Source organism: Mytilus galloprovincialis, chromosome 7 (assembly GCF_965363235.1).
Source record: "Mytilus galloprovincialis chromosome 7, xbMytGall1.hap1.1, whole genome shotgun sequence".
Lineage (NCBI taxonomy): Eukaryota > Metazoa > Mollusca > Bivalvia > Mytilida > Mytilidae > Mytilus > Mytilus galloprovincialis.
In genome coordinates, this window is record NC_134844.1 from 34,294,116 (window position 1) to 34,366,204 (window position 72,089).

Sequence of the window (72,089 nt, forward strand, 5' to 3'; positions counted from 1 at the left end):
AGAAATCATGAAGATACACAGATTGAGCGACTCATGGGCCAAGTTTTTTTGGGAGGTTTTTACCATATGTAATCATTTTTCGGATTAGTACTAGGTCCCATGAACGATCTGGGCATTATTGTTCACAAAACATCCACTGGTGGTACTCACGAATGGAATATTCTTGATCCACCCCTCCGTCTTCGCCCATTGCTAGTCGTAAATCCGAAGTGTTTATTTGTCTTTGTATTCTACTTACACTTCAGACTGCCGAAAGCCGACGCTGTTAAATAATCTACTCCTCCGGTCGTAGTGTTTATAGTACGATAGTACGGAACATCTCTTCATCAAACTATCTATCTACTCCTGCAAATAGCACTGAGCAAGAGGTTCTCACAAAATGACATAAGCGACTTGATATCTGTTATGGGTATATGTCCCACATCACTTATCGATGTCATTATTTGTTTTTTGAACAGACCATCGGAGATTAACACAAACAGTAAGATATTTGTGGTCTTTGATAACTTGGTGCTAAGGAAGGAAAATAGTGTGAAGACTTCTCCGTTCGAGTAGGGCTCAACATCGCTGATTGATTCTATCTCTGTCAAAACTGATTGAAACTTGTGCTCAAGACGATCCAACTTTGTTTGTGTCAAGATCTCTTTCAACAATACAACAAGAATTTCTAGACACATTCGCCGTGACATATATTTGGACCTAGCCTTCGAGGTTGTCAAACCTGTATGCTGGTCTGAGCCTTACGGATTTGTCGTCATTCCCCTTGACACCCCTCACTAATTTTCTCTAGAAGCCCTGAAATAGGTCGACCCACTTTTTTACCATTTTTTTCAAATTTTGAGCTCTAGTGTCCGATTTTTGAACATGACACCCTGTGATACATTGTGCAAAAGAAGCGCCTGTCACTCCTTTACAAGCTTATATAGTCATACCCCGTGACACCCCATATTTTATCTAGAAGCCCTAGAATAGGCCCACTCCCTGTTTTTTACCATTTTTTCAAATTTCGTACACTAGTTTCAGATTTTTGAACATAGCGCCCTTTGATACCTTACGCAAATGAGGCGACTGTTTTTCCTCTTCAATAGTCATACCCCGTGACACCCCTCATTATTTTTCTCTAGAAGCCCTGAAACAGACCGACCCCATTTCTGCAAATGTGTATGTTAGTTTAATTAAACAATGACATCACATGAGCTATATTTTACAGGGTATGACTCCTTTTACGTTCTAAATTGAAGTGGGTGCATTGGTGATCATACACCTACAAATAATCCGTTGATAGATGCAGAGTTACTGGGGTACTGCATATTAGCCTAAAAAGAGATTGTTTTATCAATTGATGGGACAAAAACCATTTCAAAACTGAGTTGAAATTGCAATATTTGGACGGATTTTCTGCCTTTTTAAATATGCTTTGATTTAACGGCCGTTGTTGTCTTTTTCTTTTGCTTTCTCGATATATCTCGTTTTTGTGTGCTGGCTTATTGTTCGCTAGTAATTGTTCGCTAGCATCAGCCTGGTAGTTCAGACAGTGAAGAATCAATACCTTTTGACTTAAATTCAATATTTATTCATCAGATATTGTGCTCCAATATCTTCTTTGACATAATAAGTCTTATTACTTACTATAAGGTTTTTCAAATATGTGACCTTTTAATAGACCAAAAAAAAAAAAAAAAAAAAAAGAAAAGAAAAAAACCGCACGATTATCAATGATAAAATGTGCTTGGTATTTATAGATATTCAAAACTTAATGTTTTTCGTGCCTCCTAGTTTTTAAAAACATACATTTTTGAAAATTTCATAGTTTATAAGTAGAAAATTTATATAGATTGTAGGTTTATGTGGTTTATAAAAACAACAAAATACACGTTTTAAAGTGGCTTTATTTTCATTTTGTGTACGCTTCATATGCTTTGATTTGCCGGGGTTTTACTTCCGGTCGGAAAAAGACTATGATGACCATATCTATATTTCCCAGTCGCCCTTTACAAAATTCTTTAATAGTTTTTGGCTTTAATGTAAAAAGCTTTGCTGTTGCTGTTAAAACGATATATCATATCCTAATTTTGACGGTGATGTTGTTTAAATAGCTATTGGTTGTCGTCTATTTATGTAGCTTATAAGGATTTCTCGTTTCTTGTTTTTATATAGATTAGACCGTTGGTTTTCCCTTTTGAATGGTTTCACACTAGTAATTTTTGAGGGCCTTTTTGGTTGCTGTTTTGTGTGAGCCAAGGCTCCGTGTTGAAGGCCGTACCTTATCAGAACTTATAATTACGAGTTTGTACATCCTCTCGATATCGTTTACTTATATTTGATATTGCACTGATACTTTAATCTTGGATAACATGATGTACCTTTTAGGTGTAAGTTGCTTTGAAATAACTATCATTTACAACAATTACTCGTATTTCGATATGTTGTTTTTTGCCTTGTACCGATATTTTGAGTAGAACCAATTGCCACCGTACAGTTTTTTTTATCATGTTGTGTTATTACACCAGTGTCTCATGTTAGGGAGAGGACTGAGGATCACATGTTTAATCCTACAGCATTCTTTATGTGCCTGTCCAACGAAATTGACACATTTTTAAAAGAGAATACTAATTTAGTATGATAATGCCTTTATTCTAATATCTAGGGGACATTTGAAGGCACGGAGTAATTCAACGTATAGTCAGCATTGTTTGTCTGATAAAACGTAGGAAAATGCATCATGTCTGTGCGTTTTGCATCGAGCAGTTTTGTCAAACATTTTATGTCATAACTATAACTTATAATAACTGTATAATTGAATAAAAAAAACTAACATGCACATTGACATATTTATATATACTCAAATAAGTTGTTGATAGGCATTCGAAAGTGTTGTAATCCCAAATGTTGTACTGGTTATCGCTTCGAATTCGTAAACGTTCGGATTTATTTGTATCGGGGTTATACGGGGTGACGATAGCTTATAGTTTTATAGTGATTATGATTATAACATAATGTTGACTGCTGTATCCCTATTTTTGATATTTTTACCTAGTAAGTCTGGTTTTTTTTACACATCGATGTCAATATAATGGAATTTAATGTGACTGGCATACAACACTGGTAGTAAGCGGATGCTCGTAACGTAAAGTTACGGTTAGCCTAAAAAATGAGTCAACTCTAGGGATAAGTTTCTCTTTTCTGATTTTCTTGTGCATAAATTACATTAACGGTATCAATTTTCCTGTACCAGATGAACATTGTGTTAACCTAGAAAGTAGGAATATTGTTATATACATTTTAAACTCTAAATTTAAGACTAAAATAAAAAATGAGTAGCTTGTAGCCAGTATAATATTACAAGGTAGAACTAGTACTTTATGTACTGCGGCAACTTCACCGTATGATACTACGACTTCTAAACATCCAGGCGAAAAATAAGGCGTACATTCTTTAATTCAGATACGGATTCGCGATGTTGCAGCTATAGTCTAGTCCCGATAACAAAATTCATAACCTATCAATATTTGTTGTAGCTTATTTTGATTCCGACCTAATTTATCAATTTTAAATTGTAGATTTTTTTTTCAATTTCACCTAGTAAGTACATACTCCAATAGTTTACAACTATTTGCATCTTGGTTTATTTTATACATTATATTTTAAGTAACAGTGACTGTTCATTTCATTTTGAATTGTTTCTGAACTACCGTTCCACTTTCCCTCCGTTTCTTACTAAACAGGTACCCGTATCTTCACCTCTGTTAGTTTTTGATATTTTGTGAAAATTTCAAAACATTTAAAAAAATTGGAATTTTGATATTTCATAACTTAAAAGTCATGTAAAACGAGTGACCGTTGAAAACTAATGTTAATCCAATTCTTGAATCAATGCATACATATACTGAGCCAAAAAAGTTTTGCAACATTTAAATTGGTTTTTTTTTTGTTTCTTCTGGAATAAAATATTTAAACATCATTGATATAATCCTTAGTTTTACCTGTAATTTAAAACAGTTGCACTGTTTTCGCGCCATTTCAGCTTTGCACGTGTAATTGATGTATTACCTTCTGTACCTGTACTTTTAAAACGATATTAAAAACTTCTTTTTTCAGTACCGTTCAGAAACACATCATTGGTATGAAAAACACATACACCTTTGAAAAAAATGCATGTTAACCAGGCCTCCCCGAAAATGACCGTCAGGAAGCTCTTGGAATGGTTGAATCCGGAATGAGTGTTGCTGACATTGTAGCTCTATTAAATGTGCCTAAAGCAACAGTTTAGAGACTAACAAACAGATACTGACAAATTGCAACTGCACATGATAGGTCGATATCTCGTAGACAAAACAAAATATTGTCAAGGGAGGAGCGCTACCTTCGCTTCACGTCAAAACGTGACAAGCTTATTTTGCGGTCACTAAAGTAGTGCGTTGACTAAGGGCAGCTGCTGTTGTGCCTGCCAATACTTCATTGGTACACTTAGGGCATTGCTGAGAAATTGATTTTGAATAACACTTTACTCATTTCCGCATTTTGACCCTCCCGCGCTCACAAAGAAAATCCTCATGAATGTGAGTGATAAACATTCATGTTGCTTCTGACATTTTATAATTCCATTTTGTTATTATTAAAATTATATGTTGCTATGATTTTGTAACAAAATAAAATTTGATATTTTTGTTGCTAAACTTTTTTGGCTCAGTATATATCACAAACTTGATCTTCTGTGCACGATTTTGTAATTTTTCGCATAAATTTCGTATAATCGTCAATTGTTTCTTCAATCGGTCAGTGTTGCTGTGAAAAAAACGGAAGCTTGTTAATTGTCGTGTTTTTAAGCCAAATTTAACGATTGTCACCCGTTTGCGACAAATCAACAAAGAAGCATGGATATGCAGGTAAGCACGTTTATAACAGGTACATGTACGATACGATATAGTTTATCTTGATTACGGAGCGATATTTACGTTTGGTTTTCGATTCGCACTGGCGTATTGCGATCAACGGATTTTTACGAGAAAAATCACACTGCATACGGAAAACATATCGGCAAAGTGTTTGCTGGAAGCAGCAATCAAAAAAAGGTAAACTTCTTCTAAATTTGGACACATTAGTCAATTTGCTAGAGAAAAAAAATATGTGTACACAAGTTTTATAACAAAAACTAGCCATTAAGTTATGAAAAACAAATAAATAACTTTTTTTATAATTTGAAGTTTCATATGACTTTAATCAAAATTCCAAAATACTAAAATTTGAAAACTTTTATTAGTGTTACACGGACCGCAATTGCTTTTTCAAACGTTGTATGTAAAAAAAAAAAAATAACGAAACTTCAAAAATACATCATATAATACATTCATATAAAAAAGCACGTTTAAAAATCTTGACTTGCCTTATTCGGTCAGATTTAATAAAGAGTTACGACCATGACAATTTACGTTACGACCATCCTCAACATTTTTTGTTTGTTCAGTAACGCCCATCATACTCGAATTTTTAAATGATTATTTTACGAAAATTGGCATGTTTTTATGTATCAAATTTTGTTTCAATTTTAACGCACTGACGATTAGTATGTATGAGAAAAGCGGTATGGCTCAAATAAACCTTTTACTGCACAAAAATCGGAAAATAAAAACTAACCTCCAGAGTTGTCTTCCATTTTCGGCTAACCGTAACTTTAGGTTAAGGTCATCCGCTTACCACCAGTTATATAAGTGAGAGGTTAAGTTACTTTAAAACCAAGTTTTACCCACAATTTTCTATGTAAGAAAATACCTGTACTTGGTCAGGAATATGCCAGTTTTTATATATTCGTTTGATGTTTGATTTTGATCTTTCCTTTTAGAATATTCCTCGGAGTTCCGTATTTTTGTGATTTTACTTGTTTTACCTTCCACTCGTATAACAGTTGTTAACAGTTCCTTTACATTGGCAACATAGGGGAAGCAACGAAATAAACATTATAGAATAATGTGACAATAATTGGAATCGAGCAGCCAAGATATCTGTGAACATAACAAACTTCTTACAGAATGTTCAAGAATTCTAAAAGTGAACGATATTTTATCTTCAGGCATAGAAAACCATGGGTGTTTTCGGTCAACTATATATTAACTTAGTTTTAAATGCTCTTTAAATTAGACTTTATGTAAGTTGGCTGTAGTTAGTCTTTCATTGAGTCACTAGTATACAAAAACGAACCAAATGCTAAAGCTATAATTGGTATAATTGCAAATAAGACAACTCCCCACAAAAGAACAAATGACACAGTAATTAACAACAATAGGTCACCGTACAGCCATCATCAATGTACAAAACCCATACCGCATAGTCAGCTATAAAAGGCCCCGAAATGACAATGTAAAACAATACAAACGAGTAAACTACTTGCCTTATGTATGTTCAAAAAATTAAAGAAAAACAAATAAGTAACACATAAACAATCGACAACCACTGAAATACAGGCTCCTGACTTGGGACAGGCACATACATACAGAATGTGGCGGAGTTTAACACATTAGCAAGACCCCTTTACCTGGTTCAGTGGTATAACAGTAGAACAAAAGAACAAACAATAAAAATCAGTTGAAAAAGGCTTAACTCATCAGATGGATAACAATACAAAAACTACAAAAAAGTGGACATGGTCGGGTACTAGTGCATCCCAGCAACAAAAAAGGACAAAAAGTACAGATCTGAAAGTACTAGTACTCGAAGTACAAAGCCACTTACAACTAATAAATGAGAAGGGTTAGCGTATCAGGATCAACATGTTACACATTATACCCTTTTAAGGACTGATTACGTTTGCGAACACATGCTGCCAAAAAATTGTGATATACAGTTAATTTGTTCTGTGGTTTTTGTTTTTCTATGATGTGGGCTTCAAGACCATGACATAAGGCAATAAATGCTCTAAATTTTATTTTCAATTACTTATTAATTTCTATTCTTCTTGTTATTGTTGTTTTTGTTGTTTTTGTTGTTTTTCTTATCTTTCTTCCCTTTCTTCCCTTTCGTATTATTTTTTCCTTTTCCTTTTTTACTCTTCGTCTTTTCAATCCAATCGATGTATGCAGAAATTCGGGTATAAATACCTGGCGTTTCTCCATTGCAAATCGCCGGCCCATTTGATGTTGCCCCGACAAGTATATATGTAGAATCAGCAGCCTTGCAAGCTAAAGGTCCACCACTATCTGCCTAGATAAACAAAAAAGTGTTTTAAATCAAAAGATAGTTATGGAATGTATACTAACGACCTGCAACTGATTGTTTAATGTGTCATTTTTTAAAGCTTACAAGGATAACACCCCTCGTTATGTTGTTTTTCTTTCTGAAATTTTATTGTTGAATGCTGATTGTGAAAATGTGCTTATTTCACACTTTGAAGTTGCAAGAATATAGTAAACTGAACACTTTATTTTGGTTTGATTTTGTTGTCTCATTAAAAAAAAATAAATAGGAGCATATCTTTTGCGTCAAAAGTTTTATCTCCTGTTTTGCATGAATAACGCCCGCGATGCAAATTCACACTTACCCATGATTTCACAATCAGACAAAATGCAAATTCGGTTAAGTGACCGATCGGACTACTTTTTTGGTATCAACAGATTTAATATCGCAAAAGCATTACATAACACTTTTTCTGTATATAGAAATTATTGCCAAAAATTCATTTCTTATTTTGTATGTTGCTTCTTTTGTGTATTCAATTGTATGACGATTTCTGATGTCACATGTGGTATGACAGTTCGTTATCTAACATGAATCATTTTAAAGAAATTATTAGTTTTTATTAGCCGATAATTTTGTAGAACTAAAACACACACACATGCACACACACACATGCACACACACACATATATTCTAGAATAGATAAAATGTGGTAAAACATACATCACAGGTATCTCTTCTAAACTCCTGAGCACACAGTTTGGTGTTGTCAGAACTTAAATCGGGTTCGCCCCATTGAGAAGCACAGGATTCTCTGCTGATAACAGTTAATTCTGTAGCTTGTAGACGATCGGGATACGTATGTTCTGAAATTAAATAAAGTTCAGTAGACAGCAAATAATAACAATGAAAATTATTCGCTCCCTATTAATGTCTTGTGTGTCTTTCTCTGATATTATGGGTTTGAATGCACAAATCGCTTTATTTAAGCAAAAATGAAGAAGTCTTTTGTCTTCGTTTAAATTCTATTTTGGTTTGGCTGTATGATCCTATACAAATTATGATAATACAAACATTTGCACAACATCCATTACCATCTAAGAGCAAACATTCAAAAACAAGAATGTGTCCATAGTACACGAATGCCCCACTCGCACTATCTGTATCTATGTTCAGTGAAATTGGGGTCAAAACCCTTATTTTGCATTAAAATTAGAAAGACCATACTATAGGAAACAACTGTAATAAGTTGCAAGTTGATTGAACTTCAACTTTAATGGGAAATCTTGTATATAATTATGCTAAAATCAGATAAATCGGACCAAAAATTTCTGATAAGGTTCTGTAACAATATCCTAATATCCTCCAGAACTAGAAATTAGTGATAAAACAGACATGGTTTCCTCCTCCTCATTTCTAGACTTAAACCTCGAATTTGACATAAGCTGTCTTCTAAGTACCAGAATCTATGACAATAGACATTATTTCACTATAGATTTTTTTATTAGTTTATCTTGTCGGTCAATCTTAAGTATTCTGTTTTCTTTCAAAGACTGATGTTTTTTTGTTTTTGTTTGCTATGTTAATAGTTTTCGAATTCCCAATCTCTCTGTAACTTCTACTATGAAATATATTTTATATCAAATAAATTGTTCTAACAAAATGAATTAATCAGCCATAAGTAAGACACTTTCTAAAAAGTGCCCTTTTGTGCTTATTCTGATGATATTTGAGAACCTTATCTATACAGATTGTAGTTTGTTCTTATTTTTGGAATGAGTTCGAAATTGTGTTCTTCGAAGGCAACTCTTAAGAATCGTGGTATAATCTATTTCTTTATGGAAATTAAACTTTTTTGTTACAATTGTTGTGTATCCGAAATTATTTTCTTCATTTACATTCATCAGGAACGTTTTTCTGTGAGTTAAAAAATATAAACCAATCAGGAACGCTCAAACATTACCAATTGACCACCAGTGCTGCATTGATATGTATAATCGTTAGCTATATGATTAATAAACTATTTATAGACACAAGAGTAAACATTTTGTATGCCAGACGCGCTTTTCATCTACCAAAGACTCACCAGTAACGCTCGAATTAAAAAGTTAAGAAGACCAAGTAAAGTACGAAGGCGATGTGTACATTAAGTTAGATAGACCGCAACCAAATAACCAACAACCCAACTAAATGATGTCAACTGGCTAACTGACATGAAGAACATATTTGTTTTAAATCATTTTAAAGAAAACATTTTCAAATTGTTTCTCATACGTTTGAATATTCATACGCAATTTTGACTAGTGTGTCTGTGGGTTATTAATGCTATATAGTGGTTTATACTGGTTTTTCATTGATTTACGTTTATTTGGAAAGTCATAAATAATGAAAATTAATTATCAATATTTTATCTTATTCTATAATAATACATACCACCAAACTCATTTGTATTTCCCCAACCTGATACTTTACAGCTTTCTCCTGTATAATCACTGTCTACATCATTGTCCAAGCTGATCTTATTAATAGTAGACCCAAACCTAAACGGTCTCCGTAGTTCTATCAACATAATATCATTGTAATGTTTGAGGTTGTTGTAGCTTTCGTGCTGAAAAATATTAGTATAATTAAGTTTGTTTTATATATGTAAAAGTTATTTTAATAACACAATTGGTGATTAATATATCACTACAAAATATATCGTGTAAGAACACTGTATACTCTGAGTGAACACGAGTAATAATATTATATTAGAGAGCTATAATTTCCTTTCACAGCTGGGTAATTGTGATTACCATCATTTCTAAACCTTTATATTGTCAGCAAAGGTCTGAGAGCCAACACTTTACAAAGTCCTGTACCAAATCAGGAATATGGCAGTTGTTATCAAATAGTCCGGTTCTATGTATGTTGGCGTTTGTTTTTGTTGCACTTTAGTGTTTCTGTTGTTCCGTTGTTTTCTTCTCGTAGTTGATGTGATTCTCTCGGTTTTAGTTTGTAATCCGGATTTGTTTTCTCTCTGACGATTTATGACTTTTGTCTAGCGGTATACTCCAATTCATGCTTCCTTAGCCTGTATATCACTTTCAGTAAAAGAGAAGCAAAAGAAAAAAAGGTACATTCCAACTCAAGTCGAAAAGAAACTAGCAAAGCCACGGCAATTAAAAAATATGGAGGCAAAGACCAAAAAAAAAACAAACAACAGTTCGCTAAACACAACAGAAACACTAGAAACTTAGCATCACGATGTCTCTTCATCTTGAATCAAGATAATCTCTCTCAAATTATGATTTATAACTAAGCTGTGTAATTTATTTCGTACTTTCAATATTTTGGTCTTTCATGTTTCATGAAATGGCCCTTCAATCAGCACAAACCGCAGATATTTATATGAATTATTAATTTAATAAAACTGCATACTTGATGAAACTTTTTCACACTTCTGAATTCTGTCATCGCACTTAGGGTAGAACTTCCTGCTCCCACTCTAGTTTCGCTTAATCTAAAACAAAAATGTAAAACGCCTATTTAGTTATATTTATCATAGAAAACTGTAAAAGATATTTGTTTTGAAAATTAGAAATTTTAAGAAACTTAGTACCCAACTCCCTTATGTTAAGTGGACTTTAGATTAATTTGGTTATGCATAGCTTCCTTATAATTGCAATGCCTCTCGTGTTTGCAGGTAATTGTACATGATTGAATTTGACTGGCTTGCAAAGATTTGTGTAAACTCGTTCAGAGGATGATAAATCCAGAAAACCACTTTAAACGTCCCGAATTATTGAGTATTATTCTCATCACAATTATACACGCTTTGTTGATTAATACTGAGCATAAAGTGGTTCGATCTGTTTATAAAAACGATCAGCAATCTAAAATAATTTCACCTCAACCCGATATTTCTTAAAGACATCTTGTAATGTAGAAAAAGTAGTGACCAGAACTTAAGACAAATGTCTATTCGAAAAATTAAAGTCATATGAAACTTGAAAATTTAAAACAAAGTTGAACATGTTTTATATACTTGGATGTTTTTGCACTTACAAAAGTTTTTTTCATTTATTATTTGTCGATAATACGTTATAGATGAGCAATAAAAATAAAAAAAAAAAAAAAAAACTTGCATGCAAGACTTAGTTTTATACATTGTATATGCATGCATTGGTTCAATAATTTAGATAACATTAAAATTACAAGAGTCTCGTTTCAGATGACTTTAAAGAGAAATATCGTTCTTTTCACTATTTTTGTGTTTGTTTGTCGAAGTATTTTTTTTATATTTTTATATAAGCAGCAATGTCCCACCTTCACCAGCCTATGGAGTAAACACGTTTCACTTTTTTGTGAACCACATCTGTTTTCAAATATTGTATACATGATACAAAGTGGTCATGATCGCAAGAAAACTTAGATTGAAAAAGACATCACACAAGCTAATTGAAGTTGTCCGATTTAATTGGAGATGGCTATCCCAATGTTAACTGTTATTCACAACTGGTTTCGAACGTATCTTCAGCAGTGGATCCGTTTACATTTAAATTTTTCGGCAATCAAAATACCACGTCTGACTTTTAAACGTTGACCAGTCCAGATGTAAAGTTTTTAAGTTTACTTAATTTGCTGTATATATACGACAGCGTCAATATTTATGTTATCGAACAAATGAAGAAGCAGCACAAAAATATATATATATAATTGAGGATATACGCTTGATGAACAAAGCTATTAAAGCTTTACATGTATGCATTTATTTTGGTCATGACAGTCACGAATGGGAAAAGTTTAATTGGAAACATAAAATAGTTAACATAAAATCCTCAATCAAAATATAGGAAAAGAGAAAACCAACAAAGGTAGGGAAAATATTGATAATGAGGTCTTCAACACTACCAAAAATTACATTTTTGGCTACTTCGTGTAAAATTCCAACCAACTACCTTAAAGAAATTAAAAGATACTGTTCAAATATATAAACATCCAATCCTTAAAGATTATTTCTATAAAATATTTTAACAATCCCGGTATCAATTTTCCTGCCTTTATTATGCATTTAGATAACATAAAATAACTAACTAACTTTGGAAATTACCATTTTATTTCAAGTTTGGTGAAAACAGGAGGAGGTCTGACAAAATTAACAGATTACTTTCGGATATTAAAAAAAACAGATTGTCTCTGTGGAAACATATACATGAAATATTTAAAAAAACTTATTCTTCCAAAACTGAATTACACGTGGATTGGTTTATATGAATTACATATTGGATCATTAGGGAATATTTTAAAAAAGTTTCATTGTAGTAAAGTTAATCAATAAGTCAAACTGGATTGCAGAATTTAAGATGTTAAAATTGTTCATCCGACCTGAATCACTGTGTCTAAACCACACCGGCAAAAATTGTTCGGACTCGACGGCATCCAATATCCGACACAATGACGGAACATCAAAAGACAGAAGAAAGATAGGTTTCTCTTTATTTTCTGATTTTGTTTATGATATCGGAGAATACATATACATATACAACTATTTTCTATTGTGAGATGCAATATTTTCTATAACCGTTCTATATTAACGGAGAAATACAGTACAAGTATTGAGATGTTCATAATGACAAGTTTTGCAATCTCCGTGTCAGTATCTATCTTCTCGTACCTTTCTTTCCGTACAATGTGAACAATTGAACGAGAAATTAAACAATTTCGAGGCAAGGTTCACTCATTTCGTCAAATTGACGTGCATTTTTATTTATTTCTCCGTTAATATAGAACGGTTGTAGAAAATATTGCATCTCACAATAGCAAATAGTTGTATATGTATATGTATTCTTCGATATCATAAAATAATTAAGAAAACAAGGAGAAACCTATCTTTCTTCTGTTTATTGATGCCGGATGTTAGATACCATCGAGTCCGCACAATTTTTGCCAGTGTGGTTTAGACACAGTGTGAATGGCGGCAAGTTTTAAAAACAAAAGAATACTCCATTGAGATTAAATTAATATATGTAAAGATAAATTAAGATGAGAAAATGAACAAACTGAAACAAAAGGTATTAAAAATAAAATACTATAAGATATGTTAGTAAACAAAAATACACAGAGCCAAACTGTATCAATATTTGGACAAGATTATAAAAAAAGTAATACACACTACATATATCATCTGTAAACAATTTTATATTTTAATTTTCTTAAGGAAAACAAGTTCAAAAATTTCAACTAGAAATTGCTTCAGTGTGTAATTTCTACAGTTACTAATTCAGCAGGGATATAGTTACGATACTGCTGTCGAGTAATTAATGATGGCATTGGAATTAACACATGATAGTAAACCCCTTACGGGAGGTACAGTGCTTGATTTGGTCTGGAGCTGGAATGTCAGTAACTGCTAGTAGTCCTTTATTAATGTATGTTCATCATATGTTCATCATTGTCATTTTGCATTTAAACAGAAGGAGAAGATTACCTGCATGTCTTTGTAACACGTTCATGTTTTGAAACCCTTTTTCTTAGAGTTTTAGCACAACAGATATTAACAAACCATATATTATTAGGATACAAAATATCAGATCATGAATAGTATGGTTTTAACTACTTTTTGACAGTTTTAGGCTTTCGTGTCTACAAGTTCTACCATGTTTCCGGGATAATTTTGAATTTTGCAGTTGTGTAGGAATTGTTTATAATAGAATTATGAAGGGTTATGAATGGGAACAAAACAGTATCTCAAAATGTTCTTTTCATAAATTTAAAAAGTTTGATATGATAGAAAAAAAAGTTTAAATTTATTATATTTATTATAACAGGCAATCTGAATAATAAAGCATTTTATTTGTTGTTAAAAAAAACCCCAAAGACATATAAATAAAACAGCTTACGGTCTAGGATGGGTCTTGTTATAACAATGTGCAGCTGTTAGAATCCATCTATTGTCAATAATAGACCCACCACAGTCTTGATCAAATTGTCCGTCCCTCATCACTTGAATAGAGACTTGCCATGGACAGTCTTCTATGTTAGCATCCTCACCATTAACAATCTTTGTACTCACATCAGCTGCTCTGGCAATCTGACGAATGATTTAACAGTATGAAGAAGTACGGTTATTAATTGATTCGTTTGGTTTCCAAAATTTGTTAAACAAAACACATCAAAAAGCATAATTTGGAAAACAAATGATAATTGCGATGCAAATACCAGAAAGAAAACAACTAAGGCAACTTTGAACCTACTTCAACTAACTTATTAGGTGCAGATAAATTTTGAATGAGCAACACGGAAAGTGTAAAGTGTGATTAAATATCTGCTTACCCTTCCAGGGCACCTTGACTATGCAGTATGATTTTTTTATCATTGACAATCCTCGAACAACAAAATGGAACAATATACTTACAAATGTACTCACTTTATCAAGAATACATAACAAAATAATGAAAAAGTACTAAAATGTTTTTTTAAGAAATATATTAAATCCTAAATTAATCTAGCAGAACATTAGATACTCTATTTGATCAAAATAATGTAGTCTTTGGAAGACTTTTATTTCTGTAATACATATAAAAGGTATAAATGAACATAAATATCATACATTTTTTTCACAATTAATGACAAGATATCAAAAGATTCAATAAAAAACATTAAAAGTTGAAAAAACTAAAGCTCGTTACTTACATGTAGGGATTAATTTATCGAATGTTGGTTTCAAAACGTCCGGTAGCAAATACGTTATGCGTACTGAGGACGAAAACAAATCAACAATAAATACAATATCTTATTCCTTAGAATTGAGCCCGTTCGGGACGAAATACTGAAAAATTAAGACTGACATTGTAAAATTAGGGTTTATTAGACATGGAAACACATTTTGCCTTTCATCGGGCCGCAAACGATCCCCCAAAAAGTTGTTCTTAACGTGCAAAGAGTTTATCACTCTCTCAACACTGGGCATCGGTTCTTAAGTCCCCATTCTGACCAGACGTGGTTGAGGACTTGTACAATGCACATCCTGCAGAGCTAAACAGACGCCAACCTTAGCAAGGGTTTAACTGCTGGTCGAAAGAAGACCATTGTGACCGTAATATTGCCTAATTATCCAAGGTGAATTTAAAGATACCAGGATACTTATTCAGTCTTGTTTTACCTACATTTATTAGCTGAGTCCTTACATTATGGCAATAAACGGGTCATATGATATTTTTTGGCAACCACTTATAATTAACCAACCTTAACTTGACCAAAAAACAATAACAACGGTATCTTATTTAAAAAAAATAGGTTTATAGTATTTTTGATGAAGTTATTCCAGAGCATATGTCATGTGAATTTATATTCATCTTTCTAAATTTTTCATAACACCCGCAGTAAACAACATTTGAGTGAGTTTTTCGATAATCACTGATAAAACAAACACCATATTTCATCAATAAGAATATATACATGTTTCTAATTAAAAACTTGTGCTTGCCAACTAATATGATTACAACAAAGACAGACCTTTAAGGTTTCTGCATTTAAATTATGAAATACTATTCGGCTTTAATTAAAACCCAATGCACTTTACACATATCTATGATTGACCACAACGGGTTTATGTTGATCCAACAAGTTTGAAATATAAGGAAAATTACAATTTGATTTTTTTTATAACATCTTAAATAATAAAGTATTGTACATACTGCAGCCATGCAGAACACTATAAAAAATTAAACATATGTAATAATTATAAATATTTATATTATCATAATAATTTTTGTTTTAATTTGGATGAATCCATTTTTTCTTTTAGATTGATATTTCAATAAATCAATTCACCAAACTTAAAATATATTTCAAGTGAAATCGAACTTTTATGAAAAATATAGCATAGAAATTGCTTTGCGACTGTAAAACAAGTGCGAGGTTAAGCTCACTATAAAAACCAGATTTCAAATACTATTGTCATCACACGGAAATGCCTAAACCAAGTCAGTATGCCAGTCATTTTACATTCGTTTGACGTATTTGAACGTTTTAATATGCGATTTGATAAAGATCTCCTCTCCAGAGTTCGGTATTTTGTAGTTTTACCTTATTTCAAATGAGAAGAAATTTTGTAAATAGCATATACTGTGATTGTCAACTTACCAGCAAATACGCACAACAGGAATCCTCGATACATCTTACACTTATCGATAAGCAACCAAACACAGCTGAAATAAATACAAAAGGCGTGAATAAAACAAAAAAAATATGTCAATGTTTTTATAACTGTTTTTCAATCAATTAATCAACTATTTTCAAACAAAATTCAGTACTTGTCAGTATTTTATTGCATATTGGGTACTAAGAAATTGCAAATATTACTATCGAACATCAGGACCTCCTTAAACAGGGTGCAAGGCCTATCACTTTTAGATGAATAACAGAGATAACAAATCTTTTATAATTAAGAAATACTTATTTACTACAACAATTATATTAGCGTGTGAAATAGAATTGCCTGTCATACTTATATTTGATGTTACTCTAAAGTAAATGCAGTCTTAAACAATACTCTTATATTGACTGATAAGTTGACGATTGTGAAGACGGTTCCGCAACGTAAGGTGATCAGGAGAAGTGTGTGACATTTGGAAATGACAATGTGATAGGTAGGGCAGACTTTTTAATTATAATATCTTGATAACGGACTCCTTCAATATTATTTATCAATTAGATTCATCTTGCCGACGGAACATCCGATTGTTCGTTTCAATTTGTACATACAACCATGCAATTATTTAATATGCCAAATAATGATTTTCTCAGTAATTTATTTAGAAAACATACATTAAAAGTTCTTTTCCCTTTTACCTTACATTTTAATAATAAGAAAAATTAACAATATATGTAAAGAACAAATATAATCTATTAAAAGTAAAAATGAGAACACATTCTTTCTTTTATAAAACTTCAAAATCTAAATTGATTCCTTATTTATTTTCATAGTATATCAACCATGAGTATTTTTCACTCGTTTATTGAATTGTAAGCAATTATCTGAAAATGAATCGAATGCACAAAACTCAATGATAAAAAAAGGCATTAGATCTACAAGTTTAACAAAAACGTATATAAAAAACCGAACCCTTAGGCAACTCTTAAAGGGAAACTCTATCAAAACAGACAAAATCAACGGAACAAGTTTTAAACAACTGCATATTCCTGACTTTGCACAATAAAGTCCCCCCCCCCCAAACAAAAAAAAAAGAAAGAAGGAAAAAGAGATAACAAAATATTTAAGAAACAGTAATACAGAAAGAAATCCTATCAAATAGACTGACAATCTCAAAAACTATATAAACAAAAAAATCAACAATCGTAACAGGGTATTTCGAAGATGTTTTAGAGCATGACTGTGTTGCCTCGTTGAAACCAATATATTTAATGACTATTAAAAAAAACACAAACGGATCCCGGAAAAACAGTTCTATTAAAACACAATGTTTTGTTAATCCATTAAAAAAATGATTTAAAACATTTATAATATTAAGACACATAGTAATTTTGTAGACCTGAGAGTTTCAATTTATTTAGTAACACATTTGAATTTATTCTATAGCACTTAATATTGAAGATTTTATTTAACCGAATCGGTTAAAATTAAACAAACAATGTATAAAATGATTTACCTCTTTTCAAATCAAAATTTATGATTTTCAGTTTTCCTCCTTTCGAATTTATGGATTAAACTAATTGTCAACTGTGTATTTATATGCACAAGCCACTTATTGCGTGGTATGCTATTAAAGCTGTTACGTCTGGTTTATAACAAAGAATTGTTCAACATGTTAATCAAAATGTACCAATTGACATTGGTCAAGGAAGCTAGCTGTTACATCTTGTTTTGAACAAAGAATTATTCAACATGTTAATAAGAATGTACCAATTGACATTGGTCAAGGAAGCTAACTGTTACATCTTGTTTTGAACAAAGAATTGTTCAACATGTTAATTAGAATGTACCAATTGACACTGGTCAAGAAAGCCTGAACAAAATTATGGTTTAAGAACTATGTGTGTACGATTATCAATGAAAAAGAAAGGATCGAATGATATTCAAAGTATATTAAAAGTAGACAAATGAAAAAAAAAGAGAAATTTAATTAAAATAGAAAAAAAATATATATATTATACGAAACACATGAATACAGAGATATACTCGCTGACTCTGGAATAGAGAGCAGTTAATTCTTTCTCATTTTCTACAAAATATCGATAGCTAAGAAGGAAGTGAAGAGATTTTGTTTACAATTAATGAAAACAAATTTTCTGCCATTTATCTTTTAAATCTTTCAAAACTTAACTATGATGGTTTCTATAACATGACTAGTTTTTACATTCTATACGAAAAAGAATGTTTTGATAGAGTTAAAAGTCCTTTTCTATAGCAAGCGTTAACATTGTTTTTTTATAGTCAAAAATTAGAATTACTCCAACAGATCGTTGATTTTAAAAACTGAATATTTGAATCACATCACCACAGGATTAGTTTATTTCTTTTTTACGCTCACGACGATGTATGATAATTCGCAGACCAGCTATTTTATGATATATTCTATAGCATATCTGACCTTTACGCAAGTAGGTATAAAAAGTGTAGAGGTCATGTTCATGTTTGTTTAAAATTTACAAGAAATATACACCTGTGGAGGACAAGGATATTATGTTCAATAAAAGATTCATTTCAAGCTTAATACATAGGGACTTCCAAACAGCTCTTCTTTTGGGGTGGGGGGGGGGGGGCGGAGTGGTCGTTAGCATCCTAAGTTTTTCCTTTAACATTTTAAATTGGCGTCATCAGCTTTTGTTCAAATATGTTGGTATAAAGCATTATTTGAGATCGATTCGCTTTTGAGTAAGACACCCCTGTTATCTTAAAAATGTATAAAAGAGACATTCTACAAAGATTGTGATACTCTGTGGTCGAAATGCATTAATTTTGAGAAAACTATAAACAAATTATTACACCAATTGAAAATGAAATGCCTTATTTCTGTCAATCATATTCTTTATTAACCCAAAAATATCACAAAATGCATTTCAGCATGTGAAAGTTTGTTAATTTATCTTGAACAACGTTGTACTTAAGCAATGCAATAAATGTTTTAATATTGAGTTACGTAATCAAAATACGAAAATATTTCCTTGTAATATTTAAATACACGCAAGATGTCACAATGATTTCGTTTTCGTAAAAATATATACATGAAAAAATTCTGACAACTTTTCATCGAATAATTTGTCTACGTGTTTTACTTATCAGTTAAATTGGTAAACTTTTGTACCTTGCGCATCGTTCCTTACCACAAGAGGCAAAGCAAAGCTGTATGCATGGTCAATTATATCTTATATTTGTCAAATACAGTTCTTTAAATGACACCTGGTATAAATATGATTATAAAACTTGAAATCAAAGTAATACTCTAAGTGAGCCAAATCAATTTTTTTAATGATTTACCAGTTTTTATAATAAATAAACCACAAACATTATATCAGTATTGAAATGATACCCTTTTATATACATGCTATATATAAGATATCAGACGATGTGGTATGAGTGTCAATTAGACAACTCATTGTCCAAGTCACAATTTAAAAAAAAACACACGTCATTATCGCTCAACACGAAGCCTTGACATACACCGAACATCAAGATAAAACAAGCACAGAAAATGGCTAGTATAAAACCATTCTAACGGGAAAACTAACGCTCTTTTCTATATAATAAATGAGAAACGATCAATAATTATCAACCACATCAACAAAAGATAACTACTGAACATTAGGTTCCTGACTTAGGACAAGTGCAAACATATACAGCGGGTTTAATCGTTTTAATAGGTAACATGCACCCTTACCTGAAACAATGTATTCCATCAAAACAAAGACACACTATAGAATATTAATAGAAATGGCTTAACTCAATCAATCGACATGTTAACAGAAGTTAACACAAACTGAAGGAATAAATGTGATCTATTATATCACAATGTAAATACAAAACCAATGAAATAATTATATAAGGATTGCATAAAAAAGGCAGTTTTCTCGTTTGAATTGTTTTACATAGTCTTATCTGGGCCTTTTATAGCTGACTATGCGGTATGAACTTTGCTCATTGTTGAAGGTCGTATGGTGACCTATAGTTGTTAATGTCTGTGTCATTTTCGTCTCTTGTGGACAATTGTCTCATTTGCAATCATACCACATCTTCTGTTATATATTAGTAGTATACCGCTGTTAGAAGGTAACTATTTTCTGAAGGTCAACCATAGCCTTGAACAAATAACCTTTCTGCTCAAAAGAATAATGTTTTAAACAGTAAAAATTAAAATCGGAAATATATTTTACAAATTAAACAATTTTGTAGTTCATAGTACGAGAAACAGAACTGAAAATTTATAGTCATACTTAACACTTATCAACGCTTGTATATATAAAATGTGGAGACGCAATATAGCCCCCCCCCCCAAAAAAAAAAAAAAAAAACAACATGAAAATTGTTTAAACAGGTGAAATGAACACGATAGTACGATTAGAAATTAAAGGTTAAAAAGTTGGTACTAAAATTGTTTTGTACCCCTTTATTTGTTAAAGACACTCGTACGTAATTGCTGATTGTTGGTTGCTTAACGTTCACTTGCGAATGTTTCATGCATGTTCAAGATGAGCACAAATTACTAACACATGCTACATGCAGGTCCTGGAAGGAGGAATTACGTTAGGGAAGTTTGGACTGCCACAGGACACAATGAGGTATACACGACGCATTGGATCTAATATTCTCATTCTCACTGGACGTGACTGCGAACTTGTACATTCCACACAGCTTAATGGGTGACATACTTCAGCCAGGGTTTTACTTCCGGTCGGAAAAAGACCAAATTGACCATATCTATATTTCCCAGTCGCCCTTTACAAAATCCTTTCATAGTTAAAAAAGATTCGGTTGTAATGTAGAAAATTTTGCTGTTGAATTCTTACTTAAACGATATACCATATCCTAATTTTGACGGTGATGTTGTGTAAATAGCTATTGGTTGTCGTCTATTTATGTATTTCATAAGTGTTTCTCGTTTCGCGTTTTTATATAGATAAGACCGTTGGTTTTCCGTTTTGAATGGTTTCACACTAGTAATTTTTGGGGGCTTTTTGGTTGCTGTTTGGTGTTAGCCAACACTGGTGGTAAGCGGATGGTCGTAACGTAAAATTATGGTTAGCCGCAAAGGTGAGTCAACTCTAGGGATAAGTTTTTCTTTTCCGATTTTCTTGTGCATTAATTGCATTCACGGTATCAATTTTCCTGCACCAGATGCGCAATTTGTCAATACCTGTCTCTTCGGTGATGCTCGTGGTCAAAATACAGTTCTTTAAATGACACCTGGTATAAATATGATTATAAAACTTGAAATCAAAGTAATACTCTAAGTGAGCCAAATCAATTTTTTTAATGATTTACCAGTTTTTATAATAAATAAACCACAAACATTATATCAGTATTGAAATGATACCCTTTTATATACATGCTATATATAAGATATCAGACGATGTGGTATGAGTGTCAATTAGACAACTCATTGTCCAAGTCACAATTTAAAAAAAAACACACGTCATTATCGCTCAACACGAAGCCTTGACATACACCGAACATCAAGATAAAACAAGCACAGAAAATGGCTAGTATAAAACCATTCTAACGGGAAAACTAACGCTCTTTTCTATATAATAAATGAGAAACGATCAATAATTATCAACCACATCAACAAAAGATAACTACTGAACATTAGGTTCCTGACTTAGGACAAGTGCAAACATATACAGCGGGTTTAATCGTTTTAATAGGTAACATGCACCCTTACCTGAAACAATGTATTCCATCAAAACAAAGACACACTATAGAATATTAATAGAAATGGCTTAACTCAATCAATCGACATGTTAACAGAAGTTAACACAAACTGAAGGAATAAATGTGATCTATTATATCACAATGTAAATACAAAACCAATGAAATAATTATATAAGGATTGCATAAAAAAGGCAGTTTTCTCGTTTGAATTGTTTTACATAGTCTTATCTGGGCCTTTTATAGCTGACTATGCGGTATGAACTTTGCTCATTGTTGAAGGTCGTATGGTGACCTATAGTTGTTAATGTCTGTGTCATTTTCGTCTCTTGTGGACAATTGTCTCATTTGCAATCATACCACATCTTCTGTTATATATTAGTAGTATACCGCTGTTAGAAGGTAACTATTTTCTGAAGGTCAACCATAGCCTTGAACAAATAACCTTTCTGCTCAAAAGAATAATGTTTTAAACAGTAAAAATTAAAATCGGAAATATATTTTACAAATTAAACAATTTTGTAGTTCATAGTACGAGAAACAGAACTGAAAATTTATAGTCATACTTAACACTTATCAACGCTTGTATATATAAAATGTGGAGACGCAATATAGCCCCCCCCCCAAAAAAAAAAAAAAAAAAACAACATGAAAATTGTTTAAACAGGTGAAATGAACACGATAGTACGATTAGAAATTAAAGGTTAAAAAGTTGGTACTAAAATTGTTTTGTACCCCTTTATTTGTTAAAGACACTCGTACGTAATTGCTGATTGTTGGTTGCTTAACGTTCACTTGCGAATGTTTCATGCATGTTCAAGATGAGCACAAATTACTAACACATGCTACATGCAGGTCCTGGAAGGAGGAATTACGTTAGGGAAGTTTGGACTGCCACAGGACACAATGAGGTATACACGACGCATTGGATCTAATATTCTCATTCTCACTGGACGTGACTGCGAACTTGTACATTCCACACAGCTTAATGGGTGACATACTTCAGCCAGGGTTTTACTTCCGGTCGGAAAAAGACCAAATTGACCATATCTATATTTCCCAGTCGCCCTTTACAAAATCCTTTCATAGTTAAAAAAGATTCGGTTGTAATGTAGAAAATTTTGCTGTTGAATTCTTACTTAAACGATATACCATATCCTAATTTTGACGGTGATGTTGTGTAAATAGCTATTGGTTGTCGTCTATTTATGTATTTCATAAGTGTTTCTCGTTTCGCGTTTTTATATAGATAAGACCGTTGGTTTTCCGTTTTGAATGGTTTCACACTAGTAATTTTTGGGGGCTTTTTGGTTGCTGTTTGGTGTTAGCCAACACTGGTGGTAAGCGGATGGTCGTAACGTAAAATTATGGTTAGCCGCAAAGGTGAGTCAACTCTAGGGATAAGTTTTTCTTTTCCGATTTTCTTGTGCATTAATTGCATTCACTGTATCAATTTTCCTGCACCAGATGCGCAATTTGTCAATACCTGTCTCTTCGGTGATGCTCGTGGTCAAAATATTTGAAATCCAAAGCTTACACAAATGTATATAAAAGATATAGAGCTATAATCCAAAAGGTCCAAAAAGTATAGCAAAATCCGTTAAAGGAATCAAAGCTTTGCATAAGGGAGATACATTCCTTAATTTATAATAATTTCTAACATTTGGTAACTACGGAGCCCCGCTAGGAACATGCAAAGAAAAAAAATATATTGGGCGCACAACTTAAATATGTTGTGCGCACAAAATAATATATTGTGCGCACGAAATAATATATTGTGCGCACAATTTAAATATATTGTGCGCACAACTGAAACATATTGTGCGCACAATATGATATGGTGTGCGCCTAAAATTAGGAAAACAGTTTTCTCTTGACCATGAACTCATTTTATTGATAATTCAACAAGTTTAAATTTCGTAGTTTACACGAAATCTCAGACACCAAATGCAAAAGTTCTTCTATATTTGGTTCTATGAAACGATTTTAATGTCTAAATGTCACCAAAATTTTTTTTTGGTGTTTTGGTGTATTTCTAGGATACAATAAGCATTTAGCTAGATATATTTGGGGTACGGAATGTTTGTATGGTGTTATTGTCTATCTTGCAGTAATATTAGTCGGACCTTGATTTTATATTCATGGTTCGTCTTATTTGATTCTTGTTTGGTCTTTTTTTTTCAGATACTATAAGGAATAAGTGAACTTTTGTTTTATGGAATGATTGTAATGTATATATATTTGTCTGACCTTGACTTTATTTTCATGGTTTATTGGTCAATTTTAAATATCTCAGAATTTGTCTATTTTTTAGATACGATAATAAAGGTATAGTTTAACTGTATTTAATGTACAAAATAATTATAAGGCGCGCATGTTTTATAAGGTTTGTTTCTCAGATACATTTGGTTCTTCAATACAGCAAGAAAATCTCGCACCCAAAGGCTCGCTTCAGCTGGCCCATAAACAAAAATATGTACTAGTTCAACGATTATGGACGTCATACTAAACTTCTTACGTGTTTCTCGTTTCTCGTTTTTTTATATAGATTAGGCCGTTGGTTTTCCGGTTTGAATGGTTTTACACTAGTAATTTTGGGGACCCTTATATAGCTTGCTGTTTGTTGTGAGCCTAAGCTACGTGTTAAAGACCGTACCTTGACCTATAATGGTTCACTTTTCTAAATTGTGACTTGGATGGAGAGTTATCTCTTTTTTTTTTTATTTTTTTGTTAATGTCTAGGAGACAATATTATATTTATAAAATTACAACATAATCAAATGACGATTTTGATACAAATATGGTCGAAAATTAATAATATAACAATTATAGCCAATTTATGAGGCCAATACAGGATATATCGACCTCGAACTTCGTCCTCAGTCAATATACTTCTTTCAGGTCAATATACCCTTGTATCGACATCATACAAATGCTATAATTTTATAATATACTATTCTTTTATTTGTCTTTATGAATATAACTTTTACTCTTTGGTCTGTTTTTTTTTTCTTTTTTTTTTCAACTTCAGATACTTTATTTCACTATAATAGTTGTTAACAAATCCCCTTAATGTTACAACAATTGCACTTAGGTTCTGCCCTGTATGGTTAATTACCAATAAAACCAGGGGATTTCATTGGCAAACTTTTTATAATTCCACATAGTATTGCGTGTTAGTTACAATTTACAGAGTAATAGCTGTCTACAACATGTGTGCATTACTTTACTTAACAATGAAAAAGAAAACGGAACTTTGACCGTTTTTTGTTTAGTTTTTAGTTTCTGATTAATCGAAAGTGAGAAAGCATGGTTTCGATCAGATCAAGAGGTCAGTATAATCGAATTATGATTGTTTTTTAGATAGTATCTTAGCATTCAAATACACTAACCATTGAATAATATACTATATCTGATATTCAAACAGAAAATTAAAGAGCAATTTTGTTTAGAAATTTTTCTTCTTTTTATTTCAATGATTTTTTTGTGATTCTCAAAAATCTAGGCCAATCAAATGTAAACAAGACAGACAGAGAATCAAATTTCTAAAATTTTTCTTTGAAATTTTCTCAAAAAGGAATTTTCCGGATGATATAAAATTTGTGCATCAATTTCTTTTTTTAGGACTGACATCATATTCACATATTTGGTTCTCTTTTCTGATAAATAAAAGCATTTATAAATCACAAAGCAAACAATTGTTATAATATGATTAAGTACATAATATTCAACATCTTCAATTTTGTACCCAGTTACAAGATTTTTCAGACAAAAAACATGTTTACCAATATTAAGATACATAAATATTTGGTGTAATAATTTCCAATAATTTTTTACCCATGTGCATTCAAAGAAAAAATGATTATAGCTATCAGATTTGAAACATCTCTCACAGTTTTCACTATTAACTACCTTCCAGCGGTACAGATTATGGTTAATAGCTAAAATATTATGCAGTAGTTTCCATCTAAACATTTTTAATCTATTATCTTTTAAAAAAAGAAAGGTATAAGATAAATTTTTCTTAATGAAATATATGACATTTTCGCCTGATAGTTGTTTTTTCCATGAGCAAAAACCCACTGGGAGCTCTTTATTTGACCTGATTATAATATTATAAATTTCCATTACAAAACATTTTAATGTCTTGTGTTATGTTGATTTTAGTATGTTTTGATATATTGCTCTTTAATTTTTGGATCCAACTTTTGGGTAAAGCTTTTCGAAGAGAAATTAATTCAGCAATCCAATTTTGTTTCTTTTTAAGTTTATTTAATATTTTATGAGATATTTCTCCTTTATCATCAATTACATCATTAACAAAAATTAGGTTTTCCTTTACCCAATGACTATAATATAAACTTTTGCCACATGTTTTTATATATTGGTTTCCCCAAATAACTTGCTTCTTATTTCCCTATAATTTTCAGGTTCTTTTTTCTTCCCTCCTCCATTTTTAATCCAACATTTCAAAATCTCAAAGTAAAATGTAGGCACATGTAAGTTTTTAAGGTTTTCTAGTGACTTATGAGAATTAAGATTCATTTTAAATATCAAATTATTTTCCCCAAACTCTCTAAGATAAAAGGTAGGTATGATTTTCCAGTTAGCGCAAGTTTCATCAGTTAATCTGTTAACCCAATTTATTTTGATAGCCTCAATGTATGCATCAATATCTGTCATTTTTAATCCCCCTTCAATATAATCTTTTCTTAACACTGAGCGTTTAAATTTCTCGCGTTATCTCATTGGCATTCATACCACATCTTCCTTTATCTACCCAAAATATATAAAAGAAATTAAAAGTAAAATTCATAGAAGACCAAGTTAACACAAAGACCAGAGGCTCCCGACCTTGGACGGACACAAAAATGCGGCGGAGTTAAACATGTTTTGTGAGATCTCAACCCTCCTTTTGTAGCCAATGCAGATAAAAAAAACCCAGCAAAACCCAGCAATACCGACAGTAAAACTCAGTTTAAAAGAAGTCCTTGTCCGATGTCCGCTGTCAGAATAGGTAACAAATGAAACCAAACAAAATGACAATGATACATAAATTAACAAAGCACTACTAGCAGTTACTGACATGCCAGCTCCACACCTCAATATATGAGAAGTATATAACCCGTATTTGTATGATCTATGGTGTATATGTATTATGTTGTCTCATTGGTACTCGCATCGATCGCGTCAATCGGGCCACAAATTTTTGAATAAATGATGCCCCAAAACGGACCATATTTGGAAAAAATTGAATCATAATTGTTTTGTTTGTTTTCAAAATATATCACTGAGGGATACTTTTTCATTGACTATTCCTAAATTGCTTCGTAACATTTCAGTTTCATAATGAATACGAACAATATTCTGTAAAATTGTATAATGAAATCGATCAAAAAAAGATACTATCAGTGACCTCTTGCCCTCTCTTCTTTTAATCAGAATGAATCAGAACTTGGCCTGAAACATTTGTACACAACTCTTAAAAAAATTCTAATTCATAATTAGCATACTGTTCTACGTCGGAAACTTGTAATTCAGTGGTAGTCGTTTATTGGTGTGGTTCATATATGTTTATCGTTTTGTTACAGTCATTTTGGGCCTTTTATATTTTGCTGTTAGGTGTGAGCCAACACTCCGTAATGAAGACCGTACTATAACCAATTATTGGTAACTTTTAATAAATTATGATTTGGATGGAGAGGCTGTCTCATTGGCACTCATATTGCATCTTTAGATTTATATATGTACTCAGTTTTATCTCTATTTGATCACAACTTAATGGTGAATTTCTTAGACTGAACACACCGTCACATTTCAATAACGAACAGTACATGTTGGGTCAAAACCGTACTTAATCATGAACATAGTCATCTTCAATAATAACAAAAACTTGTGTACGTGTATTCAGTTTTCAGTGGATTTGACTTACTCTACACTTTTACAATGATATGTTGAGGGAAACACCATTATTCATTTATGTTGATGACACTAAAACTTCATCATAAACTATAACCAAATCATTTACCATCAACAGAGACGGACTGATGAACGGACGTAAAGACTTTTAAACATAATGGCCATCTCCTTCGTCGACGGAGCATAACAAAATCAAAGTCGTGAATTGAGGAACATGTCAGTCTAGTGTCAATCAAAACAGAATCTTGAGATTTTCAGAAATAAAGTATAGTGCATAAGTGCAAATAGTAGTTGTATATTTGTTATACGAAAGTCTACACAGGTTCGATAGTGTCCTCGCTCTATTGCCAAGTCTGTTTCAAACCGTTCCAATAAACTCTGTGGAGGCTTCCGACGCATCTGTTGGTAAACCAAGTTTCAGACGAAATAAACGTAATGTATTCAGTATTCATGTCAGGAGTCGATACAAATGCACTGATGATTTTTTGCTAGAGTATTTCCATGTAATCTAGCCCATTTCAAAAGAAAACCTTATGCATTTCTCCATTCTATCACTTTAAAAATGAGACATTGCAGCTCCGTACCATGTGTAAGGTCAAAGAATTTAACGCACACTATATAATGTTGTAAGCACAATATATTTAACTGTGCGCACAATATGTTTAAGTTGTGCGCACAATATATTTAAGTTGTGTGCACAATATATTTAAGTTGTGCGCACAATATTTTTAGATTGTGCGCACAATGTATTATTTTGTGCGCACACTATATTATTTTGTGCGCACACTATATTATTTTGTGAGCACAATTTATTTAAGTTGTGCGCACAATATATTTTTTTTCTTTGCATGTCCCTAGCGGGGCTCCGTAACTGCAAATTTAAATAACCAAAAAAATTCGTATGTTCATGCCACTACCAAAGTACTGGCTACTGGGCTGGTGATACTCTCGGGGACTAACAGTCCACGAGCAGAGGCATCGACCCAGTGGTAGTAATAACATTAACGGTACCAATTTTCCTGCACCAGATGCGCATTTCTACAATACATGTTTCTTCGGTGATGCTCGTGGCCAACATATTTGAAATCCAAAGCTTAAAAGGTTTATTTGAACCAAGCCGCTTGTCTGTCTCAAACACACTAATCCACTGTGTCTAAACCACACCGGCAAAATTTGCTCGGACTCGATGGTATCTAACATCCGGCACAATGACGGAACACCAATAGACAAAAGAAAGGTAGATTTCTCCTTATTTTTTTTAATTTTTTTTATGATATCGAAGAATATATATACATATACAACTATTTTTTATTGTGAGATGCTATATTTTCTACAACCGTTCTATATTAACGGAGAAATAAGTCAAAATGCATGTCAAAATGACGAATTGAGTGAACCTTGCCTCGAAATTGTTTAATTTCTCGTTAAATTGTTCACATTGTACGGAAAGAAAGGTACGGGAAGATAGATATTGACACGGACATTGCAAATTTAGTTATTATGAGCATCTCAATAATTGTATTTCTGTGTATGGAACGAAAGAAAAGGGTCATGTCAAATTAAAATAAACCGGTTTCGTCAATGTTGTTACTTCACAATCACCCGGTTTCGTCTATATATATCACCCGTTTTTTTTTTGTTGTTTTTTTAACAAACAATTTATGAAAAGAAACTTTGGCACGGATCTGAACATTGTCTTTCAAGAATTTAAATATATATTTATTGTAAAGTAAACTTGGCGTGTTAAAATCTATTTTAAACGGGCACTTTTGGACATAGTTAATTATGATAATACACATTTTCCTAATGAAAGGCGAATCCCTTACTTCACTTAACTTCAAACTAATTTTAAATGGAATATAAATATTGAATAGCAAACACTGGTATCTAATTATTTTGTAACATTATTATATTTTCTTTGTTTATAATAGTAAGTATGTAAAGATGAAAAATAAAAGGATGTGTTTTGATTGTGCCATAATTTTAATTTACTATACTATATTATATACACTTAGTTTACAATATTTACTATCAATTATTAATACATTTATGCATTCAATCATTGACGAACAGTCCCAAACCGACTATAGTCTATACTGTTCTGCACAAATTAATCATGCATGCAGTCCTGTCAGATTTTCTGATACTATATATACTGTGTTACTTGCGCACTAAAGCGAGTTTTAACACTTAAGCATCCATAACATAGCAATGAGATTTGTAACTTTCTCCCCGTTTCTGGTAGGCACATTTATTTTCATAGGCATGTTTTTCACATTATTTTTACAGTTCAAATTCATTTTTTGTACAGTTCAAATTCAATTGAAACTTCAAGATAACTTTCGAAAACAATATCTGACAGTTTTGTATTTTCAATGTGAATAAAAGTTGGTTTGCAAAACATGACCGTCATTTATATCTAGGTCTTATTAAGAAGAAATGACGGTAACCACTTATCCTATAAACATTGACAATGAGACAACTTTCTTTTAGACACAAAAATTATATTGAATTAATCAAGTTTAGGTCAGCGTATGCCTTAAACAATGAGAAAAACACACAAACTGCATGAAAGCAAGTTATGACGGGTGCCGCATGTGGAGCAGGATCTGCTTACCCTTCCGGAGCACCTGAGATCACCCCTAGTTTTTGGTGGGGTTCGTGTTGTTTATTCTTTAGTTTTCTATGTTGTGTCATGTGTACTATTGTTTTTCTGTTTGTCTTTTTCATTTTTAGCCATGGCGTTGTCAGTTTGTTTTAGATTTACGAGTTTGACTGTCCCTTTGGTGTCTTTCGTCCCTCTTTTATAACAGGGCCCTAAATTATAAATGTAAAACAATTCAAACAAGAAAACTACCTGCCTATTTTATGTTCAAAACGCATATGGTATAAAGCAACCAAAGACAGCCATGGCATTACAAGCGTGTGATTCGGGAATGGACTGAGTCAAAGTGTTGTCGCTGACACAAACAGTACAACAAAAGTACAAATAATAAAAAATGATGAAAAAACCTTAACTCGTCCGATGACAGAGCCTGTATAGTAAATGCGCGATGTGTGCCAAAACTTGTATCATAGTTAAAATTATCCCTTAAATATAATAAATATACATGTATTCGCAGTTTACTATGAAGTCCACTATCCCTGAACTAGCATAAATATTTATTAAGGGGCCAGCTAAAGGACGCCAACGGATGCGGGAGTTTCTCGCTTCATTGAAGACCCATTGTGGCCTTCGGCTGTTTTCTGCTCTATGGTCGGGTTGTTGTCGCTTGGAATTTGTATGAACTTTTCATGTTGATAGACATTTTTAAATAATACGTCCACTTTGAAATAAACTGAATCCGTCTGTCCGTATATATTGTCAAAATATATTGACCAACGTCAGTGTACGATCATCATAACACAACGGCGACAGTACAGACTCGTTTTTTTTTAGTAATGTTAACAAAATAATTATTATTGAATTTGGTCCATGACCTGAGACTATTATACTATTATACTAATTTGTACATAGCAGTAAAGTTACAATAAGGGATAAAAAAAATATTTTAATGCATGGTAGTTGTAATCCTACATTCATTTTCTATGTCGATTATGCATGTATATACAGTTGTCTTATTATCAACGTTTATCCTTAAGAAGATTTATTTTTAACGATTGTAGAAAAGATTACATACATAGAATGATTAGATTACTTATAACGGTGTCCATCCTTTTGTGCGAGAAAATCACATATTAATTGTGTGTTTCGATTTTTAAGACCGTAAACTTTAATTTCAAGTTTAAACATGTTCAACATATTTTCCCATAACTCATATAGAAAACGCATAGAGAGCTTTAATCTGAATATATTGTTAACAAATTTCGGAATGCAAAGTAAAATTAAAATATTTGTGTTCTATAAGAGTAGGAATTTAAGTTTTTGCTTATTATTTATTTGAATCTGAGACTCATATAAATAATAAGCCGTTGTCCGGTGAACGAATTTGTTTTCCAACGACCCACAAAACTCCTTTTGAACGCTGAAGTTAAACAATCAATTATAATGTAATGCGATTATGATTTTTTTTATTTGACCAAACCGGGTTATGCATTTTGAAATATATGACGAAACCGGGTTGTATACATTGACGAAACCGGCCAGTTCCATTTTGACATGACCCATTTCTTTCGTTCCATACACAGAGATACAATTATGGAGATGCTCATAATAACTAAATTTGCAATCTCCGTGTCAATATCTATCTTCCCGTACCTTTCTTTCCGTACAATGTGAACAATTTAACGAGAAATTAAACAATTTCGAGGCAAGGTTCACTCAATTCGTCATTTTGACATGCATTTTGACTTATTTCTCCGTTAATATAGAACGGTTGTAGAAAATATAGCATCTCACAATAAAAAATAGTTGTATATGTATATATATTCTTCGATATCATAAAAAAAAATAAAAAAAATAAGGAGAAACCTACCTTTCTTTTGTCTATTGGTGTTCCGTCATTGTGCCGGATGTTAGATACCATCGAGTCCGAGAAATTTTGCCGGTGTGGTTTAGACACAGTGTAATCGTGAGTGTGTTGATATTGAAACTAAATTTGATACATAAAATCCTCCCAGTTTTCGTAAAATAGTCATTTAAAAATTTGAGTATGGTGCATGGTCGTAACTTTAAATGTGTCATGGTCGTAACATCAACTATCATAGTATTTTGGATGATGGTCGTAACCAACATGACATGGTCGTAATTTTTGAAAGATGATCGTAACTCGATTATTTAGACGAACATTGATCAAAGTATTGTAAAAGTATTGTACAAATAACCATGTTAATAAACTAGAATGTCATATGTGGTTTACTACAAACAATATTATTTGTTACTCTGATAATGGTATGCAGAAATGAAGTAAAAAAATTATTAAACCTAAACAGTTCTGATGTATTCCAAACGCCCATCATTAAGGAGTAACAGTGAAAACTGATCAACTCGCAGTAAGCCACATAGTTTGTTAGGGTGGAGTATTAATACACTGTACGTTAAGGTATACAATTGTTCATTCATGTGTATTCCCTCATATTTATTTCTAGATTTTTTTTTCTTTACAACTTTTTATTATCTGCAATCATGTTGGCAGGTTAAATTATTGAACGTACAATTTTGATCAATCCAGCTTTAACTTTTAATCAACTATTGCAGTTCTTTTAACCATTGGCCTTCAAATATTAAGCTTTTTCGTCATTCATGATGATGGTAATACCACAAATGCGCTTCGGATTCCTGCAGTTTTAAATGTGTTGTTTTTATTTTTTATCGATTGAATGACGATCATATATTGCGGTATATCATTGATATTATTTCTAAGTATTGATACGGAATGAAAACTGAGTCAATGGTGTCGCAATGAACATTGTGTTAACCTCGAAAGTAGGAATATTGTTATATACATTTTAAACGCTGAATTTAAAAGTAAAAAAAAAAAAAAAATGAGTAGCTTGTAGTCAGTATAATATTACAAGGTAGAACTAGTACTTTATGTACTGCGGCAACTATCGCATACATATGTAGGCTGAAAATAAGGTTTAACATGTTATATGTTCATGTTGTATGAATGTATTCAGCTTTAAAAGACCAGCACGCTGCTTCGAGGCATACATTTTCTATCTTTTAATAATATCCTGGCAACAGCCTTCTGATACATGTATTTGATTTCAATCTTATGTTCAGTGTGTATAGCGGATATCAGTGTAGAATATATAACAACAACCTCCTACGTTCGAATCTAACACAACGTTAATTGCAAACCCATGGATTCAGTTGTCCTTCCCATGTCAATAAATCCTCGCTCAAACTCAAACGGCACCCATAAGTAGTTAACGATTTGATTTCATTCAACAAATTAATTTATGACCTGCATGTACGTGGCTATGCTATTAATCATAAACGTGTTATTTGTTCTATAGGATGTTTGCATAATTTCAACGGAGGCAATTTAGTATGGTACCAATAGGCGTATTCAGGATTTGCTATAACCACGGGTTATAATCATACCTGAAATTCGTCATTGTACAGGGAATAACTGTGACATTATAATCAGCTTGACTTCACCAAAATGACAATACAACTTTTAAACATCCAGGCTAAAAATAAGGCGTATGTTCTTAAATTCAGATACGGACCCGCGAGGTCGCAGCTATGTTCTAGTCTCGATAACCAAATTCATAACCTATCAATAAAATAAAATAAAAATTCAAAAAAAGTAGGAGACTGTTATTTCATGTGATGTCCAATTTGTTAAAAACGTCTTCTTTAAAATCATTTATTTTGTAGACAAAAATGCTATGATACATTTCGTGCTTTTTTTATTCCTAGCTAAGACTGATCATAACCAGAGCTGTGCTTCTTGTTTAAAAATGAATTCTCCACTTTTGAGAATTTATTCGTGTTATTGAATTAAACCGCTTACAACTATTTGCCTCTTGGTTTATTTTATACATTATATTTTAAGTAACAGTGACTGTTCATTTCATTTTGTATTGTTTCATGCGGTTCGTTCCACTTTTCCTCCGTTTGCACTAAACAGGTACCCGTATCTTAACCTCTTTTAGTTTTTAATCATTTGTGAAAATTTCAAAACATTTAAAAAATAGGAATTTTGATATTTCATAACTTTAAAGTCATGTAAAACGAGTGACCGTTGAAAACTAATGTTAATCAAATTCTTGAATCAATGCATTCATACATCATACACTTGGTCTTCTGTGCACAATTTTGTCATTTTTTGCATAAATTTCGTATAATCGTTAATTGTTTCTTCAATCGGTCAGTGTTGCTGTGAAAAAATGGAAGCTTGTTAATGGTCGTGTTTTGAAGCAGAAGTTTAACGATTGTCACCCGTTTGTGAACAATCAACAAAGAAGCATGGATATTTAGGTAAGAACGTTTCTAACAGGTACGATACGATATAGTTTATTTTGATTACGGAGCGATTTTTTCGTTTGGTTTTCGATTCCCACTGGCGTATTGCGATCTTTTGATATTTCATAACTTAATCTTTTTACGAAAAATCACGCTGCAAACGGAAAACATGTCGGCAAATTGTTTGTTGGAAGCAGCAATTAAGAATAGGTAAACGTCTGCTAAATAATGACAAATTAGAGAATTTGCTAGAGAAAAATAAAATATATGTACATTAGTTTTATAATATAAACTAGCCATTAAGAAACAAATGCATATTTCTTATTTTATTTGAAGTTTCATTTGACCTTTATCAAAATTCCAAAATACTACAATTTGAAAACTTTTTTGAATTTTGAAATATTAAGTGTTACACGGACCGTAATTGCTTAATCAAACGTGGTATGTAAAAAAAAACAATTAGCAAAACTTAACAAATATATCATATAATACAATCATATAAAAACACGTTTAAAAACCTTGCCTTGCCTTATTCGGTCCGATTAAATAAAAAGTTACGACCATAATAATTAACGTTACGACCATCCTAAACATTTTTTGTTGTTTCAGTTACGACCATCATGCTCGAATTTTTAAATGACTATTTTACGAAAATAAGCATGTTTTTATTATCAAATTTTGTTTCAATTTTAACGCACTGACGATTAGTATGTATGAGACAAGCGGTTTGGCTCAAATAAACCTTTTACTGCACGAAAATCGGAAAAATAAAAACTAACCTCCAGAGTTGTCTTCCATGTTCGGCTAACCGTAACTTTACGTTATGATCATCCGCTTACCACCAGCGATACAAGTGAGAGGTTAAGTTAGCTTTAACCAGGTTTTATCCATAATTTTCTACATAAGAAAAAGCATGTACTTGGTCAGGAATATGAGAGTTATCATCTATTCGTTTGATGTGTTTGAACTTTTTATTTTGCCATTTGATTATGATCTTTCCTTTTTGAATATTCTTCGGAGTTCCGTATTTTTATGATTTTACTTGTTTTACCTTCCACTCGTATAATAGTTGTTTACAGTGCCTTTACATTGGCAACATAGGGGAAGCAACAAAATAAACATTATAGGATAATGTGACAATAATTGGGATCAAGCAGCCAAAACATATGTATACATAACAAACTTCTTACAGAATGTTCAAGAATTCTAAAAGTTAACAATGTTTTATCTGCAGGCATAGAAAAACCATGGTTGACTTCGGTCAACTATATATAAACTTAGTTTTAAATGCTCTTCAAATTAGACTTGATGTAAGTTGGCTGTAGTTAGTCTTTCATTGAGTCACAAGTATACAAAAATAACCAAATGCTAGGGCTATAAAAAAGAAGATGTGGTATAATTGCAAAAGAGACAACTCTCCACACAAGAACAAATGACACAGAAATTAACAACTAAAGATCACCTTACGGCCTTCAACAATGAATAAAGCCCATGCCACATAGTCAGCTATATAAGGCCCCGACATGACAATGTAAAACAATTCAAACGAGTAAACTACTGGCCTTATGTATGTTCAAAAAATGAAAGAAAAACAAATAAGTAACACATAAACAATCGACAACCACTGAAATACAGGCTCCTGACTTGGGACAGGCACATACATACAGAATGTTGCGGAGTTAAACACGATAGCAAGACCCCCTTACCTGGTTCATTGGAATAACAGTAGAACAAAAGAACAAACTATAAAAATCAGTTGAAAAATGCTTAACTCAACAGATGGATAACAATACAAAAACTACAAATAACAAGTGGACATGGCCGGGTACTAGTGCATCCCAGCAACAAAAAAGACAAAAAGTACAGATCTGAAAGTACTAGTACTCGAAGTTCAAAGCCACTTACAACTAATTAATTAGAAGGGTTAGCGTATCAGGATCAACATCTTACACATTATACCCTTTTAAGAACTGATTGCGTTTGCGAACACAGGCTGCCAAAAAATTGTGATATACATTTAATTTGTTCTGTGTTTTTTGTTTTACTATGATGTGGGCTTCAAGACCATGACATAAGGCAATAAATGCTCTAAATTTTATTTTCAATTACTTATTAATTTTTATTCTTCTTGTTATTGTTGTTTTTGTTGTTTTTGTTGTTTTTCTGATCTTTCTTCCCTTTCTTCCCTTTCGTGTTATTTTTTCCTTTTCCTTTTTTACTCTTCGTCTTTTCAATCCAATCGATGTATGCAGAAACTCGGGTATAAACACCTGGCAATGTTCCATTGCAAACCTTCGGCCCATATGATGTTGCCCCGACAAGTATATATGTTAAATCAGCAGCCTGGCAAGCTAAAGGTCCACCACTATCTGCCTAGATAAACAAAAAGTGATTTACATCAAAAGAAAGTTACGAAATGCATACTCACGACCTGCAACTGATTGTTTAATGTGTCGTTTTTTAAAGCTTAGAAGGATAACACCCCTCGTTATGTTGCTTTTCTTTCTGAAATGTTATTGTTGAATGCTGATTGTGTCTAGAAAATGTGTTTATTTCACAGTTTGGAAAGAATATAGAAAACTGAAAAGACACTTTATGCGTGGAAAGTATTTACTTTAATCTCTAAATACTTTTCTATGTTTTCGTTTGGTTTGATTTTGTTGTCTCACAAAATAAAAACAAAATAATAAGAGCGTATCTTTTGCGTCAAAAGTTGTATCTCCTGTTTGCATGAATAACGCTCGCGATGCAAATTCACACTTACCCATAATTTTACAATCAGATAAAATGCATAAACGGTTTAGTGACCGATGGACTACCTTTTTGGTATCAACAGATTTAATATCGCAAAAGCATTACATAACACTTTTTCTGTATAGAAATTATTGCCAAAAATTTATTTCTTATTGTGTATGTTGCTTCTTTTGTGTAATCAATTGTATAACGATTTCTTATGTCACATGTGGTATGACAGTTCGTTATTTAACACGAATCATTTTAAAGAAATGCCAGTAGAAATGAAAATTTGTTTTCAGTTAAAAAAGAAGGACGAAAGATACCAAAGGGACATTCAAACTCATAAATCGAAAATAAACTGACAACGCCAAGGCTCAAAATGGAAAGGACAAACAGATGGTTATTAAGATGGTTAATAAACTAAGACCAGAGCAACAATGTATAAACACTGTTGAAAATATAGATTAGAATAAATAATGCACGTTTGCAACATATTAAATCAGATTTAAACAATGTCAGACTGTTTTTGTTAGCCGATAATCTTGAATAACTAAAACACACATAAATGCGCACACAAACACACATATATTCTAGAATACATAAAATGTGGTAAAACATACATCACAGACATCTCTTCTATACTCCTGAGCACACAGTTTGGTGTTGTCAGAACTTAAATCGTCGTCGCCCCATTGGAGAGCACAGGATTCTCTGCTGATAACAGTTAATTCTGTAGCTTGTAGACGATCCGGATACGTATGACCTGAAATCAAATAAAGTTCAGTAGACAGCAAATAATAACAATAAAAAATATTTGCTCCCTATTAATGTCTTGTGTGTCTTTCTCTGATACAGCCCGTAACAGAGAAGTGGTCGAATTGATGTTTCTTTACCGTCAAAATTAGCTACGTTATCGACAAACTTAATTGAGTAGTGACCGAACTATTGGTACTTTAACGTTAAAAAGATTGACAATGCTGACTAACTTTCATGTAACGATAATCAAGTTTAATACCGATAATATTGAAAATAATTCTAATAATATGAAACAAAATATGTCCATGCACCATTTCGATTGGGCGAAGAGTAGTCATTTCTTTAGTCAGAACAGAAAAAAAAGATTTATGGAAGGACGTCTTGATAGTATTATTTCCTTTACAATTTTACCCCAAACTAAAAGAAATATAGTGATGAACAATTAAAAAGGTGTTTGATAGGAATGAAGTCCTTTATTTTTTCGGACTACAATGTGTACCGTATGTGTGATGGATTTGAATGTAATCAATAACTTTGAAATGTTTTCTCAAATGTATACACAAAAGGGACTGGTATTTTTACTTCTGTTAGAATATGTCTTCGTCCGTTTCACATGCCAAACTTTTTTCTAGTACAGTTTAAACAGGAAAATTTTGTTGAGAGTTTTCTTTTTATATGACAAAATAACGAGCAAAACTATTTCTTGCAATGGCACACACAGAGAATAATTTGTTTAGTAAAAATCAGTAAAAAAAAATTCTCCAAAATATACCATGGCTAGGACCTGACAGTTTTTAGCAGTGTACAAATAAAAATCGTCCGGAAAACTCCGCTTGCTGTCATTTTGAGGGATCATGCAACATTTCACCTATCACCCATAAACAACATAGGTTCGCAATTACTAAAAAAGTTCTAAAAGATAATTTCAAATCAGAGTTAACATATTAACTTCCTTATATACAGTCGAATTTGTCTAAAGGTTACACAAAGCTGGTTCTTCAAACGTTTGTATCGGGGAAAACATTTTTCTTTGACTTTTGAAGCATGTAGGGGAAACGAAATTCACATATAATATTCCGTATTTCTGACTTTTTTGTTCGATAACGTAAATTATACGACTTTTTTTATGACTACGTGAACCTGTGCCATTTATTTTTGCTGGTCTTTAGGAAGACAATTTACAATTGTGCAGTGAACGGAGGCACTTATACATAACCTAATAATTCTGTTTGGAAGCAAAAATAAATTCCCAATATATAAATATACATGTATGAATATACAGGTATTATATGTTGTGTTCATGATTGGATTTTGTAGATATAACTACCGCACAGACAAAGTATCATGGATTTCGAGGCTTTCATATTCAAGGTTTTCAACCCTTGTTGAAAACCTGTGGAGACCTCTACAGTCCTTAAAACATCAATTATTTTTTTGCAAATTGAGTGCCGTCTCCCTGAACATGCTAACACTTAAGTCATATCTTTTCATTTTCATATTTTTCCCCTGTTTGTCTCTTTTGTATTGATTGTTGGAACGATTAGTGGTATCTAACAATATTTACGAGAACTTTCTGAGAATTATGAATATTTCTTCTCTGTCAGATATGGATCATTACCAATGATAAAATGAAATGCCGTACATCACATCTTATAGAGGTTTAAATTTCAAATATTCGTCAATAACTTAAGATTTAGAGCAATTTTGTCTTCAACATTTCAAATGTTAAAGGGTACATTTATATGAATGAATGAATAAATAATTTATTAAAGTGCAACCTGAATTGCCTTTATATAATACATATGATATGAACATTGTTATTTTCAGCCAGCCTTATAGGCTTACGAAGCACTGTCATTTTAAAACATTATTATACATGTATAGCTACATTTGATTTGATATAAAATATTAAGTTTTACAGTTTTTACGTCGTGTAGTTTTGTTAAAGTAAAAATATTTATATAACGTCTTGTCTTATCCTTAAACAGTCTATGATAAAGTTTGCCAACGTTTTCGGGTTGCTGATTAACAGTTCTTTTAGTGTTTCTTCTGGGGAGTCAAATTCAACTGAGATGAGTTCTCGTCTGAGTTCATTCCTTCTAACAGAGTAACGGTTACACAAAAACAAAAAGTGGATTTCATCTTCAGTCACATTGGAGTTGCACACTTTACAGATTCTCCGGTCGGCTGGAATATTTCGATATCGACCTCGTTCGACTTCTAAAGGTAGTGTACCGCATCGAATTCTAGCTATACTCGATCGTTGTTTTCTGGACAAAAACTTTTTAACATACGGTTCAGTACAAAATTCGATCTTAAGTAACTTGTATGTTCTTAGTTTTGGCATGTTCTGAACATTAATAATCCATTCACTTTTAAAAGTATCTACCAGTTTAGTTTTAACGGATTCAATTACGGATTTTGTTGAGATCGTATCGTGGTTGTTTGTACAATTAATTAAGGCTGATAGACCACTATTGTTCAATATTGTTTTAACACTGTTGAACCAGGTGTTCTTGTAGCGTGCGGAAAGGTCGATATCCCAAAGGAATACTTTACGACTGATCCTGAAATCAGGCAATTTCATAAGTCTACACCATAAACGAACTATATTACATTGATTGTTTATCAGTATAGAAGTCCATCCCATATCACCTGTTATTGCTGGAATCGGCGAGGTTTTTCCAACACCCAAGAAAGTTCGGATTGCTCTATACTGGAGTCTTTCAAGTACATCAAAACGCTTTGATCCCCACACCCCTGACGCATAGTCCATTACAGGGATAACCGTATTTTCGAATATCTTTGTATATGTAGCAAAGTCCATATTACCCATATGAATGTATTTTGAGGTAAGTGATCCAAGCGCTCTACTAGCTGCTGTTGAGAGCTTTTTCACAGAAACAGCGTAGTCCATATCTTCGGATATCATTAAGCCTAGATAGCGGTATTTATTTGCGAAATCAATCCGGGTATTTCCAAGCATAAATTCTGAGTCACATCTAGTGGCGGAAGCTTTCCGAATATGCATGATCTTCGTTTTATCAATATTGACATGTAAACAGTTTAACTTTATCCATTTATGTAGAGTTTCCAGCTGAGTTTGTAAACCATGAACACTTTCAGATATAAACACAATATCATCTGCATACAGTAAGCAACTGACCATATCATTTCCAATTGGAACTCCATAAGATAGATTGTTAATCTCTGGCACTAAGCTGTATATGAATAAAGCGAAAAGTGTCGGAGCGAGGTTGTCACCTTGACGAACACCAGAATCTATTGAGAACCATTCCGTGAGTATACCAGGCGATAATCGGACAGCAACTTTTAGTTTTGAATAAAGACATCTGATCGTTTTGAAAATATTCCCAGATATTCCTGAACTTAAAAGTTTATTCCACAAGATAGTGTGGTTGACCGAGTCAAACGCTTTACTAAAGTCGACAAAACATAAGAATGTATCCAAATTCATCAGTTTTCTATTTCGCAGAATTGTGCACAAAGAATAAATATGATCAAGACATGACCTTAGACGCCTAAATCCATTTTGTTCTTCGCTCAGTAAATTGTTGTTCTCGAGATATCTTACAAGTCTTTCGTTCATTATTTGACTAAAAACTTTAGCCACAGTTGACATTAGACTTATGCCTCTATATCCCAACGGGTCACGATAATCCTTTCCGTTCTTTAATATCGGACAAATAATGCTTTGACACCACATATCAGGTACTACACCATGTAAGAAGCAAACGTTATATAACTCATGAAGAATAGAAGTCAAATTGTTACTTTTTAAAATTTCATTGGGGATGTTGTCGATTCCAACTGCTTTGCCATTCTTCAAACTTTGCAATGCACGTTTTGTTTCTTCCAGTGAGATCGGATCGTTCATGAGTTGTAAATCCGTATCAATTGTTTCGGTAGAAGGATTGAGAGCTTCATATTCATGTTCAAACTGTTCGTTTAATTGCTGTATTTGCTCAATAAATCCAGAGTCGGCTTGCTGGATCTCGCTGGAAAAGAGTTTTGAATATTCCGACTTCCATCTAGACAAAATATCATTTGGGTTACTAGAGACACTTCCATCATCCATTATCACGCTATCGATATTTGTATTAGCTTTTCCCGGACCAAGTTTATTTACTTCCCGCCAGAACTCTTTTGGATTAGTACGGTTAAGTGTTTTAATATTATTAAGTCTCTGAGCTTTATATTTCCGTTCTTCCTGGCGTAAACGTTTGTCAAATTGTCGCCTTTTTTCTTTAAATGTGTTTTTCAAATTGTTCTTCAGTCGCCTGTCTCCTTTAAAATGTAAATAGTTTTTCTCTGCTTTGTGCGTAATTATTAATAAGTCTCGTAATTCGTTGTTCCAGTATGGCTTTGTGTTTCGTCGTTTGCGTTTGTTAGAGCTTGGTGTGAAGTCTATGTAGTCCATGTTGTCGTCCATTTCATTGTGAAGGGCGTCAATGAGGGTTTCATAAATAGTGTTTATTCTTCCGCCAATGTTACGAACATCAAGTATTGAGTCAACCACATGTTCAAGACATCTTGTGCATCGCTCACTCGCGAATAAACCTTGTGGTATTGCGGAAACATTATATTTACGTGTAGATTGATATTTCATACCTTTAGAGCTAGTTTCACATCTATTAAGCCTTTCGTTGCGGATTCTTTCATATTCCGAGATATTTAGTGTACAAGTTAATATTGAGTGATCCGGTATTCGTGAGTTCGTTGCTAGTTGGATGTCATAATCAATTAACAAGGAAGAAATCAGTTTTACTTCAAAGTTACAAACATTCGGAAGTACTGTGTATGGAACAATCATATAGTCAACTACTGATTTCCCGATTGGTGAAACATACGTATTGATAGTATTATTTCCTTTACAATTTTACTCCAAACTAAAAGAAATATAGTGATGAACAATTAAAAAGGTGTTTGATAGGAATGAAGTCCTTTATTTTTTCGGACTACAATGTGTACCGTATGTGTGATGGATTTGAATGTAATCAATAACTTTGAAATGTTTTCTCAAATGTATACACAAAAGGGACTGGTATTTTTACTTCTGTTAGAATATGTCTTCGTCCGTTTCACATGCCAAACTTTTTTCTAGTACAGTTTAAACAGGAAAATTTTGTTGAGAGTTTTCTTTTTATATGACAAAATAACGAGCAAAACTATTTCTTGCAATGGCACACACAGAGAATAATTTGTTTAGTAAAAATCAGTAAAAAAAAATTCTCCAAAATATACCATGGCTAGGACCTGACAGTTTTTAGCAGTGTACAAATAAAAATCGTCCGGAAAACTCCGCTTGCTGTCATTTTGAGGGATCATGCAACATTTCACCTATCACCCATAAACAACATAGGTTCGCAATTACTAAAAAAGTTCTAAAAGATAATTTCAAATCAGAGTTAACATATTAACTTCCTTATATACAGTCGAATTTGTCTAAAGGTTACACAAAGCTGGTTCTTCAAACGTTTGTATCGGGGAAAACATTTTTCTTTGACTTTTGAAGCATGTAGGGGAAACGAAATTCACATATAATATTCCGTATTTCTGACTTTTTTGTTCGATAACGTAAATTATACGACTTTTTTTATGACTACGTGAACCTGTGCCATTTATTTTTGCTGGTCTTTAGGAAGACAATTTACAATTGTGCAGTGAACGGAGGCACTTATACATAACCTAATAATTCTGTTTGGAAGCAAAAATAAATTCCCAATATATAAATATACATGTATGAATATACAGGTATTATATGTTGTGTTCATGATTGGATTTTGTAGATATAACTACCGCACAGACAAAGTATCATGGATTTCGAGGCTTTCATATTCAAGGTTTTCAACCCTTGTTGAAAACCTGTGGAGACCTCTACAGTCCTTAAAACATCAATTATTTTTTTGCAAATTGAGTGCCGTCTCCCTGAACATGCTAACACTTAAGTCATATCTTTTCATTTTCATATTTTTCCCCTGTTTGTCTCTTTTGTATTGATTGTTGGAACGATTAGTGGTATCTAACAATATTTACGAGAACTTTCTGAGAATTATGAATATTTCTTCTCTGTCAGATATGGATCATTACCAATGATAAAATGAAATGCCGTACATCACATCTTATAGAGGTTTAAATTTCAAATATTCGTCAATAACTTAAGATTTAGAGCAATTTTGTCTTCAACATTTCAAATGTTAAAGGGTACATTTATATGAATGAATGAATAAATAATTTATTAAAGTGCAACCTGAATTGCCATTATATAATACATATGATATGAACATTGTTATTTTCAGCCAGCCTTATAGGCTTACGAAGCACTGTCATTTTAAAACATTATTATACATGTATAGCTACATTTGATTTGATATAAAATATTAAGTTTTACAGTTTTTACGTCGTGTAGTTTTGTTAAAGTAAAAATATTTATATAACGTCTTGTCTTATCCTTAAACAGTCTATGATAAAGTTTGCCAACGTTTTCGGGTTGCTGATTAACAGTTCTTTTAGTGTTTCTTCTGGGGAGTCAAATTCAACTGAGATGAGTTCTCGTCTGAGTTCATTCCTTCTAACAGAGTAACGGTTACACAAAAACAAAAAGTGGATTTCATCTTCAGTCACATTGGAGTTGCACACTTTACAGATTCTCCGGTCGGCTGGAATATTTCGATATCGACCTCGTTCGACTTCTAAAGGTAGTGTACCGCATCGAATTCTAGCTATACTCGATCGTTGTTTTCTGGACAAAAACTTTTTAACATACGGTTCAGTACAAAATTCGATCTTAAGTAACTTGTATGTTCTTAGTTTTGGCATGTTCTGAACATTAATAATCCATTCACTTTTAAAAGTATCTACCAGTTTAGTTTTAACGGATTCAATTACGGATTTTGTTGAGATCGTATCGTGGTTGTTTGTACAATTAATTAAGGCTGATAGACCACTATTGTTCAATATTGTTTTAACACTGTTGAACCAGGTGTTCTTGTAGCGTGCGGAAAGGTCGATATCCCAAAGGAATACTTTACGACTGATCCTGAAATCAGGCAATTTCATAAGTCTACACCATAAACGAACTATATTACATTGATTGTTTATCAGTATAGAAGTCCATCCCATATCACCTGTTATTGCTGGAATCGGCGAGGTTTTTCCAACACCCAAGAAAGTTCGGATTGCTCTATACTGGAGTCTTTCAAGTACATCAAAACGCTTTGATCCCCACACCCCTGACGCATAGTCCATTACAGGGATAACCGTATTTTCGAATATCTTTGTATATGTAGCAAAGTCCATATTACCCATATGAATGTATTTTGAGGTAAGTGATCCAAGCGCTCTACTAGCTGCTGTTGAGAGCTTTTTCACAGAAACAGCGTAGTCCATATCTTCGGATATCATTAAGCCTAGATAGCGGTATTTATTTGCGAAATCAATCCGGGTATTTCCAAGCATAAATTCTGAGTCACATCTAGTGGCGGAAGCTTTCCGAATATGCATGATCTTCGTTTTATCAATATTGACATGTAAACAGTTTAACTTTATCCATTTATGTAGAGTTTCCAGCTGAGTTTGTAAACCATGAACACTTTCAGATATAAACACAATATCATCTGCATACAGTAAGCAACTGACCATATCATTTCCAATTGGAACTCCATAAGATAGATTGTTAATCTCTGGCACTAAGCTGTATATGAATAAAGCGAAAAGTGTCGGAGCGAGGTTGTCACCTTGACGAACACCAGAATCTATTGAGAACCATTCCGTGAGTATACCAGGCGATAATCGGACAGCAACTTTTAGTTTTGAATAAAGACATCTGATCGTTTTGAAAATATTCCCAGATATTCCTGAACTTAAAAGTTTATTCCACAAGATAGTGTGGTTGACCGAGTCAAACGCTTTACTAAAGTCGACAAAACATAAGAATGTATCCAAATTCATCAGTTTTCTATTTCGCAGAATTGTGCACAAAGAATAAATATGATCAAGACATGACCTTAGACGCCTAAATCCATTTTGTTCTTCGCTCAGTAAATTGTTGTTCTCGAGATATCTTACAAGTCTTTCGTTCATTATTTGACTAAAAACTTTAGCCACAGTTGACATTAGACTTATGCCTCTATATCCCAACGGGTCACGATAATCCTTTCCGTTCTTTAATATCGGACAAATAATGCTTTGACACCACATATCAGGTACTACACCATGTAAGAAGCAAACGTTATATAACTCATGAAGAATAGAAGTCAAATTGTTACTTTTTAAAATTTCATTGGGGATGTTGTCGATTCCAACTGCTTTGCCATTCTTCAAACTTTGCAATGCACGTTTTGTTTCTTCCAGTGAGATCGGATCGTTCATGAGTTGTAAATCCGTATCAATTGTTTCGGTAGAAGGATTGAGAGCTTCATATTCATGTTCAAACTGTTCGTTTAATTGCTGTATTTGCTCAATAAATCCAGAGTCGGCTTGCTGGATCTCGCTGGAAAAGAGTTTTGAATATTCCGACTTCCATCTAGACAAAATATCATTTGGGTTACTAGAGACACTTCCATCATCCATTATCACGCTATCGATATTTGTATTAGCTTTTCCCGGACCAAGTTTATTTACTTCCCGCCAGAACTCTTTTGGATTAGTACGGTTAAGTGTTTTAATATTATTAAGTCTCTGAGCTTTATATTTCCGTTCTTCCTGGCGTAAACGTTTGTCAAATTGTCGCCTTTTTTCTTTAAATGTGTTTTTCAAATTGTTCTTCAGTCGCCTGTCTCCTTTAAAATGTAAATAGTTTTTCTCTGCTTTGTGCGTAATTATTAATAAGTCTCGTAATTCGTTGTTCCAGTATGGCTTTGTGTTTCGTCGTTTGCGTTTGTTAGAGCTTGGTGTGAAGTCTATGTAGTCCATGTTGTCGTCCATTTCATTGTGAAGGGCGTCAATGAGGGTTTCATAAATAGTGTTTATTCTTCCGCCAATGTTACGAACATCAAGTATTGAGTCAACCACATGTTCAAGACATCTTGTGCATCGCTCACTCGCGAATAAACCTTGTGGTATTGCGGAAACATTATATTTACGTGTAGATTGATATTTCATACCTTTAGAGCTAGTTTCACATCTATTAAGCCTTTCGTTGCGGATTCTTTCATATTCCGAGATATTTAGTGTACAAGTTAATATTGAGTGATCCGGTATTCGTGAGTTCGTTGCTAGTTGGATGTCATAATCAATTAACAAGGAAGAAATCAGTTTTACTTCAAAGTTACAAACATTCGGAAGTACTGTGTATGGAACAATCATATAGTCAACTACTGATTTCCCGATTGGTGAAACATACGTATAATCGTCCTTTGAGGGATCCCCACGCCCATTTGACATGCAACATTTTGAGTCCTTCAAAAAGTCTAATAAGAAATCACCAAATGCATTCCGTGTGTCGTCTATAGGTTGGCGTGAAGGTAGATGATCTAGTGAGTCATTAAAATCCTGAAGACCTCCAACTCGCCCATTAAAGTCACCGCAAATAAAAATCGGATTCTCAGAACTATACAGGTACATTTGAGAAAGAAGATAGTCATAAAACTCCTGTGCAATGTTACCTCTACATGATCGTTCGGGTTGTAAATAGCACACGCATAAATATATACATAGATCTGGGTCATGCTTGCCTTTTAAATAAATCCATAAGATGTCATCTCTACTATCATCTAGAATATCCACTTCAAAATTGTCATAAACTGAGTTTTTTACTAAAAATCCGATTCCCCCACTTCCACGCCATGCCTTGTTTGAAATTAGTTTTCTATTATTTCCAATCCATTTAAAACCTTCTAGAATTAAACTTTGATCATTTCTCAAATGACTTTCGCAAATTCCAACTATATCATAGTTCATTGCCGTTAAAATATTTTCCCTTAAATTTCGACTATCATCATTTTGTCGTGTCATATACCAACCATTACAATTCCAACTAGCTATGTTTAATTTAGCATCGTTACTATTTGACTGGCTTAAATGTTAATTTGTTTTCTGAGTTACACGTCCGCCCTTGAATTGGAGCGCTGGAATAGATTTAATTATTTGTCTCATGTTTGCTTCATGCATTCTTTCTTGTCGCGAGCGGTCTGTTTCTATATAGATGTTTTTGTACCCATCAATGTCTTTTAATTTTCTTTTGTTCTTCAGGACGTCTATGCGTTGCTTTTCGTCTGCGAATGTGACAATGACTTGTTTCGGACGTGATGTATTGCCCGCGTTAACAGTCCGTTATTAGGATTACCGATCCGTTGAGCGTTGACTACACTAAATTCTAATCCTAAAGCATTTAACAGTTCGGTAATATATGTCTTCAGGCCATCGGTATCTACACCATCGGATTTAATGTTTTTAAATACAAGTTTTGACTGAACACTTTTCTCGATGACGGTCGATTGTGTATTGACAGTAGCTTGTTGATTTAATTCATAATTAGACATCTTAATTTCTAATTCCTTTATTTTGTTATCAACCTGGGCGAATTCTAATGACATTTCATCTTTTAATGTTTTCATATTCATCTTTATTTCGTCTGTAAATTTTATTTCCATGTTTGTAATTCTCTGTTCGAGAGACATTCTCAGAAAATCTTGATTTTGTTTAATTGTCATCATTAACTCATAAAGGTCATTATTGGATATCGTGTAATCAGGCTGAGGCTGGGAAGAGGTTTTCTCTGGATTGGAAGACATAGTTAGGTTTATTGGCAAAGAATATGATTTAGGTTTCATTCGTTTTGCATTTGGCCGATTAGAGTCACTCTCAGTTTCTGATGAACTGTACCTCTGTCTCTGTCTTGAGCTCTGATAAGGCTGATTTTTGTATCTGGGCATAAGTGTTGAATGCAAATATACCTTTTATACTTCTACTGTTTGTATCTTTAAGAATGTTATTCATATAATAAACAGATGTTTTCACTACATTTTCTGACAACAACAAAAAAACACGTCCATCTTGTATAGCCTCAATATCATATTTGTCATATGTCATATATATTTTTACTTCGATTTGAAGGAAATTCATTTCAGTTTTTTTCTGCGACAAAGTACAAGCATGTCGGTATTGCAACAATGTATGATTGGAATAATCCCGGGGACATAATAAACAGTTAGGTATGAAAAAGAAAAGATATGGGGTATTCTGTATTAGACGAAAGAAAAACTATTACAGTGTTGAATCCCATAAATATTCAGAGTGCAAGCAGTATATAATATCTACATTGAGAAACATTATCTTTACCGTTAAAATGAAAATGCCAATGACAGAGGTTGATTATAAAAAATGTTTTACTGTGTTAAAAAAACTTCGACTAAAACAATGAAATCTTACACGTTGGACATGAAATATTTTGTCGATGAAGAAAATTAAATTATGTCACTTCTGAAATAAGTTTGTCGATAACTAACTTATTTTGACGGTAAAGAAACGCGATTTCAATCACTACTCTGTTACGGGCTGTATAATGGGTCTAAAAGCAGAAATCGCTTTATTTATACGAAAAGAAGTCATTTGTCTTCACTTAAATTCTATTTTGGTCGGGCTGTATGATCCTCTACAAATTATGATAATACAAACATTTGCACAACATCCATTACCATCTAAGAGCAAACATTCAAAATCAAGAATGTGTCCATAGTACACGAATGCCCTACTCGCACTATCTTTTTCTATGTTTAGTAAAATTGAGGTCAAAACCCTTATTCAGTATTAAAATTAGAACGATCATACTATAGGAAACAACTGCAATAAGTAGGGATGTCAAAAGATCTGAAATTTAATACTCGGATACTCGGACATGATACTCGAGTACTCGCGAGTACTCGGATAAATCTTAAACGTTTATTGAAAAGTTTAGACTTTAGGTAGGATGCAGTATTTTTGTTAATACCTTTCATAAACATGTTAATGAAAGACAAACGTACTACAAACATAGCTTGATGCTCTGTTTTTTGTGTATCTAAAAACAATGAATTACCGACCGCCGTTTCTATAAATAACCTATAATCGTTTGCCGGTGTACGTGTTCATGAACCTAATTTTAAAAACAAATCAAAAATATTTGCATATAAAGTCCGACAAAGTAGACAATATACATGTATGTATCATCTGTTCCTTAGGAGTACGTATTTTTTTTTTATAATACGGCTTGTCCATTTATTGGCAACAACAATATTGGACTTCAGGTACTTGTGCTTATTCGTGTTGCTCAGTCTTACTTTTTCTGTGTTTTTTTTTTTTGCACTGTCGTTTATCTTAACTTCTTTTTTTTAGCCATGCCGTTGTCAGTTTATTTTCGAACTACTGGTTTGAATGTCGCTCTCGTTTATATCTTTAAATTGTAAATTAAACAATTATAGTTCAGTTTCAAATACAGAGTAATTAAATTAATTTAAATGTACATCTCATACCAATTACGTTTATGATTAACAAACAAAGATAAGTGTTTACGGCTTGTGATGAGTTTTAAAATTATTAATCCATGAAAGTGTTGATCCGTTTACAAACACCGTTACAAATATCTCTAATCAGTTCCGTAGGGTTCAACGCAGGTCACTTTGATTTTGTTCTTGTTTAGAAATATGATCGTGTCAACAATTTCAGACGAAAGACTGTTTGACTTTCTATTTTTTGTTACAATCAATGCATATGAAAAAATTACCTCGGAAGGAAAGGACGTTGCTGGTATTGCTATAACAAAACGCAGCCTCAAGATAAATATTTTATGTCGTTAATTGATTTTATTTAGTATTACGAATGGGGTGTTTTAAATGAACTAAAGTGAGTGGGAATGTTTAGAGAAATATCTCAAGATGTATAACAGTCAAACGAGTATCCGAGTACTAAAACTGTACTCGAGTACTCGGCCGTCCGATCGAGTACTCGGCTACTCGTTGCCATCCCTAGTAATAAGTATTCAAGTTGATTGGACTTCAACTTCATTGGGAAATCTTACATGTAATTATGTTAAAATCAGATAAATCTGACCAAACATTTCTGATAAGGTTCCGAAACAATATCCTAATATCCTCCAGAACTAGAAATTAATGATAAAACAGACACGGTTTCCTCCTCCTCATTTCTAGACTTATACCTCGAATTTGACATAAGCTGTCCTCTAAGTACCAGAATCCATGACAATAGACATTATTTCACTATAGATTTTTTGGTTAGTTTATCTTGTCGGTCAATCTTAAGTAGTCTGTTTTCTTTCGAAGACTGATGTTTGTTTTTTGTTTGTTTGCTATGTTAATAGTTTTCGAATTCAATCTCTCTGTAACTTCTACTATGAAATATATTTTATATCAAATAAATTGTTCTAACAAAATGTATTAATCAGCCATAAGTAAGACGCTTTCTAAAAAGTGCCTTTTCTGCTTATTCTGATAATATTTGAGAAACTTATTCTGTACAGATTGTAGTTTGTTCTTATATTTGGAATGAGTACGAAATTGTGTTCTTCGAAGGCAACTCTTAAGAATCGTGGTATAATCTATTTCTTTTTTGAAATTTAAGTTTTTTTTTACAATTGTTGTGCGTCCGAAATTATTTTCTTCGATTTACATTCCTCAGGAAGGTTTTTCTGTGAGTTAAAAAATATAAACCAATCAGGAACGTTTATCTGTGAGTTAAAAAATATAAACCAATCAGGAACGCTCAAACATAACCAATTGACCACCAGTGCTGCATTGCTATGTAGAATTGTTAGCTATATTATCAATAAACTCTTTATAGATACTTGGGTAAACGTTTCGTATGCTTTACGCGCTTTTCATCTACCAAAGACTCATCAGTAACGCTCGAATAAAGAAGTTAAGAAGGCCAAATAAAGTACGAAGGCGATGTGTAGATTAAGTAAGGCCGACCGCAACCAAATAGCCAACAACCAAACAAAATGATGTCAACTGGCTAACTGACATGAAGAAAATACTTGTTTTAAATCATTTTAAAGAGAACATTTTCAAATTGTTTCTCATACGTTTGAATATTCATACGCAATTTTGAATACTAGTTTTCCTGTGGGTTATTCATGCTGTAATTTTATAGTGGTTTATACTGGTTTTTCATTGATTTACGTTTATTTGGAAAGTCATAACTAATGAAATTAATTTCAAAATTTTATCTTATTCTATAATAATACATACCACCAAACTCATTTGTATTTCCCCAACCTGATACTTTACAACTTTTTCCTGTATAATCAGTATATACATCATCCAAGCTGATCTTATTTATAGTAGACCCAAACCTAAACGGTCTCCGTAGTTCGATCAACATAATATCATTGTAATGATCTCGGCTGTCGTATCTTTCGTGCTGAAAATATTAGTATAATTAATTTTGTTGTATATATGTAAAACTTTAACACAATTGGTGGCTACTGTAAAAGTACTTTAATTCGTGGGTATCAATGTTCGTGGTTTGAGCCATATTTACATGTTCGTGGGTTTTTAATTTCGTGGATTTTAGTTTCCTCAAAAAAAAAATTGAAAAATTAAAGCTTTTAGAAACCAAGGTTACAAATAGTCTGGATTGAAGTAAATTGCAAAGTAAGCATTGACCAATGTAAATCGTAGTGATAATACTTATTAACTCATGATAAAGGGATCAACAGATTAAAGACCACCAAAGGTATTAATTAGGCCATAAACATGTCACCTAAAGAAAACAGTAACATAAACAAATGATACATTATAAACGTATCTTTAATATTGTCAAATAATTCTTATCAAAATCAAGCTCAGCATGAAATTATTATTTCCCATATGTACGAGAACTATGAGGATATAAAATGAACACTTTATCATATTAGCATATCAATACCGGAAATCTGACTTTCATCGATCAAAAATATTTTTTATGAGAATTAAAAGATCAAGATTTGTACGTACAGTTTAGGTTATTTAAGATTAAATGAGTATAATCCTGCATGCAGTTAATTGTAGTTCTGTGACTGCTATTAAAGTATTCTCAGATGTGACGTTATTCAATGTATTCTCTAGATCATATCAGTAGTCAAACCTACCGATGGGGATCTTTCCATGTCTTGATTTGGATAATGGTTGTTTTAATTTCGTTGGACACTTAAATTCGTGGATAAAGTTATCCACGAAAACCACGAAAATTGGTACCCCACGAATAAAAGTACTTTCACAGTAATATATCACTACAAAATGTATCGTGTAAGAACACTGTATACTCTGAGTGAACACGAGTAGTAATACTGTATTGGAGAGCTATAATTTCCTTTCACAGCTTGGTAATTGTGATTACTATTTTCAATTCTGTTCCTTGACGAAGATGCCGCAATTGTCATCGTAACTATATATCACATATATTATTCATGATGTTTATGTGTTTGTATGACCCTACGCGTTTACAAAAGTATAAATTGAAGACTGATATAGATCTCAACTATATCTAAAGAAATCTACAGTTTTCATGTTTGATATTGTTCAGTCACCGACCTGTCTATCAAATTCCCATTAGAATAGATGTATTAGATAAACCATCATTTCTAAACCTTTATATTGCCAGCAAAGGTCTGAGAGCCAACAATTTACCAAGTCCTGTACCAAATCAGGAATATGGCAGTTGTTATCAAATATTCCGGTTCTATGTATGTTGGCGTTTGTTTTTGTTGCATTTTAGTGTTTCTGTTGTTCCGTTGTTTTCCTCTCGTAGTTGATGTGTTTCCCTCGGTTTTAGTTTGTAATCCGGATTTGTTTTCTCTCTGACGATTTATGACTTTTCTCTAGCGGTATACTCCAATGCATGCTTCCTTAGCCTCTATATCACTTTCAGTAAAAGAGAAACAAAAGAAAAAAAGGTACATTCCAACTCAAGTCGAAAAGAAACTAGCACAGCCATGGCAATTAGAAAATATAGAGGCAGACACCAAAAAAACAAACAACAGTTCACTTAACACAACATAGAAAAACTAGAAACTTAGTATCACGAAGTCTCTTCATCTTGAATCAAGTTAATCTCTCTGAAATTATGATTTATAACTCAGCTATGTAATTTATTTGGTACTTTCAATATTTCGGTCTTTCATGTTTCATGAAATTGTCCCTTCAATCAGCACAAACCGCAGATATTTAAATGAATTATTAATTTAATAAAACTGCATACTTGATGAAACTTTTTCACACTTCTGAATTCTACCATCTTACTTAGGGAAGAACTTCCTGCTCCCACTCTAGTTTCGCTTAATCTAAAACAAAAATGTAAAACGCCTATTTAGTTATATTTATCATAGAAAACTGTAAAAAGATATTTGTTTTGAAAATTAGAAATTTTAAGAAACTTAGTACCCAACTCCCTTATGTTAAGTTGACCTTAGATTAATTTGGTTACGCATAGCGTCCTCATAATTACAATGCTTCTCATGTTTGCAGGTAACTGTACATGATTGAATTTGACTGGCTTGCAAAGAATTGTGTAAACCCGTTCAGAGGATTATAAATCAAGAAAACCACTTTAAACGTCCCGAATTATAGAGTATTATTTTCATCACAATTATACAATCTTTGTTGATTGATACTGAGCATAACGTGGTTCGATCTGTTTATAAAAACGATCAGAAATAATTTCACCTCAACCCGATATTTCTTAAAGACATCTCAATCAAAATATGAAAACAGGAGGAGGTCTGACAAAATTAACAGATTGCTTTCGGATATTAAAAAAACAGATTGTCTCTGTGGAAACATATACATGAAATATTTCAAAAAAACGTATTCTTCCAAAACTGAGTTACACGTGGATTGGTTTATATAAATAACATATTGGATCATGAGCGAATATTTTCAAAAAGTTTCATTGTAGTAAAGTTAATCAATAAGTCAAACTGAATTGCATGATTTAAGATGTTAAAATTGTTCATCCAACCTGAATCACTGTGTCTAAACCACACCGGCAGAAATTGTTCGGACTCGATGGTATCCAACATCCGACACAATGACGGAACATCAAAAGACAGAAGAAAGATAGGTTTCTCCTTATTTTCTGATTTTGTTTATGATATCGGAGAATACATATACATATACAACTATTTTCTATTGTGAGATGCAATATTTTCTATAACCGTTCTATATTAACGGAGAAATAAGTAAAAATGCACGTCAAAATGACGAATTGAGTGAACCTTGCCTCAAAATTGTTTAATTTCTCGTTCAATTGTTCACATTGTACGGAAAGAAAGGTACGAGAAGATAGATACTGACACGGAGATTGCAAAACTTGTCATTATGAACATCTCAATACTTGTACTTCAGAGTTGGAACGAAAGAAATGGGTCATGTCAAATTAAAATACACCGGTTTTGTCAATGTTGTTTACTACACAATCACCCAGTTCCGTCTAAATATATCACCCGGGTTTTTTTTATTTATTAAAACCAACAATTTATGAAAAGCAACGTTTACACGGATCTGAACATTGTCTTTCGAAAGAATTTGAATATATATTTATTGTAAAGTAAACTTGCCGTGTTTAAATTTATTTTAAACGGGCACTCTTGGACAAAGGTAATTATAGTAATACACATTTTTTCTAATGAGAGGCGTATGTATCCCTTATTTCACTTATTTTCAAACTAATTTTAAATGGAATATAAATACTCAATAGCAAACACTGATATCTAATTATTTTATAACATTATGATGATACATCGCAATATTTGACCCCCCCTTTTTTTTAAAAATAACTAAAAAATGCTTAAACAAAAGTTAAGAAATCATCAAAGAGTATGCAGAAGTTAAGATTCATATAACTAAGAAGTGTGTAAAGTTTGATGCAATAATGATAAATTTGTTTTTGAGATATGGCGCGACATGTTAAAAAGAATACACTCCTGTTTTACTTACAAAGTCCTGTAACTCAAAAAGATTTGATTTGATTTTCACTAAAAGGTTTACAGATCGTTTGACCATTATAAGAAATAACTTTATTAAGTTTCATGAAAATTAAATAAGCTGTTCTCTAGTTACGCTGGACAGAAGGATAGACTGATAGATAAACGGACGGACGGACGGACAGAATGACTGATAGATGGAGGAACGGACGGATGTAAGGAGAGACAGACGAACGGACGGACGGATGTATATAACAATACGTCAAGTCAAAATTGTGACGGGCGTGTAAAAACGCAAAGAAATGAAAACAAAATCTCTAAATTAAAGGTCAAGAAGTTTTATAAGGATATCGGCCAAGTCGACTTATAGTTGATCTTGTCTTCCTATATCAGTTTTGCTATTATATTACTTTTATATGTTTGAAAATAATAGATAGAAATTGATAAAAAGAACTTCAAATTCGTCATTTAAGGGCAATGCAATGACTCCTTTAAGAAGTAATGTGAGAATTTTGAAGTAAATGGACAAATGGTAGAGCTCAACATTTTGAAGATAATCATCTGGCCCTTTCGAATTTTCTATGTCTACGGCTGTTTTTAAATAATTGACATCATGCACTTGCATGCCTCCCTATGTTAATGTTTTACCCATGCCGTCCATCTTTGGTTGTCAAGCAGGGTCACAGTAAACTTTTTAAAACTAGATACCCTAATTATAATTAAAAAAGACATATGACTTTAGATAATGTTTAAATATAGCCTAGTAATTTTAGATGTGAAAGTTTATGTAAAAAATTGTATTGAAAGATAATGAACGAAGGTCGACCGTTGCCAAGAGATAAAAAAACTGACTTTTCCTGTTGGGTCAAGTGAGCTAAAAACAACCAAGAATTTCAAACAAAATTGCATTGTTCTTGAATTTAAAAAAAAAATGAAAACTGAAAATTTCACGAACGAGATAACTTGATCCGACATAGCAAACAACTTCACTGGCGTTTTTTTAACCAAAAAAAAAAGACATGTTATTTATACTTAAGTGTACGCACTGACATGTAAAAAATGATCGCAATTTATTTTGAAGGTCAGTAAGATTTAAAAAAAAAAATGGTCACAGAAACTTTACCGATTGTTTATGGAACCATTTAAGTCGAGGTCTAATGAATCCTGCCAGACAGACATGAACACATTCTAAGTTCACGGTCACATGAATCTTCATGTGCATGGCCAAAGAAAAAATAATATAGAAATGAAGTCAAGGGCAAGGGCAATGGACATATGACAAAAAGAAAAAAAAATCGGAAGATCTGTGTTCCATACTTGTATATGTTCAGTCAAACCTTCTAACTTATGATTATATGCAGCTTTAAACAAATAGTTCAAAACACTATGAATTCGAATCACTTGGTCTCGCTTGTTTAAAAATATCAATGAGAATATTGATAATAAACATAATCAAACTTACATAATCCGATTTCGCGGGTGTCCCTGGTTTCTTATTTCTTACAATATTTCAATTCGGTATACACTTTATAAGATAAGTGGCGAATCTAGAAGACGTATAGGTTGAACGCTCCCGATCCCACCTTTGATTGCCAAAACTATATTGATTCATGTATTTAACGATTTTTAAAGCAAAAAATAGTTAAAATATTGTTTGACTCTTTACGCTCGGCGGTATGTTAAAGCTGTTCGAATTATGTTCACTTTGAAATAAACTGAATCCGTCTGTCCGTATATATTGTCCAGTAGCGGATCCAGAACTTGTCATAAGGGGGGAAAGGGGGGGCTGACTGACCTAAGGGGTGGCCATCTCCAGTCATGCTTCAGTGATTCCCTATTTAATCAACCAAATTTTCCCCACGAAAAGATTACTTATAAAGGTGCCCATCCTGTTGTGCGAAAAAATCACATATCAATTGTGCGTTTCGATTTTTAAGACCGTTAACTCTCATTTCAAGTTTAAACATAATTATTTTCCATAATTCATATAGAAAACGCATATATTTGAGAGCTTTCAACTTAATTTGCGTTATTACCTTCATTTCTATCTATATTGCTGTTTAAAAATTTTGAATGCAAAGTAAAATTAAAATTATTTGTGTTCTATAAGAGTGGGAATTCAAGTGTTTGCTTATTTATTTGAATCTGAGACTGATCATATAAATAATTAGCCGTTGTCCTGTTAAAAGAACTTGTTTTCCAACGACCCACAAAACTTTTTAACGCTGAAGTTAAATTATCAATTAAAATGAAATGCGATTATGATTCTTTTTTTATTTGACCAAACCGGGTTATGCATTGTGAAACCTATGACAAAACCGGGTGTTAAACATTGACAAAACAGGCCAGTTCCATTTTGATATGACCCATTTCTTTCGTTCCATGCTCAGAGATACAAGTATTGAGACGTTCATAATGACAATTTTTACAATTTCCGTGTCGGAATCTATCTTCCCGTATCTTTCTTTCCGTATAATGTAACCAATGTAACGAGAAATTAAACAATTTCGAGGCAAGGTTCACTCATTTCGTCATTTTGACGTGCATTTTTATTTATTTCTCCGTTAATATAAAAAATATTGCATCTCACAATAGAAAAAAGTTGTAAATGTATATGTATTCTTCGATATCGTAAAATAATTAAAAAAATAAGGAGAAACCTATCTTTCTTCTGTTTATTGATGCCGGATGTTAGATACCATCGAGTCCGCACAATTTTTTGTCGGTGTGGTTTAGACACAGTGTGAATGGAGGCAAGTTTTAAAAACAAAAGAATACTCCATTGAGATTAAATTAATATATGTAAAGATAAATTAAGATGAAAAAAATGAACAAACTGAAACAAAACATATTAGAAATAAAATACTATAAGATATGTTACTAAACAAAAATACACAGAGCCAAACTGTATCAATATTTGGACAAGATATTAAAAAAAGTAATACGCACTACATATATCATTTGTAAACAATTTTATATTTTAATTTTCTTAAGGAAAACAAGTTCAAAAGTTTCAACTAGAAACTGCTTCAGTGTGTAATTTCTACAGTTACTAATTCAGCAGGGATATAGTTACGATACTGCTGTCGAGTAATTAATGATGGCAGTGGAATTAACACATGATACTAAACCCCTTACGGGAGGTACAGGACTTGATTTTCATATGATGAAGATATACTCTATCAACTAATTAGTTGAGGTCTGGAGCTGGAATGTCAGTAATTGCTAGTAGTCCTTTATTAATGTATGTTCATCATATTTTCATCATTGTCATTTTGCTTAGTTCTTCCGTTACCTTATCTAACATCAGACTCGGACTTTAAAAAAAAAATGATTTTCACTGTGCGTATTGCTGTGAGTTACTTTATCCCACTTTGAACTGAGATATCACAAAAACATGTTTAACCTAGCCGTATGTTTACGCCAGTCCAAAGTCAAAAACAACTGGCCTTTGTAAGTCTCTTATGTTTTTTTAAAATTTGGTTCGTTTGCATAATTCGGAGTTAAGTATACATTTTTAAGAGGCAACCTGAAACCCGCCTTCAGTTGGAGTATTTTCTCACTGTGTTGAAGACCCATAGGTGGCTTTTGGGTGTTTCTGTGGATAATAATTGAAATGTTTGTTAAACAGAAGGAGAAGATTACCTGCATGTTTTTGTAACACGTTCAGGTTTTGAAACCCTATTTCTTAGATTTTAGCAAAAATCAATTTTCAAAACAAGATATTAACAAACCATATATTATTAGGATACAAAATATCAGATCATGGATATTATGGTTTTAACTACTTTTTGACAGTTTTAGGTTTTCGTGTCTACAAGTTCTACCATGTTTCCGGGAAAAATTTGAATTTTGCAGTTTTGTATGAATTGTTTATAATAGACTTATGAAGGGTTATGAATGGGAACAAAACAGTATCTCAAAATGTTCTTTTCATAAATTTAAAAAGTTTGATATGATAGAAAAAAAGTTTAAATTTATTATATTTATTATAACAGGCAAAGGTGAATAATAAAGCATTTTATTTTTTGTTAAAAAAAACCCCAAAGACATATAAATAAAACAGCTTACGGTCTAGGGTGGGTCTTGTTATAACAATGTGCAGCTGTTAAAATCCATCTATTGTCAATAATTGACCCACCACAGTTTCGACCAAATTGTCCGTTCCTCATCACTTCAATAGAGACTTGCCATGGAAAGTCTTCTATTTTAGCATCCTCACCATTAACAATCTTTGTACTCACATCAGCTGCTCTGGCAATCTGACGAATGATTTAACAGTATGAAGAAGAACGGTTATTAATTGATTCGTTTTGTTTCCAAAATTTGTTAAACAAAACACACCAAAAAGCATAATTTGGAAAACAAATGATAATTGCAATGCAAATACCAGAAAGAATACAACTAAGGCAAATTTGACCCTACCTGAACTAACTTATTAGGTGCAGATAAATTTGGAATGAGCAACACGGAAAGTGTAACGTGTGATTAAATATCTGCTTACCCTTCCAGGGCACCTTGACTATGCAGTATGATTTTTTTCTCATTGACAATCCTCGAACAACAAAATGAAACAATAAACTTACAAATGTACTCACTTTATCAAGAATACATAACAAAATAATGAAAAAGTACTAAAATGTTTTTTTAAGAAATATATTAAATCCTGAATTAATCTAGAAGAACATTAGATACTCTATTTGATAAAAAAAATGTAGTCTTTGGAAGACTTTTATTTCTGTTATAAAAGGTATAAATAAATATAAATATCATACATTTTTTCACAATTGTTGACAAGATATCAAAAGATTAAATAAAAAACATTAAAAGTTGAAAAAACTAAAGCTCGTTACTTACATGTAGGGATTAATTTTTCGATTGTTGGTTTCAAAACGTCCGGTAGCAAATACGTTATGCGTACTGAGGACGAAAACAAATCAACAATAAATACAATATCTTATTCCTTAGAATTGAGCCCGTTCGGGACGAAAGACTGAAAAATTAAGACTGACACTGTAAAATCAGGGTTTATTGGACATGGGAAAACATTTTGCCTTTCATCAGGCCGCAAACGATCCCCCCAAAGAGTTGTTCTGAACGTGCAGAGAGTGTATCACTCTCTCAACACTGGGCATCGGTTCTTCAGTCCCCATTCTGACCAGACGTGGTTGAGTACTTGTACAATGCACATCCTGCAGAGCCAAACAGACGTCAACTTTAGCAAGGGTTTAACTGCTGGTCGAAAGAAGACCATTGTGACCGTAATATTGCCTAATTATCCAAGGTGAATTTAAGGATACTAGGATACTTATTCAGTCTTGTTTTACCTACATTTGTTAGCTAAGTCCTTACATTATGGCAATAAACGGGTCATATGATATTTTTTGGCAACCACTTATAATTAACCAACCTCAACTTGACAAAAAAACAATAAAAACGGTATCTTATTTTAAAAAAATAGGTTTATAGTATTTCTGAAGAAGTTATTCTAGAGCATATTTAATGTGGATTTATATTCACCTTTCTAAATTTTTCATAACACCCGCAGTAAACAACATTTGAGTGAGTTTTTCGATAATCACTGATAAAACAAACGACATATTTCATCAATACGAATATATACATGTTTTTAACAAAAAGCTTGTGCTTGCCAACTAATATGATTACAACAAAGACAGACCTTCAAGGTTTCTGCATTTAAATCATGAAATACTATTCGGCTTTAATCTAAACCCAATGCATTTTACATTTATCTATGATTGGCCACAACGGGTTTATGCTGATCCAACAAGTTTGAAATGTTAGGAAAATTACAATTTGATTATTTTTTATAACATCTTAAATAATAAAGTATTGTACATACTGCAGCCATGCAGAACGCTATTAAAAATAAAACATATGTATTAATTATAAATATTTATATTATCATGATAACTTTTGTTTTAATTTGGATGAATCCATTTTTTCTTTTAGATTGATATTTCAGTGAATCAATTCACCAAACTTAAAATGTATTTCAAGTGAAATCGAACTTTTATGAAAAATATAGCATAGAAATTTCTTTGTCACTATAAAAACCAGATTTAAAATACTATTCTCATCACAAGGAAATGCCTACTCCAAGTCAGTATGCCAGTTATTTTACATTCGTTTGACGTATTTGAAATTTTAAATATGCGATTTGATAAAGATCTCCTCTCCAGAGTTCGATATTTTGTAGTTTTTACTTATTTCAAATGAGAAGAAATTTTGTTAATATCATATACTGTGTTTGTCAACTTACCAGCAAAAACGCACAACAAGAATCCTCGATACATTTTACAATTATCGATAAGCAACCAAACACAGCTGAAATAAATACAAAAGGCGTAAATATAACAAAAAAATATTTCAATGTTTTTATGACTGTTTATCAATCAAATGATCAACTGTTTTCAAACAAAATTTAGAACTTGTCAGTATTTTATTGCATATTGGGTACTAAGAAATTGCAAATATTACTATCGAACATAAGGACCTCCGTAAACAGAATGCAAGGTGTGTCACTTTTAGATGAAGAACAGAGATAACAAATCTTTTATAATCAAGAAATACTTATTTTTTGATAATTAAACAACAGTTATATTAGCGTGTGAAATAGAATTGCCTATCATACTCATACTTGATGTTACTCTAAAGTAAATGGTGTCTTAAATAATACTCTTATATTGACTGATAAGTTGATGATTGTGAAGACGGTTCCGCAACGTAAGGTGATCAGGAGAAATATGTGACGTTCGTAAATGACAATGTGGAAGGTAGACTTTTTAATTATAATATGTTGATAACGGACTCCTTAAATATTCTTTATCAATTAGATTCACCTTGACGAAACATCCGATTGTTCGTGTTTGAAAATACACCATGCATATATTTGATATGCCAAATAATGAATTCTACAGTAATTTATTTAGAAAAAACATACATTAAAAGTTTTATTCCCTTTTACCTTACATTTTAATAATAAGAAAAAATAACAATATATGTAAAGAACAAATATAATCTATTAAAAGTAAAAAAAGAGAACACATTCTTTCTTTTATAAAACTTCAAACTCTAAATTTATTTTCATAGTATATGAACCATGAGTATTTTTAACTCGCTTATTGAATTGTTAGCAATTATCTGAAAATGAATCTAATGCACAAAACTCAATGATAAAAATAGGCATTTAATCTACAAGTTTAACAAAAACGTATATAAAAAACCGAACTCTTAGGCAATTCTTAAAGGGAAACTCTATCAAAACAGACAAAATCAACGGAACAAGTTTTAAACAACTGCTATATTCCTGACTTTGCACAATAAATCCCCCCCCAAAAAAAAACAAAGAAGGAAAAAGAGATAACAAAATATTTAAGGAACAGTAATACAGAAAGAAATCATATCAAATAGACTGACAATCTCAAAAATTAAAAAAAAAATCATCTATCGTAACAGGGTATTTCGAACATGTTTTAGAGCTTGACTGTGTTGCCTCGTTGAATCCAATATATTTAATGACTATTAAAAAAACACAAACGGAAAGACAGTTCTATTAAAACATAATATTTTTGTTAATCCATTAATAAAAAAATGATTTAAAACATTTATGATATTAAGACACATAGTAATTTTGTAGACACATGAGAGTTTCAATTTATTTAGTAAAACATTTTAATTTATTCTATAGCACTTAATATTAAAGATTTTATTTAACCGAATCGGTTAAAATTAAACAAACAATGTATAAAATTATTTACCTCTTTTCAAATCAAAATTTATTATTTTCAGTTTTCCTCCTTTTGAATTTATGGATTAAACTAATTGTCAACTGTGTATTTATATGCACAAACCACTTAGTGCGTGGTATGCTATTAAAGCTGTTACGTCTGGTTTTGAACAAAGAATTGTTCAACATGTTAATTAAAATGTACCAATTGACATTGGTCAAGGAAGCTAGCTGTTACATCTTGTTTTGAACAAAGAATTATTCAACATGTTAATAAGAATGTACCAATTGACATTGGTCAAGGAACCTAGCTGTTACATCTTGTTTTGAACAAAGAATTGTTCAACATGTTAATTAGAATGTACCAATTGACACTGGTCATGGAAGCCTGAGCAAAATTATGGTTTAAGAACTATGTGTGTACGATTATCAATGAAAAAGAAAGGATCGAAGGATATTCAAAGTATAGTAAAAGTAGACAAATAAAAAAAAAGAGAAATTTAATTAAAATAGAAAAAACAAATATTATACGAAACACATGAATACAGAGATGTACTCGCTGACTCTGGAATAGAGAACAGTTAATTCTTTGTCATTTTCTACAAAATATCGATAGCTAAGAAGGAAGTGAAGAGATTTTGTTTACAATCAATGAAAACAAATTTTCTGCCATTTATCTTTTAAATCTTTCAAAACTTAACTATGATGGTTTCTGTAACATGATTAGTTTTTACATTCTATACGAAAAAGAATGTTTTGATAGAGTTATCAGTCCTTTTCTATAGCAAGCGTTAACATTGTTTTTTATAGTCAAAAATTAGAATTACTCCAACAGATCGTTGATTTTTATAACTGAATATTTGAATCACATCACCACAGGATTAGTTTATTTCTTTTTTACTCTCACGACGATGTATGATAATTCGCAGACCAGCTATTTTATGATATATTCTGTAGCATATCTGACCTTTACGCAAGTAGGTATAAAAAGTGTAGAGGTCATATTCATTTATGTTTAAAATTCACAAGGAATATACACCTGTGGAGGACAAGGATATTATGTTCAATAAAAGATTCATTTCAAGCTTAATACATAGGGACTTCCGAAAAACTTTTTTTTTTTTGGGGGGGGGAGGGGTCGTTAGCATCCTAAGTTTTTCCTTTAAAATTTTAAATTGGCGTCATCAGCTTTTTTTCAAATATGTTGGTATAAAGCATTATTTGAGATCGATTCGCTTTTGAGTAAGATACCCCTGTTATCTTAAAAATGTATGAAAAAGACATTCTACAAAGATTGTGATACTCTGTGGTCGAAATGCATTAATTTTTAGAAAACTATAAACAAATTATTACACCAATTGAAAATAAAATGCCTTATTTCTGTCAATCATATTCTTTATTAACCCAGAAATATCACAAAATGCATTTCAGCATGTGAAAGTTTGTTAATTTATCTTGAACAACGTTGTACTTTAGCAATGCAATAAATGTTTTAATATTGAGTTACGTAATCAAAATACGAAAATATTTCCTTGTAATATTCAAATACACGCAAGATGTCATAATGATTTCGTTTTCGTAAAAATATATACATGAAAAAATTCTAATAACTTTTCATCGAATAATTTGTCTACGTGTTTTACTTATCAGTTCAATTGGTAAACTTTTGTACCTTGCACATCGTTCCTTGCCACAAGAGGCAAAGCAAAGCTGTATGCATGGTCATAGCTTATATTTGTCACATACAGTTCTTTAAATGTCACCCGGTGGTATAAATATGATTATAAAACTTAAAATCAAAGTAATCTAAGCGAGCCAAATCATATTTTTTTAATGATTTACCAGTTTTGATAATAAATAAACCACAAACATTATATCAGTATTGAAATGATACCCTTTTATATACATGCTATATAAATATCAGACGATGTGGTATGAGTGTCAATTAGACAACTCATTGTCCAAGTGTTTGCACCGGATTTAAACGTTTTAATAGGTAGCATTCACCCTTACCTGAAACAATGTATTCAATCACAACAAAGACACACTATAGAATATTAATAGAAATGGCTTAACTCAATCAAACGACATGTTAACAGAAGTTAACACACACTGAACGAATAAATGTGATTTATAACACAATGTAAATACAAAATCAATGAAATAATTATATAAGGATTGTTTTACATTGTCTTATCGGGGCCTTTTATAGCTGACTATGGGGTATGGGCTTTGCTCATTGTTGAAGGTCGTACGGTGACCTATAGTTGTTAATGTCTGTGTCATTTTTGGTCTCTTGTGGACAGTTGTCTCATTTGCAATCATACCACATCTTCTTTTTATATTAGTAGTATACCGCTGTTAGATGGTTACTATTTTCTGAAAGTCAACCATAACCTTGAACAAATAACCTTTCTGCTCAAAAGAATATTGTTTCAAACAGTAAAAATTAAAAACGGAAATATATTTTACAAAATAAACAATTTTGTAGTTCATAGTACGAGAAACAGAACTGAAAATGTATAGTCATACTTAACACTTATCAACGCTTGTACATATAAAATTTGGAGACGCAATATAGCCCTAAAAAACAAAAAAAACATGAAAATTGTTTAAACAGGTGAAATGAACACGATAGTACGATTTGACAGAAATAGCAGTTACTTAAAGCTAGTTAAAAGTCAAAATCAATTATTAATCAAAAGAATCATACATCGGAGACTGAAATAGTTTTGTATTTTCCCCTGGATTTCCTTTGTATATATATCGCCATCGATACATCTGAATTTTATATCATGGTGTACTGACAGATATTTGTTTCAATTAACCAGTTTGAACACTACATTGTGTATGTGTATGCATATCATCTTTAACCAAATAAAACTAAATCATTTAATTTAAAATTTCACATAGGGACACCGGACAATAACCTACTAATTAATTAAAAATTTCTTCGATCGAAATACATTAAATTAGAAAAAGTGGATAGCAAACTCTTTGACCTTTTGCAATTGGTATGCAGTGTTCTTGTCATAATTATTCATTTACTTAACAAACATTCACAAAATGCTTACATAAAATGTAGCAAATAGTATGCAAACGTCATCAACCTACCGTTAACAACGTTGTACTTTAATAATGCAATTAATGTTTTAATGTTGAGTTACATAATAAAAAAAGAAAAAAGTTTTCATGTTATATTAATTTACAGTACATACATGTACAAGATGTCACGATAATTTGATTTTCATATCAAAATATTTTAAAAAATGTATACATTTAAAAATTACTCTTACATTTAATCGAAAGTTTTGTCTACGTATTTAATTAATCAGTTTCAGTGGAGCATTTGTACTCTTCTCAAGAGGCAAAGCAAGGCTGTATATATGAACAATTATATCTTACATTTAAAAAAATGGTTCTTTTAATTGAAATAGTTGGTAAAATCTGCCTAGAACAACTAAAATCAAATAAAATGCTTCATGTGAGCCAAATTATATGTTTTGATTATCAATTATATTGGGTGTGTTCTTCTACAATATCATATTAACAAAATGTCAGCAAGATATTCATAGATAATCTAATGTTTGATGTGGGAACTTTCTTCTTTTACATTTTTCATCTAAAAGATTTCTACGGCATACTGTTATATACCGCTAGATAAAATTCACGCCCAATCCGACATAATCATTCTTAAACAATGGTAGCACTTGAACTGTATTCGGTGTAGAGGGGTTGAAATTGCTGTGTCTAGTATTTATTGATATTGTAAAGCAGGAACAGAAAATGTATGTTTAAATTCCAACTTTTGCCAGAGAAACATACCATGGAACTTCAATTAGTTAACTAAGAACTTTTTGTCGTTAATAACAAATATCGTTCTACGTTTTGGTAAACAAATACTTGTTGCACAATAAGCACATGGTAATTGTTTATTATCTTGGATGCTCACCATAAAAAATAACAAGATTGTTATTGGCAGGAATTGGCCACAGCATTTATTAACAGATATGATATATGTACTATTATATGAAATGCAATTTGTGATATGATATATGTACTATTATATGAAATGCAATTTGTGATATGATATTATGTACTATTATATGAAATGCAATTTGTGATATGATATATGTACTATTATTTGAAATGCAATTTGTGATACATGTAGATCTATGAACTAAAATTAACTGATAAAAATGCATATGTGTCTTTGAAAATGTTATATGATGATCGCCGACTATGTTTGAGGTGGCAGACCATATATGAAAAGGGGAAGTTCAAGATAAGCTATTAACTCTGGAAATCAGAGGCTAATGCTATCATACGATTACAATAAGTCTGTAAACTGCAAATATGTTATCTAAGCGCAGCGAAATCTGCCATAAATCAAGCGACTAACCCTGGATATCAGAAGTTATCGCTACCAACGCAAAGTTTACATGTTTGAAAGTAGATTTCTTTCCAAGTTATCATTCAATTTCTATATGCATGTAAGTCCACTCCTCGCCCAGGATCGTCTTTTTTCTTGAATGACCGTCTCGTCATTAAAACTTTTGTACATCTTTCCACATTGGGTGATGGTTTAATCGATGTAGACAATACAATTCGGAAATAAACAAACAAAACAAAACAGCAGTTTCTTCCGTAGGAATTGCATTCTACTAATTTAAGGGAGGGTGGGTGGGTTTAAGAAGATAAATCTATGGCTAAAAATGCGTCTGCTTTTCCTAAATGTCGACGTCAAAAGGAGGATTATGGGTAAATCAATCACTTGTAAAGATCGATAATCCAACTAGAAACCAAATACTATTACTTGACGAAGTAGTATAACGACGGACAGTGGTATGAGCACTACCGATAACTGATTTAAAATTTAGATTTTAAATCTTATTATCTTGGATGCTCACCATAAAAAATAACAAGATTGTTATTGGTAGGAATTGGCCACAGCATTTATTAACAGATATGATATATGTACTATTATATGAAATGCAATTTGTGATATGATATATGTACTATTATATGAAATGTAATTTGTGATACATGTAGATCTATGAACTAAAATTAACTGATAAAAATGCATATGTGTCTTTGAAAATGTTATATGGTGATCGCCGAATATGTTTGAGGTGGAAGACCATATATGAAAAGGGGAAGTTCAAGATAAGCTATTAACCCTGGAAATCAGAGGCTTATGCTATCATACGATTACAATAAGTCTGTAAACTGCAAATATGTTATCTAAGCGCAGCGAAATCTGCCAAATTGGCGGTGCTGCGACAATTTTAGACTACAGTTAAATTTTTCACAGAACCGTCAACCGCCAATAAAATTGGGGGGAGCTGCGCATAGCTGTGCCATTTCAAGCAAAATTTGATTAAAATAATTTCTGATAAATGAATATGCCATTATATGGTATAACTTGTAAATTAACAAGCAACTATTTGTATTATTTATAAAACAGCCCAATAACGCCAATGTTTCGTTTAACTATTCACTAAGATCATATATAGGCATGTGTTACTGTCAGACAACGAGTCAACTATAAAAATTCAAAGCATGGAATAGTCGTCTGGAAAAGTAATGCTACCCGTCTTACTAGAAATTATTGTTCCTAGGGCTCCCTGTATCAAGTTCAGAAAAAAAAATGTTATTCTCTTTGTTAAATACATCCCATCTTCTGCTAGAGACTCGTGTTTAGCTTTTATGTAGGGATATCGAATGTAACATCCATGCTTTGTCACGTGGACAACAATGGAGCTGTTTAGACGACGCCTCACTTGTCCACACATTACAATTCCCATTGTTTGAAGACCGTCATTGCAGTCTTGGCAATAAAACTTGAGACCAAATCAACTTGTATCAGGCAAATCAATTTATAACCTTGACATAAATTGAACAAGCTGATAATGAAAGTAACCTAGTTTGATATTTTATATATGTCATTTCCCACTGTGCACTATGATATAGCTGTGAGGATCTTCAAATCTTCGCATTATATTAATGCGATTCTTCACCTTAGAGATAGTTAATCCATCGGTAAAAACAAACCTACCATCAAATTTTCGCTCCTCCCGGTCGTTGTCTTGCTTCCAAAATCACATTCTTAATAATTGTCGACCTAACAATCCAAACCCTTATAGGAGAATCAGCAACATACACACAATTCAATGGGAATTCGTATATGTAACGCAAATATGCACCCGCTTTCAAACGACCTAAATATTTTTATTGGAAAAATCCACCAACGACACATGCTATCTCCATATATAGATATAGGAAGATGTGGTATGAGTGCCAATGAGACAAATCTCCATCCAAGTCACAATTTATAGAAGTGAACCATTATAGGTCCATACTTATATTGAATGAGTTCGACAAACAACGAGAATATTTAATACCTAAAGCATGTATAGATATTTTGAGTATTGCAGAAAATTGGTATTTAGTCAAACTAGCTAGCCATCAAAAGACAAAATAGCGGTCCACCTACTACAAGTCTATCTGGCAAATAGTAAAGCAATAAAAGCCACTGGACAAATACATTTGTCTAATTGCGCAGGAATGTGTATATTAACCCTCTACCAAACTGATCGGTCTTAGATGAAACCAAATGAATTTCTACATATTTCTTGTAAATTTTGACATCATTCTTGTTTTAAAGCATGATTAGTAGAACATGCATTGCTCATATTTTGAACTGTTAACTCCCCAACCATGCATAAAAAGACCACGTCAACCCAAGGAAAAAACCGCGTGGAATAGCCTAGCTTTGTATGTAGAACTTCATATACCTGATAATATTGACAAAATACGATGCAATATCTCTCTTAAAAAGTCAGCCCAGTGTCCATCTGAAGCAACCCTGAACGCTCAAAACCACCTGGTATAAATATGATTATAAAACTTGAAATCAAAGTAATACTCTAAGTGAGCCAAAGCATATTTTTTTAATGATTTACCAGTTTTGATAATAAATAAACCACAAACATTATATCAGTATTGAAATGATACCCTTTTATATACATGCTATATAAATATCAGACGATGTGGTATGAGTGTCAATTAGACAACTCATTGTCCAAGTGTTTGCACCGGGTTTAAACGTTTTAATAGGTAGCATTCACCCTTACCTGAAACAATGTATTCAATCACAACAAAGACACACTATAGAATATTAATAGAAATGGCTTAACTCAATCAAACGACATGTTAACAGAAGTTAACACACACTGAACGAATAAATGTGATTTATAACACAATGTAAATACAAAATCAATGAAATAATTATATACCACGTCAACCCAAGGAAAAAACCGCGTGGAATAGCCTAGCTTTGTATGTAGAACTTCATATACCTGATAATATTGACAAAATACGATGCAATATCTCTCTTAAAAAGTCAGCCCAGTGTCCATCTAAAGCAACCTTGAACGCTCAAAACCATCGCTTACTATTAATTTTTAGTAAAGTCTTCATAATCATTTAGCTTAAATTTTAAATGCTAAGCCTGATCAATGTGTACATATGGTTGAATGAGCAAATCCTAATTTAACATATATGCAGTAAGAGCAACAATGTCCAGCAAAGACGAAAGCCATACTTTGGCAAGACCGAAATCTTTCCTGAAACTGTTTAACAAATTTAAAGCCCGGGTAAACTTTTCTGTACTATCAACTACCGAATTGTTTATTTGAAAGTCTATTCCAGTTTCGAAATGACCATATGAAAGTTCATATTAGGAATGTCTGGTATAATAAATGCTTCCGGTCCCAATGGACGGGAACGGATCAACCGAAAACGAAACAGAGAATCTGCACCTGCATTACTTGAGTCTGAAAATATTTACTCATTATTAACAATACTAGAGGACGAATCAACATCCTTACTAACTTTGATTTTAATATTCTTGTTAATTATCAAATATAGTGCTTGATTTTAATATTCTTGTTAATTATCAAATATAGTGCTTGATTTTAATATATTCTTAATAAATAAAAAAAATTGTTGCTAAATTGAAAGGTTCAAATTAACATTTAACAATTTAATAAGATTA

The 72,089-nt window shown here is 32.2% G+C and overlaps 1 protein-coding gene across 1 annotated transcript; it reads right to left on the reverse strand.

Annotated features, from left to right (window-relative positions):
• Positions 1-6,903: 6,903 nt before the first annotated feature.
• On the reverse strand, positions 6,904-15,854 carry LOC143084188 (chymotrypsinogen A-like). The gene is made up of 6 exons (XM_076260600.1): positions 15,846-15,854; positions 14,049-14,239; positions 10,588-10,669; positions 9,601-9,775; positions 7,891-8,033; positions 6,904-7,194 (listed from the first exon to the last, which is right to left on the reverse strand). Exons 1-6 carry the CDS (start codon positions 15,852-15,854, stop codon positions 6,934-6,936), a joined length of 861 nt encoding a protein of 286 aa, XP_076116715.1. The 3' UTR covers positions 6,904-6,933.
• Positions 15,855-72,089: the final 56,235 nt, after the last annotated feature.

What these genes read in the sequence shown, in the direction of transcription:
- LOC143084188 (XM_076260600.1), bottom strand. An exon ending in GTGTGAAAAAGTTTCATCAA is followed by an intron (nt 9,776 to 10,587) that starts GTATGCAGTTTT and finishes AATATTTTTCAG; the next exon opens with CACGAAAGCTACAACAACCT. An exon ending in TTAGAAGAGATACCTGTGAT is followed by an intron (nt 7,195 to 7,890) that starts GTATGTTTTACC and finishes TTGTTTATCTAG; the next exon opens with GCAGATAGTGGTGGACCTTT.